At 43.6% G+C, this 71,459-nt stretch overlaps 3 protein-coding genes across 5 annotated transcripts in view; 2 read left to right on the forward strand and 1 right to left on the reverse strand.

The window, feature by feature from the left end:
• Positions 1-5,901: 5,901 nt before the first annotated feature.
• LOC118783356 (solute carrier family 46 member 3-like) lies at positions 5,902-12,873 on the reverse strand. The gene is made up of 6 exons (XM_036537182.1): positions 12,787-12,873; positions 12,093-12,302; positions 9,244-10,117; positions 8,293-8,376; positions 7,990-8,146; positions 5,902-7,182 (listed from the first exon to the last, which is right to left on the reverse strand). The coding sequence occupies exons 2-6, from the start codon at positions 12,276-12,278 to the stop codon at positions 7,107-7,109; spliced, it is 1,377 nt and encodes a 458-aa protein (XP_036393075.1). The 5' UTR covers positions 12,279-12,302; positions 12,787-12,873; the 3' UTR covers positions 5,902-7,106.
• Positions 12,874-15,737: 2,864 nt separating this feature from the next.
• LOC118783379 (synaptojanin-1-like) lies at positions 15,738-36,637 on the forward strand. Of its 3 annotated transcripts, none has more exons than XM_036537225.1 (28): positions 15,738-15,806; positions 16,990-17,152; positions 17,738-17,824; positions 19,104-19,371; positions 19,706-19,931; positions 20,247-20,330; positions 21,539-21,600; positions 22,808-22,904; positions 23,186-23,361; positions 23,779-23,860; positions 24,184-24,330; positions 24,673-24,838; positions 25,224-25,415; positions 25,554-25,638; positions 26,894-27,034; positions 27,840-28,032; positions 28,469-28,627; positions 28,750-28,906; positions 29,022-29,139; positions 29,439-29,651; positions 29,929-30,007; positions 30,128-30,284; positions 30,947-31,144; positions 31,424-31,555; positions 32,794-32,828; positions 33,001-33,205; positions 33,476-33,747; positions 34,471-36,637. In XM_036537225.1, exons 2-28 carry the CDS (start codon positions 17,029-17,031, stop codon positions 35,260-35,262), a joined length of 4,647 nt encoding a protein of 1,548 aa, XP_036393118.1. In that variant the 5' UTR covers positions 15,738-15,806; positions 16,990-17,028; the 3' UTR covers positions 35,263-36,637. The 3 variants fall into 3 exon arrangements, with proteins under 3 accessions (XP_036393118.1, XP_036393120.1, XP_036393119.1); XM_036537227.1 differs by having other exon boundaries at positions 29,025-29,139; XM_036537226.1 differs by having other exon boundaries at positions 15,765-15,806; positions 16,967-17,152.
• Positions 36,638-51,581: 14,944 nt separating this feature from the next.
• dclk1b (doublecortin-like kinase 1b) overlaps positions 51,582-71,459 on the forward strand; it is a 64,420-nt gene continuing 44,542 nt past the window's right edge. The window contains exons 1-3 of the mRNA XM_036536363.1: positions 51,582-51,765; positions 52,564-52,960; positions 55,510-55,856. Of these exons, the coding sequence (XP_036392256.1) occupies positions 52,600-52,960; positions 55,510-55,856 (708 nt within the window). The 5' untranslated portion in view covers positions 51,582-51,765; positions 52,564-52,599. The remainder of the gene's footprint in view (positions 51,766-52,563; positions 52,961-55,509; positions 55,857-71,459) is intronic.

Genomic DNA, 71,459 nt, shown 5'->3' on the forward strand with positions numbered 1-71,459 from the left:
CAGAAATAAAGCCTTCCACCAGATATAGAGGTATTGATGGTTTCTTTGGGTGATCCACTGCCATCACTCTTTGGGCAAATATGGGAAATAAATATCAGCTGTTTCAAACCATGCTGCCTCATCCCACAGCTGGTCCTTCAGCAGGCCTGACAGTGACTCCACTCGCAAATGCCTTCACAAGATCAGATGTGAATGCATGTCATCTGGCATTATCGCCTTATTTTGCCCTGTGTGCTAAAACCTGAGGAGCAGAACTCCAACCTAGTACAACCTCCAACCTTGCATTTTACAATTTTAGACCTCAGTGACATTTATTAGTGGAACTGCATGTATTTAGGTGAACACAAGAAGTAGTCCTGCTCTGCAGATATCTCTTTCCCATTTACTCCTGGAAATTACTGCATTACTACATTACTGTTGGAAGGGGACATTTTTCATTAGGTCTCAGACTGGCACACTCAAAACTGATCTCCCTCCTGAACGAAGGCCTCAGAGCTGGGCGTGGCACGAGAGGTCCAAATTTAATAGGGCTGCGGACCGCTTCTCAGTTCTCCTGTGGTGATCCCAGGGAAAGGGAACATCTGTACCTTACGTGAGATGGATTTTCTCCACATGTGGGCCAAGCCCTGTTGGTTTGGAGGGGGCGTGGGCAGGCACTGACAGCTGGGCCCAAACCGATCCCAGATGTTTCTGATTGGCGAAGTGTCTGGCTGTTTGTTAGGAGCGGGCGATCTTTGATCCCCCCGGGAGACATGGGCCCCCGGGCGACATCGTGAGGAGGGTGTGCGCAGCACGCAGCGGACGTGCGGGGACCTGGCCTCACAGAGCGCTGCGGTGAGGCTGATCACATGGTGTCCATGACACAAGAGGAGCTGGTCGACAGCCACAGCGTTTGCGGAATACCTCTCCCCCAGCCCCCTGCCTTTTTACCAGGCTTTTCACGGCAGATGCAGTAGCCTGTGTGCAGCATCCTAGTTGCAGATGCACGTTTCTCATCAAAAGAAATGGATCTGGAAATGCATGACAAGAGTTATAAAACATTAAAGAGGAGGGAAGTGTTGTTCCCGACTATCTTGCCTATACAATCTGGCACAGCTACTGCGAGTGCAAAAAAAAAAAAAGCAACGAACTTGGGCCACATAGTGATGTTAATGCATTTAGCAAAACTGTGCTCTGCTCTGTTTTATCTCCCGACTGAAATATTAATCATGTCATATATCAGCGCTAAATATTGTAGTCGTATTCCCCCTGGAAAAGAACCGCGTCGTAAATAACCCGTTTTCTCACCCCTCTGAACCTCACCGATGTCAAGTTTGATTTTCCACAGAAATACACGGTTTCATGCCCCTTCAGCTGCTGACACACAAAATCTGTGCACCGCGCACGTCACCAGTGCCCACGGCTCGCTCGCTCTCTCTCTCTCTCTCTCTCTCACGCATTTCGGAGAAGGGCGAGAAACGGCAGTCCCTGGGTGCCCGTGCATTTTGTTTCGCAGGGGAAGTATTTTGGGAAAGCAACGTGCGCTGATGCAGAACTTCAAAAATAAATGCGGCGTTTATGGGCCGGAGAGGCCTGCACAAGCCAGGGCTGATCCTGCTTCCTGTGGACTCCAGAGGCAGCTGCACCATCTAAGCCCCCCGACAGGAAGGCCGAGCGCTCTGGTAGCAGCTTCTAATGAGGCGACGCGGCTGATCGCTCCCCTCGCTCAAAATAAAAACGCTTCGCCTAACAAATCACGGAGCGAGTGCTCGCCGCTGGAGAGAGGTGAAGAAACAGGGACCGACAGGGAAATTAGCCGTTATTCAGAGACGGAAATCATTCAGGGTGGGAAAACGTGGCTAGATGGAATATTAGTTAGTTGGGATTTTTACGGTTTCTCAGCATTGGCTGAGAGGACGTGGATCTGTCCCTGGACGTGTTTTAATCATCAGGAAGGTGCCGGTGTCCAAAGCGCATTGGTTTCTGTGCTGTGCTCAGGGCTTCGCAGTTAGCCCTGTTTTTCTGTAGAGTCTGTGGGAGGTTTTCAGACAAGTCTGCCTCTGATACTTCCCAGCACTACCTAGCATGTAACAGAGAGCTGTCCTTCCACGGCACTCCTTCGGGAGGTCACTTCTGCCTGCTCTGCTGAGGAACTCAAGGCCCAACCCTTCCACATCCCAGGCCTAAACAATAACCCTGCCAGTCCCCCATAGCATGCTGGGAGTAGCTGTTCTAATTAGGCTAGAAAAAGGGCTGGAGAAAGACTTTGGAAACAACCTGTTGACACCGGAAAGGAGAATCTGAGAGAAGTCCGAAAATGGAGCCTCTGCTGGGAGCAAACAAGTGGGACCCAGGGAAGACCAAGCCTTCCTTCCCCCAGACAGGAAAGCCAATACTAATTTAATCTTTAAACACCTTCTCCCACAAGTGTGTCTCATATTTTAAGAACGTCCATTGTGAAAAAAAAATACGGGCTTGCACATATGGGTCTGCTCACGAGAAATGAGATGAGAAATGTTTCTGAGTGAGAACGAGTGTTTGGACTCTGAAGATCCCATCCCTCGGAGATGGGCCGTTCATGAAACAGGCTATTGTTGAGAGAAATTGGGCTTCGTCTACCGATCGATGCTTTCCAGCCATTCAAATAGAAACAAACAGCAGCCTAAAGACCGACTGCAGCGTATTGGCCCGGAGGTGTGAGAGTGTGGTGTAGGGTCAGCTGAAATGCTGCCACAGCTTTTTTTTTCCACAGCCACCAAATCACACGTGATTTGACCTTTGGCCCTCCTACAACGCAGAGCCCACCCATCACCCTCTCACAAACTGTCATTCTTCAGAGGGAAAATGTATTTTTGAAAAACACAGCTAGATTTTTGTTTACTTTTAAGCTATCCCATGGAGTTTGGCTTCCTTTTTTTTCCACTGCTGTCCCACGGCCGTCCCACCCCCCCTCCCCTCCCCAGTAAATGAATCAGATGGGAGGTTTCTCCATTGTGGAATGTCCTCGCCCGCTGAGGTTGAAAGAGCCACCCAATCTCAGAGCCCTAACATGGGACCGCGGCTCCTGCCGTTACCTTCCCGGCATGCTCGCGCGTTAAAATATGATTTACAACGGGGTCAGGGTGAAGGTCGCTCTGCACACTTTCCATTGCGGACAACCCCCCCCCCCCCTCCCCCCCAATACCCTAGGCCCAGACCGTCCACACATTCCCACCCGTTTTGCTTTGAAAATGCATTTCACAGAGAGATGACCTTCTGGCACCTTCCATTTTTGGGGTTGTCCGCAGTGGAAAGTTGACTGGGGAAGGCAGGAAATTAAATAAAGGGGAAGGAGAAGAGTCCAGGGCCACTCTGGTGCAAACGGAGTGTTGGAAAGGCTATGAAGGCTTGGAGGCACAGCCACTGACAGGAACCACCTCTGTCTATGATAGACCGTGTATTTACTTAGATGATAGAGAGTGTATTCACACATTACATTACATTACATTCTTTTGGCAGACACTCTTAGCCTGAGCGACTTCCAGCTCTGTATGCATTTAAGCTGAATGAGCAACAGTGTCATACCAGGCTAACAACACTCTCAGAACAGAGAATGTTAGCAGGACACTATTTAAGCCCTAACTATTCCCCCACACATGGTCATTACCCTGAAGATGAGCTCTTACCCTGCTTGGTACTGTATACAGGCCTCCTCCTAATCTTCTTAGTGAAAACTTTTTTATGCCAAATGCAATCCAGACATGAATCTGTGACTGATTTTTTAAAGCCAGCAGTGGCAAACTGAGCCAAAAACAAGACCAAAAACATGACATCACAAAATGTTGTTCTAAAGAAAGCAGTGTGAACAATTACAGCAGATACATGTGGAAGAATATGCCTGGAAATATTTTGTTCTGTGTACATTAAAAAAATAAATCTTTCCAGTTGTATTCTTACACATATATGCCACTGTTCATGCGATACTCTTTAAAATCACATTTAAACATTTTACATAACATTTGTTAACATTATATTTTATGATTAAACTGTAGGCTAGATAGTTGCACTTTTTCACTGATTTACAATGCTGTTGGAATAATGAATGTAAGCAACAACACTTCACAGAAATGGAAGGTGTGATGTGTGACTACTGTGAACAGATCTGAGGAAACAAGTCCATTGAATGCCTCCCAAAATTCCTTGTATGTCATGACGAGGAGTTCAGCTTTGATCTCAAATTCTAATAAAAACAACTATGCTGATTTACCTTAAATTAAAAGGCTGTTAAATAAAATAATACAAGATATACAGATCTTTGGCCACATCTTGGCAGTAATTTATTATTTATGACACTGAAATATGGATACTCAACTGTGCTCCTTGTTCAGAGCAGCACTCTTTACTTTGGAAGGCATGAGTGATTTTTCACCAGCAGAAACCAGGCCACTTTTGTCTTTTCTCTTAGGGGGGTCCTAAGCGCAAGCTCGTCTCCATGACATCTAATGCACAGCCATTTGTCTTTAAAAAAAAAAAAAGAACCAGCCCAGAACACATTTTCTGGCTTTTTTAGGTCTGTGTTTTTTTTTTTTTTTTACAGCTTTGTTTTACAGCTGGTGTTAAACAACGTGCGGCCTACAGTTCCTGAAGAAGTAGTTATTAGATAAGAGACCCGGTATAAATCACGGCGCTGGGATCTGGCAGCGAGGAGTGATGACTGTGGGCGACGCTCCTAATTCTTTCCGTGTGTCGGGGTTGCCGGGAGGATAGCAAGCTATCGCATGACCAGTCCCCAGCGCTGTCCCTCTCTTCAGCTCCCTTTATTTCTGCCTTTGTTCTCCAGGTTCCTATTAAAGCAGGACAACCCCCCCCCCCCCCCCCAGACAAACAGCAAGACCGACCAGAACAGAACCAGAGGAGGGAGTAAACCCAACTTTTCTGATATTCAGAAATACAACAAAAAAAGGGTTTTGGTTGAGGAAGGAGTAAACCCATCTTTTTTGATATTCAGAAATACAACAAAAAAAAGGGTTTTGGTTGAGGAGGGAGTAAACCCATCTTTTTGATATTCAGAAATACAACAAAAAAAGGGTTTTGGTTGATTCCTTTTCAGGGGTGTATAATTAATATCCATCCATTATTTCTTATAAGATTTCAGCCCGTGGAGCCAAATACACACCTCAGATGTGTGTATGAATGCGTGTCTAAAGTTCTGAAATTCTGCTGGAAGCATGATGAATCTAAAACCATTTTGATACACATCCTATTTATTCATAATGAGGTACACCTTAACACAATGAGTTTCAATTATGTAAATTTGGTTAGGAGTGTTTTTTTTCTGAACAAAGCCATCAAAAATTAAGTCAGGCTCCTAGCCTCCTGTAAACCATTATCATTATCATGATAATATAATGATAAGAAAAGCAGAAGTGCTAATTCCGTTTCAGTTACCCAATAAAATTTGCTTTAATAAAGATATAAAATGCCATGCTGAAAGCACCTTCCCTGTTCATATCATATTTACAACACCATGTTTTGAAATTCCCTCAGAACAACATTATAAAAGCACACCTACTGGATGTTGAATCTCGTGCACTGCACTGTCCTGACATAGAGATAACTGAATTTCATTTGCTCATTTTCTGAGGCAAAGGACCAATTGGGATTTGCATCTAAAGTTTATGTAGCCTTTACAGGGAAAACCAACAACACTGGTAATCCAATAAATACATAGAGTAAGCCTGACCTCTAGTGACAGCATAAATCTATTGCAGAGAGCTTCTCATTGACTTTCTGTATGTTTAAAAATTGCCAGACACCAAAACCATTGAATTCAATTTTACATTATGTGTAAATACAAACAATGACAGACTTGATGAAAAAGAACTTTAATTGATTTACACAGAACATACATTTTTAAACTGTTGCAGCTCTGTTGGCTAATTGAGAAACAAATGTGATATAGCCACTGAGATTTCTAAGTGATTCATTTCACAGATTTCCTCAGATCGGGGTTTTATTGCCTTTCTGTATGTAACAATAGGAAAGTCAGGCAACTGAGAATACATGAAGGACAGAGGTGAGGAAGATACAGCACATGCTGTACTACAGAATTCTGTATTATTTCATCAGATGTTTAAATTCACAAAGCATGTTTAAATTCTACAAAGCATGTTTTGTGAATGTGGCCTGATATAGCCAAGAATCACTATGGCTTCACTGATAACCCAGGGGGAGCTCATCTTGTCTGTCTCTTTTCATACACACACACTATCTGGTGTGCAAAGTGTTTCTAAAATAAACAATTAAAATATTTATACAGTCCCTTAACAATAAAAATTAAACAAATCAAGTATCAAACTGAAAACCAAGCCGCGAATTATATGAGCTGCTACTAAAGTGTACGCATGTGGGAAGGATGTGACATCACAATAATGATGACTGTCCATCAAAAACTGTGAGGTAAAATCATTTTACAGTGTAGCAGTATGTCTAAGTTGTGCACTATGACTTTTATATTAATACAACTGATAAAGCAGTAATTATTTAGTTTATATGGTCAGGTTCAAATGTCAGATTTCTCTGTTTGCAAGCTCTTCCACATCCTCTAGACCACATGTTTTCAATTGTTTGCATTATCTTTGAAAATTAAATTCTTAGCATTTTACTACTTTTAGCGCTGTCATGAAATGTGTTTATATTAAAGAAAATTCAAAACACAATCATCTGAATGCTCCACAACAACCTGCTTCCTGTTCCCTATTGAAGGGAACAGGAAGCAGGAATTCTCTGAAATCCAGGTCGCTGAGAAATATGGTGAATTGTTGTGCAACTCTGTCGTGCAGCTCGTCCAATGCTACAACATCAGCGTACCACAGTCTACATAATAAGACTACAACAGAAGCAACTAGCTTCCCTTAGCCTCTATTTGGAAAGAGAAATAAAGTGCTTTAATGACAATTCAGCAATGATCCGATAAAGTGTTTTGACCTACAGCGTTTAAACTGAAAGAATAATCACTCACTCAAATAGCTGTGGCTTTCATTCTTGTCAAAATAAAAAAACTCACTATGTTAAACCGCATGTATTTCGAGACCTGACCTCAGCAAAAGAAATGCACCCTTGGTTTTTCTGCTGAGAGGCGGGGTGTCCTAGCCCTCCATCTCTTCTCCAGAAATGAGGGACGTGGGTTCTGCAACCTCTTTGGAATCCAAAAATCCCACAACGCTGTGTACAGATAAGAAGATAGTGAGTCAGCATCTTTTCGCTGAGATGTGACGATGAGCACAAGACAGGGTGTTGAAGACCAGGTCGTTGCAACAGCTACTTTGGACTGTGGTTGGAGAGTCTAGTATGTTTGTGGGTTTCAGCATGTTCTTCTGTCAAACCCCAGATTGCAGGGCTGTTTTTCTCAAATCTGAAGATCCTAAACAGACTGCTCTCTAGAGGAAACCAACTTGGCGTGCATGGAAACCGACTTGCTCTATTTTTGGGTCTGATAAGTCACATACAATTCTGACTGAACACTGCAACTTCCTCCTTGGATGTGCCACAATGCATGGTAAAAAAAAATGTTGTTGTACAGCTTTGGATACTCAATACTGGCTAACAATCATTAGATAAACATTAGGTAAGTTGTTCTGCACAGGCCAAATTTCATACTAGACACATATTGTTTGAAGAGGAGAATCAAAAGCAATGTGTATGACAGTTCTCCTTTACTGAAAAACCAAGAGGGATCTCATAAATTTAGCCTTTCATATTGCAAAGGATTTTAAACACATATTGTTCAATGGCATTCCAGTGTTTTTTTTTCACCACAAGAGCAGTAAAATGGAACAAGAAGCACATGTCTTTGTAACACAAAGCATTTCATTTTCATGAGATTTGCAAAAATGCGCATTCAGTAGAAGTTAAGACCAAAAAAAAACAAAACCTTCTTCATTGTTTAGGTTGCGAGGAACCGCATATAAATGTTTGAAACGCTTTGGTATACGGCCGAGCGAAGACCAACCGAGGTCCGAGATCACTTACCCCATCAGGGCCATGGGGATCATGCACAATCCTGCAGCCACCAGGAAGCAGAGCCCGGGAAACCAGGCCACGGTGGCCGCGTAGAGGCTGCTGAAAGCAATGAAGGCTATGCTGGAGCTCAGACTCTCCAGAAACGCCACGCAACCAAACAACGCTCCTGTTTGAGACAACAGAAAGAGACACCTGTAAAAGGGCAGATGCAGGCAAGGTCGGGCTGCGCTGATACCCCTTGACAGTAAATCGCTATGTCACTCACCTGGATCAACGGATGTTGTCAGGAAAAAAAAAAAAAAAAAAACTTACCCTGTTCAGATTTTGAGACGATCTTGGACATCATGGAGCGCAAAACTGGAGCGGGCATGATGGCCAGAATCATTGGCACGTTCACTGAGAAAGAGCCAAAAGAACCCTTAATAAAGCTACCGTCACTGCTGCCGTTTTACACTTTACTTGACAGAAAAAAAAAATCACTAGAAACAGCTGGTCTATCTTTTCAAGAGGACCCTCAAGTTGCAGGGAGCCAAAAAGAAAAGGTAACCATGGCTCACTTACCCACCCCTATCCCTGGCAGAACAAAGCCAATCTGTTATGCCACTGTGGGCTCCCATTCACTGTTGGCAATTGACACAGCCGACTTCAGGCCCTGGCTGTAGGGCTCAGCCCGGCATTCAAGACAAACGACTTGCCAGTTCAGCCTCTCAGGATCCCATAAACAGCAGCATTAGGCAACACATTTTAGCGAGTACTGTGTGCTCTACATACAGCACACATTCACGTTAAGGGAGTATGATACATTATTAGATTAAAATATTAAAATGGTTACATTGTGCGTGTGTGTGTGTGTGTGTGTGTGTGTGTGCGCGCACACCTGTGTTTGCATTCATGAGAGTCTCATAACAGACAGTATTTTTTTTGTAATTACTAGGAATTTGCAGTCTTGAAATGCTGTGGACAGGAGGCACCATGGGTGAGGACCGTGACAAGTGGCACTAGTCACCACAGCATACCAGCACGTAATTTAAAGCAACAAAGCAGTAAAGTCCCACAGTAAAATCACTTATACTTTTATTCACAAGGGGGAGGTGACAGATTTTTCAATGTGTTCACTGAGCAGGGATAATACTACATTCTAAATGACTGTTATTCAGGTCAAAGGTACAACTTAGAAGGCTGCACAGACAATGCACCTCACTATCCCGCAAGGGTAGCCAGAGCCCTTCTACTGTGCGAACATCGAGCGCCAGAAACTCTTACCCAGAAACATGAGCTGTGTGGTTTTAGCAAAAGCAGTCATGATCAGCCCTGCTGTCATGGACAGCAGGCCGATGATGACGATGGGCAGGTTGGGCAGGCAGCGCGAGAGAATGGACACACCGAGGAAGCTGGTCAGGAAGTTGATGGTGGAAAAGGCCGAGCCGTAGCCAATCAGAATCTCGCTCCAGCAGAGGGGCTCGTTTAGCTCGAAGAGCGTGACCACGGACATGCTGCCTACGTTACAGAAACAGTAAATGGTGAAGGTGAGGAGCAGGAGGACCAGAAGGACGCTCCTCCGCCTGTCAGCCGTCGCGAAGAGCTGGTACACCCTGGAGGCCAGCTTCCGCAGGGGCACACGGGACCGGCCCTCCTGAGCGCCCTCAGACGCGGACACCTTCACCGTTTCCTCCAGGACAAAGATGACATACAGCAGGTTGGCGCCGTGGAGGAGGGAGGAGGCGAAGAAGGGCCAGTTGAACCCGGTCGCCTTCAGGAAGTAGCCCGAGCAGACGGAGGCCGCGCCGGAGAGCACGCCGATCACCATGTCCAGGCCAGCCATGCGCAGCGTCTTCTGTTTGCCATCGTGGCACACGTCGGCCACATAGGAGAAACACCCGCCCAGGAGGGTGCCCCAGCTGCCGAAGAGGGCGCTGATGAAACTGGTCACGATCAGCAGGTTGATGTTGAGCTCGAAGAAGGAGATGGCCAGAACCGAGACGGTATAGACGAGGGAGCCCACCAGGGGGAGAATAATGGAGATCCGACGGCCGCGGTGGTCGCTGTAGGCCAGCAGTATGACTGTGACGATGAGGCCGGGGACCACGGAGAAAAGCTCGTTGTAGAGAGAGAACAGAGAGGCTGCTTTTTCCACTTCCTGAAGAAACAGAACCACAGAATGAGCACATGTGAAACATCAAGACAAAGTACTGAAAAAACTGGGAATTAAAAATAAAAGAGGGTAATCTACCTCCTTTCACAATAAAATGCAAATGGAAAAAAATCAATTCTTAAAAACAAAAAAAAGTTGAGATCATTACATATGGAAGCGAGTAATATACAAAATACAAAATATGGAAGTGAGATCCTTCTGAGTCATGAAAATTTCTTAAAAACAAGCAGAAAGCTATCTGACAAACAGTAGCACATGGGCCACATGACCATCTCTTAGAAACTAAACTAAAGTCACAGACAGGGAAAGAGTCATGCGCTTAATCTTGCATCAACCCTAGATCCATTATCACTGTGGTCTGAATGCTCGAAAATTCCTGCTGGGTTTAACACTTAGCTTTACTTTTCTGCTAGCTACTTTCTCTACCCTGTGTGCATCTCACTCCCTACAGCCAAAGAAACTGAGAGACCAGATGAGCCCCTCCAATTTGACTGAGAAATGAGTGAGAAGTAGGTTAGGGAACATGTTCTGCACAATCATTGCCAGCAGGTAAAAGTATGGTATTTGGTAGAAAAATTTAGTTCAAAACGATGAGATCTCAGGTACAGAAATAGTTAGTTGACTACATCTAGAAATAGCCAGTTATCCCTTCCTTGGAATCTATCAGGACAAGGTTGTTCACTTCCCAGTGGACCTAACAGAATGAAAACATAAAAGGTATAACACAGAGCAATTAAATGTGAAAGGGACCATCATGTGATGTATTTATACTTCCAGATAAACTGGTTTAGCTGGATTTGAGCAACCACTGAGGGATAATCTGAAAACCTTCGTCCCGAAACTTTGCTTAAAACTCCAAAACACAATGGCTTGGATAGTCGTCAGATTGGCTTGCCCCCAAATAACAGCATTGCGGGTCACATGCACACAGAACGGCCTACTCAACAAGCAAGAACACGTGTGTCTGATGATGTTGAAGGTAAAGCTGGCAGCGATAAATTGCAAACCCACAGCAATGAGAGTATGCAGCTTATGTCCGAATAACACGCTTCTCATTGCACTTCCCAAAAACAAAGCCATCCCAAAAATACATGCCTCAGAGATTTCACAAGCAGTATCTCAAGTTAAACTCACTGATCAATGATGACTAAGGGTCACTCCCGCCTAGGGTAACGTACGTATCTGCTGTTCTAACTGCTCACTAAGAGAACCAAGTAAGCTGGACTTTAAATACCGTGACCATTGTATGCACTGTAATTTTTTTTCCAACTCCTTGTTCATCCAATTGGACACCTTTGAAATTCTTTTTTCCACATCGAGCTTTACCCTGACAATCCATCATCCATCATCCATCATCCATCATCCATCATGATTCATAGCAATGCTGCTGCCTGAATGAAGTACCTGACATAGTCTGTTACGAGATCCCTCCTGCTTTAATTATCTAAAATGATATTTCCACCTGTTGCGATTATCGTTAGCAGCACCGTGTTTACGACATTGGATTGTGCAACTGCATTTTTAACGCACAATTGCCCATTTTTCTGCTGGTAATTCATATAGTGTGATGGGGGATCCCCAATGTCCTGGCTAAATTCCCAATCCGGCTCTTTCGATCTGGCCATTCAATAATTACCTCCCCGAGGTCTCCATTGTATAAGAGAAATGGTTCTCAATTTACCCTACTTGGTACAATTTAGGTTAAACAAAATAAGGGTATAAATACATATAAAGGCAAGACCCACAACTGACCTCGGAAGTAGTGTGAAACAGGTACCAGAGTAGCGTAATTATCATTAGTAGTAGTGTTACAGCAGCTTCTGTCCAATTACATAGCGGGCTAGTATGAAAACATGAACAACAACGACATTGGTACAGAACAGCCGGCGGTAATGGTGGCTATGACCGTAGTTCTTTTTCGGCTTTCGCTTTGTACGGTGCTTAAAAGTAAGATACTAACTTCATACTGGCGTGAGAGATTACTGCTGTTTGCGGCGCATCCGGAGATGTCTGCGACTGGGTAGGAAGTGTTGGTCAGCTCTTCCCAGAGACGCCGGTAAACATACTGCTGCATAAGCGGGTACACCAAAAAAGTTGCGAATGAATAGATGGCAACAACAGGCTCCACCAGGTAAAAACCCTTCATAACTGCGCGAGGGACATCCAATTCCTGAAAATCAACAGGAAAACAAATAAATAAGCATATTCATAAAGTGACCTTGACCTCAGTACCAATACTTCATGCATTGAATTTTACACTGAGGAACGCTGTCTCTTTTTTTTCAGGGTAAATTTATAGTTTTTGCTTTCTTATCAACAAATTAAATCACGTAACAAACGACTAAAATTCATGTGAGATTAAGCAACCCCTAAAACTATTACCTAGAACAACTTGGTAACGATGCCAAAAGGAATAAAAGTAAGTGGCCATCTGTTCACGGGAAGAAAGAGTAGAACCAATCTTGCTATTAAATATGTCCATAACATTAAATTTAGAGCCACTTTCTGTGTTTATTGTTTTTCCTGACGTATCACTCATAATTTACAAATACGCTATAAAACGTGCCAGAATGAGTTCTAAATCCAATCGACAAAAGCAAAGTTCACCGACAATACCCAGGCTATAAGAATATAAAAAATAAATCGTATCTTACTCCTCAGACATTCATAGCATGAACCGGTGTTTCCTCATCAGTGTTTCAATTCTGCTCCTCCTCAATTACCGATTTGCTTCTTAGAGACCTAGGTGGTGGGATACAAACATCGCCTATTCATTTCCCGAGACTTCCCATTCTAGTTTCGTAATAGGCCTGCCTCCGCGGAAAAAAATGTGTGCAGTCCTCCCTGTGGCTCATACCTGTGTCAATCACACGACGTGGGCATGCTTACATTTTTTCTTTGTTCCAAATTATAGTATATTTATCTTGTGCGTCCCTGAAATTTCGGAAATCGGTTTCTTCTGGTCTTATTTAAATAAAGCACTATCAAACCATCACAGGTTTACCAATATATTTTAATCCTAGTGTTAATGTAATTAAATTAATAATATATTATGTTGAATTGTAAACCAAAAATAGTTTTTTTCTTTATCGTGAGGCCAGATTTGTACACATGAAACACTTTATTACTGAATATCAGATATCACTGAGGTGTTTAATTGATCATATGCTGGGGGCTTAAGTCTTTCAGTCTCTTATGTCTTAACAGGTATGTTTCAAGTCCAGTTTACATCAAGCTAACAACTCCTGACAGGACTCTTGTCATGACCAATTAATGAGTGCAGGTAGTTGGGAGTTAATGGGAGAACCCTGAGTACTTGCTGGAGATCCCTGAGCCGATCAAGGATGTGGGGGACACCTGGAGCATCAGTGAAATTATATTTACAGTGGGGGTATATCAGTAGTGGGAAGTAAGTACAACAGTGGCAAACTGCACAATACCACTGTTTTAAGGCAATTGGCTCACCAAGTCCTTAGGTTTTTTTTTAAAGAAGACACATATTTGGACAGATGATAGCATGATGAGTTTGTAGACCTGAATGAAACACTCACATGAAACCCTAGAGTTTTATACAATGTGCCAAAAACCCCTGAAAATAATACATCAGTGGTGCACCTTATTGCAATGCTTGCATGAAACCCAATGTAAAGAAAAAATCCAAACAGAATTTAATTATTATCACTGTTCTTGAGTGTTGAGTTTGTTTTTCTCAGGCAGACTGAGTGGGAGAACATACTGAGACTATGCGGATAGCTGTGAGCCATCCATCCTGAAAGATACTAATTGTGAAAATTTGACCCAACAAATTGGCAGAATGTCTGGATTCAATTATTCTGTAATCATTGTCTTAATATAAACTAGTCTTTAAGTCTTTGTTGAAGGAGGGTGAGTGATTCTGCAGTTTTGATATTTCCAGATATCTTATTCTACCACTAAGGGCCCAGAGAAGAAGGCTACTGCCAGAGGACTAGAGATTGATGTGCAGAGAGAATGTGCAGGGATGTAAACCCTGATGATGGATAGAAGGTATGAGGCATAGGCATATTTTGGGAGCCTGAAGATTAGTTTTACAGTAGTGTTATGAATGAGTGATATTATTTTTTTTCACAGAGACAGGGAGGCCAGATAACAGAGTTGCAGAGACCCAAGTAAAATAATATATGGCTCTAGACCAGGTAGTGGGATTAAGTGATGACAATACACAGATTAAATTTATCTTCCTAAGAAAACTCATGCAGGTCTGAGTTATTAAAAGTACAATTTGCCTGGCAAATGTACCACTAGTATGGGTTACTGAGTGATCTAAGACAGGAGAGGGTTTTGCTAAGTAGAGCTGATCTTTCTTGGATAGTCTGAGTCTAAGATTATGATTCAACATCCAGGTGGATATAAACCAGGCATCTAGAAATACACAAAGAGCCATGGCAATTAGACAAAGAAAAGGAGAAAAGGATTGGCAGAGGCTGGTCAGTTCTCTGATTACTTTGTCCTTAAAGGATTCTGATATACTTAAGGGTAACGGGAGTAAATAACATGTGATGTATTTTCACAAAGCCACTCTCTTTCATTGTGTTTTGGTTGAATCTCTGCCTGGTACGTATCTATGAGCTCTGATGTGACGTCTGCGTCGCGCGCACCAGCCACCAGCTCGTTCAAAGTTTTATTTCTGCTAATGACAGGTAGGCGGCGTTATGTCCCGTTTCTCGATTTTTAAATGTTCAAAAATTTCTAAATGTGGGTAATGATCACAGAAAGTGTTATATAAAGTTTGTATTACCTGTATTTTATTGTAATAAAATACAGCAATATGTTTATTTTTGTAAAATGGTTTTATGAGGTAAAATGATGAAGCCATTCGTTCGCTAGCTAGCAAATGTTAGCCTGTCACCTTAGCTTGTACCACAAGTTAGCTACGTTAGCAGCTCAGTGTAGACTGGATATTCTTGTTTGAATGTGTATTGTTTTCTGAAATTGGAGATGTCCAGCCGACCATGTGGACAGGTATGGAGATGTTTTTCAATGTTAGACCCCACCTTGGTGGGAGGTGTTGTAATATAAAACTCGCCACACATCAGCTGAACTGGAGCCAGAGGAAAATAATTAGTTTATTACCTGACATAATCAGATGGCCGAACTGATGCAGTCAGATTGGGGATTTAGCCAGGACACTTTGGAAACCCCTATTCTTTGTGATAAGTGTCATGAGACTTTTAATGACCACAGTGGATCAGGACATACAGCATAGCGGCCCCGCACTCGAGAACTGATTTTTCCGATTTGTGCTGCGGAAACACTGCCCTTTGACCAACAAACAAGAACACTTCCACTTTTCCTGGTCGGTTAGCATCCAAGCACTAAGCCCACATAGTTAACGAACAAAGGAATCTTATGCAGTGCTGCATCGTCTCTAATGGCCTTTTTTTCTTTGATTTGTCCAGTCTAAATTGTACACTCTTTTCTTGAGTCGTTTGATGAACCCCAGAACTTGGTATCCATACAGCCAGGGCTATGCAAGCTAGAACTGTCGTATTTCCCTCCAAACGCAAGGGGCCCCTAGTTAACCGAGAAGTTTGGAAATGGGCCGACTAGACGTTACGTTGGGTGGGTGGGACACACGAGTTTGTTATCAAAGCCCACGCTGAGAAGTTTGGTGCCGAGGAGACGGAGCCAGTGGGTAAGGTGTCAGAGAACGTATTTTGAATATCTTACAAAAGGTTAATTGACAAAGGATATCGACTGTTTTCTAGTGCTGTGCGATATCATTTGACTGTACGAAGGAAGGTGTTTCGAAACAGAATGCAGTCTGATGGCTATAGTCCAACTTTTGTTAGTCTACTGCCGGAAGAGTTGGTAGCTGGCTAGTTAGCTTGCTAGCTTAAATAAGTTAGCTACGAGTGAATGTGATAGCAAATTATTTTAGTCCGCGGAAATATATTAGCTGGCTACAAAGCTAGATTAATAACGTTAGCTATTTGCTTTGCTATTGCGTTAATAACCTAACTTAACATGGACTTTAGCTCTCAACTATGCTGTGCAGATAGCTTGCGGGCGAAGTCTAGCTAGCTAAATTAGAGTTAGCTAGAATCGGACTGTTCAGGCTAACTAGCTGTACATGGAATGGAAATTGTTAATCGTGACGTGTTGTGAATAATAGTAATCATAATAATTTATCGATCGCTTCCCGAAGTATGTGGTACATTAACACGTATCTGTCACTGGCGTTCTCTGACAGGGCTTCCGATGTTACTAGACGGGTAAAAGTGAAAGGGCTCTAAGGAGCATCTAGGTCATTCGATGACAGCTAGACTAGATGTCTAGCAAATTCACTTTAACTAAGCTGAGGAAGGTGCTTGACTCAAGTATGTTCAGCACGATATCCATATAAACTCCAGAGTTTGTTTGGGATCCTCCCTTGTATGTATCCAGAAAAAATAAAGTTGAAGATCTTTATCTCGGCTTGATATTTTGCACATTCGAATGCACTCATTAAAATGCACATATCAGAAGCAGCTTTGCGAAAGTGCACTCTTTGGACCCCTGACTATTATGATGTCACTTCCCAAAGCCATCTCTTCTTAGCTAGTATTGTTTTTGAAGTATTTTGAATGATTTGTCTAGGTGTTTAGCCCACAATCTTTTGGTTTGGGGGGACACATTAACCGTAAGGTCATTGAAGTGTTAAGTTGTGGAGTGATGTACTAATACTCTGATCACGCCCATTTCCCTTTTGTTACAAATGCAGTAATATATAATGCGTAATCCATTGGAGAGCAGAAGTGATTTTGGTGTGAACATTTCTTCTGTACCCCAGTTGAACTGTGCATGTACTGACAGGTCACGGCTCTGTGTTCCGTTAGGCGTGACCTGACTGGTCCAGTCATCCCAGGGAACCTGCAATGGCCTTCAGCAAAGGATATCGCATTCACCACAAACTGGACCCGCCCCCATACAGCGTAATAGTGGAGTCACGGAACCGGGAAGAATGCTTGCTGTTTGAGTCAGGAGCAGTGGCTGTTCTGTGTAAGAAATAAATCGCATGCCCTGTGGCAAAACAAGAACATGCACCTTCTGTTATTAAAAGCAGAGCTTCCGCTGATTCTATCAGGCTTTACGTCCCAGAATCGCATGGACATCTTGAAAAAGTTGGTCATCTGGATGACAACTGCAGTAATGAACACGGTGGAGTGTTGTCTAGGATGCCATACGTGGGAGCTCTGTGAATGTGCTTTTTTCTGATTCCCTGTGACTTTATCCATGTATTGTAGTACAGCACCCTATCTGTAAAGATCTTTGTGCTTCATGTGTGTTTCACCTGTGCTTACTGTAACTGTGTCAGCTGTTTGCTCTGTCAGCAGTTTTTTTTTTTTGCTCTCGGTCAACAAGCCGATCTCTTTTGTCATTAGTCATTTGACATTTTCACCTTTTGTGCTTTGGGATGTAAATGAGTTGCATGAGAAGATTTACTGTTACGCATTATTAAGCCACTGAACTTCTCTCTCCCAGTGTCCCGTTTTTGTGCAAACCTTTTAAACGTGAAACAAGGGAACTCTTCATGTGCCTGCAATCTGGTGTTAATAAAGGTTTATGTGGGGTGTCCTCCAACAGCTGCTGCAGAGAAGGGAGCCATTAAGTCCACATACTCTAAAATGTTGGATGCCTATGGAATTCTGGGAGTGCTGCAGCTCAACCTTGGTGAGTTAACAGGTCTCGGTGAACTCTGCAGTATGTACACAAATCACGTCACTCTCTTAACACGGAGTGGAATGCTTAGTAAGGAGAGTGCTTACTCTAGCTCGTGATAGGAGAGTTTGAAACATTGTGGGCAGTGTCCTCTTCTAGGGACTTCCAGAGTCTTGAAGAGTCTGTTATTGTAACACAGGGAGCTGAAATCAAAACAAAGATTAAAGATAATTAGTAGTAAACCTGTCCTCTTATACGTCAGACACTTTTGGCCATTTCAGAATATTATAGATCTGTAGTTCCTACCTGGTGACTTGAAGGCAGTGGTATAATCACTGGAAAAGCCTATATGTGTAGTAACACAGTATAAATGGATTGAATGCTTTTAGCATATTGGCTCTAAAACTGGCACTATGCTGCTGGCAGATTATTCAGTTAGGTGCGAGTTTGCAGTTTGGTTTGCAAAGCTTTTCCTTTCTAGAAGCATAAGCTGGATTCTGTCGGTAACATGCTAGCTAAGCAAATTTAAGTTTGGAATTACTGAATTTGAATGGTTTGTAATAGTTGTTTTCACTTTGTTTCATGCAAATGTAGACTTTTTAACACCAGACATCACCTGCTGTCATGCAGAGTAGGAAGTTACTTTGGCTATATGTGCTAGCTTGCTTGCTAGGGACAAGCTCTTTTAAAATAGCAAGGCATATTAAACTGTTAAATTGAATTTAATATCTTATTGATATAGAGAGTTTTGCTGAGAGGATGTATTATTGATATGGTGAGCTCATTTAAGTGTTTGACATATATGAACAGTCCCAGGAGAGAATACATTTCTCTGGGGTTCGAACAAAGTTTGGCAGGGACAGAAAGCAAATCTAATTCTTGCTGAAAGTCTTTGCAAAGCAAAAACTGGTATAGAGGGAATGCATTGTAAATTCTTTGACAGTGGGAAATAATTATTATTTTGTATCTGAATCAGAGAGGAGTATGTTGTTTTGGCAGCATGGCACCACTGTGCTTGTTGCTTCTTACAAAATTAATATCAGTGTTGAAATTATTTCCCCCTCAGATTACTGGGATTCTCAGCTTCTTTAGGCAGAAAGAAAAAAAAATTAGGCTAATGACATCTTAGTTCATGGTGGAGAAACACCTTATACAAAAGGATGTTTTTTCCATAAGTGTGTATTCTGTGTTGCCATTCTCTAACTTTGCATTATCTGTGATGATTAAACTCATTAAGGGTCTATTTCGGAGGCAAAATTCCCTACAAGCTGCCTCATCTCTTGTCCTGTAGGGGACACTATGCTCCACAGCCTCGTCCTGGTCACCGGGTGCATGTCTATGGGGAAGGTACAGGACTCGGAAGTGTTCCGGGTCACTTCCACTGACTTTGTGTCGCTGAGGAATGACCCCACAGACGAGGACAAGATTGTAGACATCCGGAAGATCTTGAATTCAGGCAGCTTTTACTTTGCCTGGTCATCCAGCGGGGCGAGCTTTGATCTGAGTCTCAACGCCTACCGCAGGATAAAGGAGGGTGCAACGGATAACCGCTTCTTCTGGTGAGTGATGTGCAACAATACATTTGATGATGTGTCTCACAGTGTAGAACTTAACATTTTATGTCTTGCAGGGTAGAAATTAATATGTGCCATTGCAAGCAAGCAATTCATCAAGCAATTCATTGTAGCATTTTGCTTAACTGTCACTGATTCGCCACCATAATTTTAAAAGTAATAATTGACTCTGTCTTGTTCAAATAACTGCTCTTGTAAGATAACTTTAATTACTTTTCAGTCATGAAAACCTCATCCAGGATCAAGGTTGTTATGACCATAGTGCTAAAGATAGCAATGAATGAATGCTGTCTTTCTGTTGGTTTTGGCTCTGTGCCAGGAACCAGTCCCTGCACCTCCACCTGAAGCACTATGGGGTGAACTGTGACGAGTGGCTGCTCCGGCTCATGTGCGGCGGGGTGGAGATCCGCACCGTCTACGCTGGCCACCAGCAGGCCAAGGCCTGTGTCATCTCCCGCCTCAGCTCCGAGAGGGCCGGCACGCGCTTCAACGTCCGCGGCATCAACGATGACGGCCAGGTGGCCAACTTCGTGGAGACGGAACAGGTAGGGAGCGTGTTAAACGTGCGTGTGGCATGTTGTTGTCAAAGAAATAGCCTTAATGTGGAGGATCCTGTATTTGTCACTTTGAAGTGGGTTGTTTCGTATTGTCTTTTTTCAGATTAGTGACTTACTCTGTCTCTCACTGAAATTTGTCCATCTTAAGGCAGGTTTCCTCACCCTGAGTGAGCATTGGGGCCTACGAATTTGTTTTTTTTTTGTTTGTTTCTTGTGACTCATACTGCCCCTTATGCATTAAATGTGTGTTATCTCTGATTTCATAAAAACAACAGATTGATGTATTAATTGCTGAATTTGCAGGTGATCTTCCTAGATGACAAGGTGTCTTCCTTCATTCAAATCCGTGGATCTGTACCTTTGTTCTGGGAGCAGCCTGGTATTCAGGTACGGCCAAACTTTCACTTTAACAGCACAGCACAGTCAGCATTGAAAAAGCACAGGATAGAACTTTGGAAACATGTGATGCCATGCAGAATTTAGACATTTTATTTCATTTTATGGAGAGCTGTACAACAAATTTAAGTGGAGAATGGAAAAGCACAACCACAAGTACGAGTGCAAGTACTGTTAAATAGATCTTCATGTTCCCAATCAGAGAAGTGGAAACTCCTCTGCCTTCTCCATCAGTGCATACTGCCCCAGTGTTCAGGCCATCAAAACATCTATCCAGGGGATATTTTGCAGCTGAATCAAAATTGTAACTTGCAGAATAAAGATAAGGGTAAGAATCTACATCTGGTGTTTGGATATTAAACTTCCATTTATATGGGGATGGACTTTATACTGAGGTCTGGATGTCAGTGGTCAACAGTTCACAGGAAATGGCTTTTGTACAGATGAAGTTGGACTGTTGATCAGTCTCCTGGACTTATTTTGCTTATTTCTCCCATTTAGTGGTGTGCTTTGCATAGAGTATATAGTCAAACCCTCAAATAAATTTATTACAAAAGGTTGTTGTAGGATTTTTGGCTTTCACCCACAAAGTATAATACTGTTGTACTGAAGGAAATGGTAAGATGTTCCAAGGCAAAGGAGCCCTAAGGGCAATTTCCTCTAATGAAGGTGACCCCAGCTCTTGGTGAAGAACACCTGCAAAGAGTGTTGTCAGAACTCATATATTGCACAGAGGGAAGTTTTCACAACATCCTCTCAGATTGGGAAGTGTTGTCAGGATGGCAGGACCCATGGCCTTGACAGTACATCGCTCTGCAGTGAAAGAGGAGAGGACCGACATCTGAATTGCAGGCAGCATTTGGCAGTCTGTATAATGAGTTTCTTTGGCATCTGATAAAGTGTATCGGAGAGTTTGTGCACTGACCACCAGTAGTGGCAAAGGGTTGAAATCGGAAGTTCCCATTACAAGTCAAAGCATGCACCACTTACATTTTAAAAGGGCAGGACTAAACTTGATAATAGGCACCACAATGAGATCTAATATCTTTTTCAAATGGAAAAAAAACCATTGCATTGCAGTACTGTCTGCTACCTTTAATTTACATTGTTAATGAACATATGCTGAACTTTGAACTTCCCTGAGAGTGTCTTTGTTTTTTAAGCCACCAGAGCTGTTTATTTGCATCTGCTCTCAACAGGTTGGCTCACATCGTGTGAGGCTGTCGCGTGGGTTTGAAGCAAACGCACCAGCCTTTGAAAGGTAATAAAAAGAAATATCCACCTGGCAAGCCAGCCAGGATTGGGGAGCTTAGCATCTGTTTGGGAAACACTGTCTGTTAACACTTATTGTAAAGATGCCTGGCATCAAATGTCCTGTGCTGGCAACCAACAACAGAAATAAACAATTCAGTATTTATTTTTATAGTGGTATGTATGCTTCCATAAAATAAATATACATATTTATGTAAGGACTTCAGTTGTGTAGATTTGCAGTTCCTCCTCCTTGTCAGCTTTTAATCATTTTTATAGATGACTGTCATAAGTGTATCATAACCAGCGCTATGGGATAATGGCTTATTGCAGATTCAGGTTCAGATTTCCTTTATTGCTATTTTATCATGCACTTGCATACAATCAAGAATGAAATGCCGTTTCTCCTATACCAACAGTGTACATAAATCAGAAAGAAAATTAAAACAACATATATCTATATACAATACACTCAGTTTTGTAAACATCTGGAGGGGAGTAGCAGCATGACTTTATAGCAGCATGTCTTTATGGTATATTTGGAGGGGAATAGCAGCATGTACTGTCAATAAATAATCTTTTTTGTCTGTAAAAAAGTGCCAGGTGCGCACTATTCTGGAAAAATAAGCACAATACAAGAGCAAATGTAACATTGTAACAGAAGGCCATTGTAGGATATGATTCATCACACCAGTGCTGGGAAGTAGTTAAACTCTGATAAGCATCACTGCCTCAAGCATTTCCGTGTGGAAAGTGCACTCCCATTTTACAGTCTGCAACAGTCCGAAAGGGAGATGTGTGTGTAGAGTGACTTAGGTTGAAATACGGGAGACCCTGGTAATTTGTAGATTCATGGTTGTGAGTATTTGGATCATTCCTGGCCCATGTTTTCATAGGTACACTCATGAATTTTACTGAATTGAAAGATGAATGTTCATACTTATACCTTGTGTTTTGCATTGATCCATTGCTCTTTATGCTGAAAATATAGTGGTTTTGCACCTAAGCTTTTTGTATCAGTATGTTACAGTACAGGGCAGTATTTGCAAATTCTCAGGTATGCTGGAATTACTCTGACTTCATAAATAGTGGGTGTCTTCTCTGTATGTAGTACTGTATGTAAGTAAAAGATACTAATTATGGCGCTTGGAGGAAGTACTGTTTTGACACGGGTGGTTGTGTCTGTGTCTGTCTGATCTGTGTGGCGAACTCTGCAGGCACTTCGACTCGCTCAGAGGGCTGTATGGCAACCAGGTGGTGGTCAACCTGCTGGGGATCAAGGGAGGGGAGCAGCTGCTGAGCAGGGCGTATCAGGTGGGCGGAGCCTCCAGGGCCCTCCACGGCTTTGTTGGTGGTGCATCTGTTTCTTCCATGTTAGGAAACAAGCTTCAAAGTCTAGTCTGGTGGATCACTAGTCAAGAGTGTGTCTGTTTTACTGTGTTTTTATGTCTGTCTTTTAAAACACTGTAATGTGTTTTAAACACCCATAAAGATAGGAGAACTGCTAGCGCTGAGGCCTACTGTTTGCTCAGAGAGAAAGTGTGTCATGGTTTGACAGCAGTTCACATCTTCCGTTTGTGCATATGTGCCTGCAGAGTCATCTGAAGGCGTCAGTGCATGCCTCAGCAGTGAAGATGGTCAACTTCGACTACCACCAGATGGTGAGGGGGGGAAAAACGGACAAGCTGCAAAATGTCCTGCATCCTCAGGTCAGCAGGTTCCTGGAGGAGTGCGGCTTCTTCGCCTACTCCGGGGAAGGGGGTGTCCAGAGGTGAGGGAGCAAGGGTCACTCCTCACAAAGTGCAGGGGTCCTCTGCAGGTGGAACAAAAGAGGCAGCTCATTCCTTACATTATTTAGCAGACGATCTTATCCAGAGCATCTTTTACAGTTACAGTTCTTTACAATATTATCAATTTATGCAGCTGGATATTTAGTGAGGCAGTTGTGTGCAATTTAGTGAGTTCCTTGCCCAAGGGTACAGCAGCAGTGTCCCAGCGAGGAATCGAACCGGCAACCTTTCGGTTACGAGTCCTGCTCCTTAATTAACCACTATGCTACACTGCCGTCCCTTCATGCAGTCAGCTCTATAGTGCTTATGTTGCATTTGACAGTTGTGATGTCTACACATACCTAAACAGGGAAGTGTCTCTTTCCTCTTGTCATACCAGTCGTTTTTTTTTGTCTCAGATGCCAGACTGGTACCATCCGTGTTAATTGTCTGGATTGCCTGGATAGAACCAACAGTGTGCAAACATTCTTTGGACTAGAGGTGAGCAAATCCAAGTTACCAGTAAGTCATCAAGTTTGTGTGTGGAAAATAGTGTCAGTAGACACAACCGGAAGGCTTTAGTGGAGTCTCACTCAGCATATTAAGAATACTGGTGGTTGTCCTGTCTTTGTTGAACTGGCAAGTATTTGACTCTCTGGAAAAATAATCTTTAAGACAAAGGTCATTCGCTTAGATTTACTGATATCTGTATTCTTTATTAATAGACTTACTTGTTTAGTATATCCAGTGTAATTTCAGTGATTGGGAACTGCTATGAATGCCCTGAATGTCATTGACTGGGTGTTTCTTGTACTTCCATACAGATGGTCCAGCAACAGCTGGAGGACCTGGGGCTGACAGAGAAGCTGGTGGGCCGTTTCCAGGAAGCTTTCCGCACCATGTGGTCTCTGAATGGGGACTCCATCAGCAAGATCTATGCTGGGACAGGAGCGCTGGAAGGAAAGGCTAAGGTCAGGCTTCCCCGTGGTCCTTCAAAACCCATGAAAAATTCACATCCTGAGAAGTCATGGAAAGTGGTCAGATGTCCCACTGTCTTTGTGGAGTTATGGAAAAATGCTCAAATCTTTTCTCACAGTGAGAAAAATGGTGTCTTGCTAAATCATTAGCTTGGTTCTTTTTAGTAGTGCCAGTCAGCTAATGAAGTTACCAATTTAACTATCTCTCCGGCTTGTCTATTAAGCCCTCTACCAGAAGTCAAAAAAATACTGTGATACAGGAGAATGATTTAACTTTACAGTTGTTTCTCACATTTCCGCAAAAAACATTCTTCCCTTCCTATGATTTCCCTACAGGGCGGAAAGCTGAAAGATGGTGCTCGTTCGGTCACCAGAACCATCCAGAACAACTTCTTTGACAGCTCCAAGCAGGAGGCTATCGACTGCCTGCGCCTGGGCAGCACTCTGAACACTGACCTCGCGGACAAAGCCAGAGCCCTGCTCACCACCAGCAGTCTGAACGGTACACGAGACGCCCAGTGCATGCTGAAAAGTGAGGAGCAGAGTTGCACTGTGTGGCCAGCACCTGCTATTATCCCACTCTGACCAGCTGGATTCATAGTATTTGTGTCACCTCTCCAGCTAATGTCTGTGTGCTATAGCTCCCAAATGCTTCAGCAGTTAGTTTCTTAACCAGTTTTACAATTAGGTACAGTAACTGTTGTCTAGTACCATTGCACGTATTTGGAGGTCTTTTGATCACCCTTTTCAATCCAATATTGCTGTTTTATGTATTATTTATGTACTGGGCTTTTGTTCCTTTCACGTATAATATTGCCTGGCACTGGCATGTGTTGTGTTTTTGTTATTCCTCCACAAAGAAGTGTGCTTGTTGTCTCCCGTTGCAGCGTCCCCTGGGGTTCTCCTGGGGATGTGTGAGAGCCAGCACAGGTTCACCAGGCCCAGGCAGGTGAGGGTGTGTGTGGGCACCTGGAATGTCAACGGCGGGAAGCAGATCCGCAGCATTAACTACCGCAGCGAGATGCTCTATGAGTGGCTGCTGGATGCCCCAAAGTTAGCGCAGAATGCGAGTTTTCGAGGTGAGCGTCAGTCCGTTGGGGTTGTTGAACCTGTTGTGTGGATAGTTGTTTCACATGTTTATTCACATTTCTGTTGTTTTTTTGTCTTTCTTACATGACCTGACCATTCTGAAGATGTGTTGTCTGGTTGATTTTTAGGTAGTAAAGCCAACCCTATAGACATTTTTGCCATTGGATTTGAAGAAATGGTAGAACTGAACGCAGGCAACATTGTCAGTGCCAGGTGAGGCATGCTTTTGTATGTGTCTCTTGTTACTTTTGCCCTGCAGTTTTTTTGCAATTTGGACATTATCCAGAAAATGTTGTGTGGTTTAGAGAAAGTACAGAGAAATTTACACTTGATTCCAACAAATTGGACAATCATGATATTTGTCAACCTTTTAACTAGTAGAATTCTAAGAATGCCATGAGCACCACAATGATGAGATTCATGAGAGTGTGCTGAAAAAGATCTGTAAAATGCATTGTTCTTCTGTGGGCTTTTGTCTTCATAATGTGTCCTAACTAGTGTAATACTTAGTAGTTCTCAACATTGACAATTAGAGGAAACTGCAGGGAAGGAAAAGGGGAAAAACAGGTTTAACCCATTTGCTGTTATGGAATGGTTCATTTAAGTGGATTTCAGTTGCACTTTTATAAGTATGTCTTGTTTCTCACAGTAAATCAAGCTAATTTGAAGTTCTTCTCTGATTTCGTTACCATCTCTGAAGCAATCGAAGTATCATACAAACACCAGAATGCATTTTGCCATCTCTCTCTGTATGGGTTTATCAGACTTACTGTGCATGCTGGCGACTTGGGAATTTCAGCTGACAGCCCCATAAAAGTACAGATGCCTCGATTTGTGTGGATCAGCCATAAGAATATGCGTTGAGGACTTAAATTAAGAATGTAAAAATACTGATTTGTTACAGATTGAAAGTTAAGTTTCCTCATACTTGTAATTCACTGGAGAGAAGAAATGTCTTGTTCAGACCTGTTCGAGCGAGTCGAAACTGAGAAACGAAAATATGTTCTCTGCCCCTGAAATAGCTTTGTGCACTTCCATTTGAATACCCACTGAACTGTAAGCTAAGGAACCACCTAACATGTGGTATATAACATACATATATATATATATATATATATATATATATATAAAATGTAATGTAGTTATTCTAAAACCATTTTTAATTTTCTAGCAATAGTGATCAGCTGGCTACCTCTGTAACCAATGGTATCGCTTAAGCTAATTATCAATAGATGAAATTACTCTATGTGATTTTTGCAGCTAATAACAGTGGACTGGCATGAATAATGCAATGGTTGCAAATGCAAATGGTTTTTCATAACATTGTGTTTGTGCTTACAAATCATGTTATTGAACTTAAAAGTACTTGATTATACATATCTGTCAATATGTATTATACTTGTTTGACCTGTGCCAGCACCATTCATCAGGCTCTGTGTTAGTATCTAACTACACTACCCTCTCACAGCACTACCAATCAGAAGCTCTGGGCAACTGAACTGCAGAAGACTGTCTCAAGGGATCACAAATATGTTCTGCTAGCCTCAGAACAGCTTGTGGGAGTTTGTCTCTTTATTTTCATTCGGCCCCAGCATGCACCATTCATTCGGTATGTATGTCTGAACCTGCCTTCATGATCTTTCAGCTGCATTGATTTTCATTTCTCTGTTGCTCCTCCTTTATAGTCATCCTAGCAAAAAATAAGCTCTTCTTAATATAAGTATATCAATTAGACCAGGTTTTTTTATTGTGTACTTTCCACAAATGTGTCATCAGTTCCCACTTAACCTGGTTAAACACAGAGACCGTTGCTCTGAACAGGAATTAAAAAGGAGAAGTATGTCTCGATCTGATACAGAACGATACAAGTAAGGCAACAGTATCATGAGCTAGAATTGAACAAATAGCTGATGGAGAGCTAGAAATTGCAAGGCTGGATTTTATCCTTTTGACATAATTGTATCTGAACAGTATGTCACAATGTTGGGGTTGATTCTGAATTAAGGAATCAGTTGTGATTCAAATGGGGTCAAGTCCAGAACTCATCAGTTCTGTTTGATTTTGCAAAAAGTCACCCACCAATATTAATTAGTTAATCGTTTGAAAATCATTAATATTTCAGGTTTTACACAATGTGCATTTTATTAAAGTACTTAACTGCATATTCTATATGTGATCGTTATTGAAATTGTGGAAAGCTGAAATACAAAATGAAAAGGCAAATTGACGTGCCTGACACACCAGAACAAGTCAGTTTGGCTGGAATTTTAGTAGGATTGGGTACAATAACATTGAACTGAAAAATAAATTAAATTGGAAATTATGTCATTTAAATGGAAGTAAGATGGAATTCAACGAAGCGCTTCGTACAAACGGATTGAGTGTCAGCTGAAGCCCGTCTGTGCTGTTTTCAGGGACGTTGCCATTGACACTGTGAAGACTGGCATGGGCGGAGCCACGGGGAACAAGGGGGCGGTGGCCGTTCGCATGCTCTTCCACTCCAGCAGCATCTGCTTCGTCTGCTCGCACTTCGCCGCTGGCCAGTCGCAGGTCAAGGAGAGAAACGACGACTACAACGAGATCTCCCGCAAACTCAGCTTCCCCATGGTAACTATAGCAGTGCGGTATGACAGGCAACAGGGCTGAGCAGATGGGACTCGTCACCACAACGCTACAGGTTCTAATTCAGAGTGGGATGAAGTCACAACATGAAGTAAAGAATTCTGTCTCAATTGCTTCAGTAAATAACCAGGGATACTGATGTAGACTTACTAATGTGTAAGCTTTGTAAAAGCATGGTAAGCAAGTTAATAATTTAATTATAATTATATACAGTACAACATGCTCTTTGTGGGTGTGTCTATGTGGATGGCAAGGTTCTCAGAAGCAGACATCAAAGCAGGCATATGAATTCAAAAGCTGAGACCCCTTCAGAAAACAGTTACCAGAGGTCATTTAGTATTGCCCTCAGAGGACTCTTTGATGAAGTTACAGATTACCTAAGCTCTTGTTATGAGTCTGCTGTGCTGTGCCGTGTGTCCAGGGCAGGATGTTGCACTCCCACGATTACATTTTCTGGTGCGGAGACTTCAACTACCGCATCAATCTGTCTGGCGAGGAGGTGAAAGAACTGGTTGGAAAGCAGAAATGGGAGACCCTGACAGCCAGCGACCAGCTCAAGGAGCAGAGGGACGCTGGACAGGTGTGGGTTCAGTCCATCAGTAAATGATGAAGTCAGTCAGAAATAGCTCAGTTCTGTTCCTTCCTTTTGAGTACTTTGCATCTCATTATAGTTGGCATTTTTTTATATGGCCATCTTCCCAGGTTTTCAAAGGGTTTATTGAAGGACCAATACAGTTCCCACCCACCTATAAGTACGACTTGTTCTCAGATGAATATGACACCAGTGAGAAGTGTCGAACACCTGCGTGGACAGACCGTGTGCTCTGGAAAAGAAGGAAATGGAACTATCTCAGTCCTGGTAAGGTTCACTGTAATGTTTTATTACCATAGCTTATGTTTCCACCAGTTAATGGTGGTCCTGAGTACGTTCACCTACTGTCCCCTGATCAAACACTGTGTGTTTATGCATTCAGCAGATGAAGAGACGGATCTGGTGCATGCAACTGTTAGTGATGAGGAGCTTGAACGCTTTTGGAGTCCAGGAACTCTTCAATATTATGGCAGAGCAGAACTGAAGATGTCAGATCATAGGTAAAGGCTCTGATGTCATTGGGAGTTGATCTTGTCACTAAAGCTCCTTTTGTGTTTGGCTGGATAAGACTAGATCACTTTATTCCCCTCCTGTATGAGGATAGCCCTTCCTTATGCAAAGACAATAAAAACAAACTTTTTGTACGCAGCTACTTGTATGTCATTCACATGCACAGTACGAAGAATTATATTCATAACATTGCATTCATCGTATCGTATTACACATCTGTGTGCTTTGCCGCTGTTTGTCTGATGTCTGCAGGATGTTAATGTGTAATGCTTTGCGCGTTGTTTTGCAGGCCGGTCGTAGCCATCATAGATGTTGATGTTCTGGAGGTGGACGCAGAGGCCCGTTACCAGGTTTATAGGGAGGTGATGGAACTCCAGGGACCGCCAGATGGCACAGTGCTCGTGTCCCTGTGGGACGCCGGAGAGGGGGACTGCTTTGACGACGCCATGATTGAACACCTGCTCAATGAGTTTGCAGCCTTTGGGGAGGTCATTCTCATCAGGTGAAGACTGAGTGAAAGAGCTGTGTGGTGTTAATGACTTAATGTCTATTCTTAATGACATTAACGCTTAAGACTGTTCAGTTGAGTCAGTATCGGTTTAAATTCTAAACCAACTGATTAACCATAGTTATTGTAGTAATGACCGAATAAGTCTATGCTTGAGTTCTCTGACTATGCTCCATATGAGGCATGTACCTCACACTTACATGGGTCAATCTACAGCATAGGCAGAGACTACAAATTTTTAATATAACTGTTTGGCCTTCTGTGTTGTCAGATTCGTGGAGGAGAAAGTCTTGGTCACATTTCTCGATGGCTACTCCGCCCTGGCTGCACTATCCCTGAATGCCACCACAGTGAGTTTCTGACCGCAACAAATAACAATGAAAACGAATTTTGGCACACTCTGCTAGTTTCCTCAGACAGCGAAAAATGAAACTGTGAGGAAAGAGTGAGCAGTGCCTGTTTGTGCACAGATTCTTGGGAAGACCATCGAGGTGCAGCTGAAAAATCCCGACTGGGCCAGGAGCTTGGAGGGTGATATGAGTGCGGACTTCGGCGAAGTCCCATCCTCCTCGGGCTCCACTCTGCTGGCCGAGGATGCTGACCTGGGTGGAGACTACGACATGGAGGGTATATAACACTCATATGGTGATAGCATATCTAACAGGAACAGGAAGTAAATTTCAGCCTCTGCTGCAGGGCTGTCTTCCACCTTCTGTAGTTGTTGTTTGTTTCCATTCGGCCCAACCGGCAGTTATACACAATGACCACACCTTTGTTAAAAAAACAGTGTGTGATAATTTGCCAGTATAAGGCTCATAGTGTGTAGGTACCAACAGTGGTTATTTGGAAGAGCTTATGACAGCAATTACAATGGAGAACTAAAATGGAAAAGCACGAATTGGGAGATTACCCAGTTTCTTTTGTGGCGCTCATAACATTCGGCTGTCATATGTTTCAACCACAAGGTCCTCTTGTCTTGCCTTGTGTATTCGTAACCGTATAAATATCACTAAACATTTCATTCAGCCCACCACATAACATTTAACTATCATAATTGCTAAAATAAGGTAATACCTCAAAGAGAAGACACTACTGTGCTTTGTTGTGATTTAGCATGATATTTTTGAATAGTGCTAACTGTTTTAAGTTCTGCTTTCAATTCATTATCAGTTTTATCACCCCATAGTGTGAGTGCAGTTCTGCTTGTACTTCTACTGGTTTAATGTTTCCTTAGTGCCAGTGAGTCACAGCGATGGTCTGACTGCCATGTGTGGTTGTCCTTGTGGCAGATGATGTGGAAGACTACAGTGAGGAGGTGGAGGAGGCTGTGTCCCAGCAACTGCAGCCTGGCGTGGGCACAGGGCCTGGAACATCGCCCACCTCTTCACCCAGGAGCAGCCCCTGTCCCTCCCCCACGCTGGACCCTGCACCCCCCAGCTGGCCCACCCGAGCAGCCCCGCCCCCGCGGCCTGCAGGACCCTGGCAGGGTAATGCAGGCTGTTCTGTCATGGCTTAATTGGTGAAAAACTATAAACCCTTAGTACAGAATTTCAGTCATTTTTACCATGCGATTTCATTTATTTTAAGTATGATTATACATGTTTTAAAAAAGGACAATTCTAGAATCATATCAGTACGGTACACTGTAAGGTGCGTGTCTGTATTTAAAGGCTTGACCCACATTCCAGATGTGTAGAGAAACTGCTGCTGTGACCCCCTAATGACCACTTTCAGGTACCTAAGAACTCTATATCTCTTTGTCTCAGACATGCCTGCTGATCCCCAGCCAATCAGTGCCCCCTCATCTCAAGGGCTGGAGCCCAAACGACCCCCACCCCCACGACCCAGTGCACCCCCTTCCCGGCCGGCACCCCCCCAGAGGCCCCCGCCTCCCTCAGGTAAAATACCATGCATGTGTTCGGTTTTGTTTTCAGCGTTTCTCTTCCCTCTTCGGAAGGGTGGCCATTAAACAGTGCGGATCCGCTCCGTCTGAACATCTTGTTACAGAGCATCAGTGAGTGTTAGAATGTGAGAGGCTGGCTAGGCTGACAGTGTTCTCTTGTTTCCCCACCATCATTACAAAGCCGGCACTGAGAGCAGCTGGCTGTGGTGTGCCTGTGTGGGATGGTCTGTCGATGAGTCCTTCGCAGGAATGACTCGGTGCCAGGCGTGAGGACATGTTGTCAAAGCAGGCACTGTGTTTGTGAAAATGATGTGACTTTTCGCACTAGCCAATAATCTTTTTGCAAATAGTGCTTTCTCCTACTTTTCACGAAAAACAAGTTTTATTTCTATATAGAACTTCATGTTATCTATGTCATGTTCTATGTCATGTTCTATCTATGAACTTCATGTAAGTCTATAGAATGCATAAGCATGTGTTTTGTTTATAAGCAGGTGCTACCCATAGTCTCTGTTAGCAAGCTGTGGTTGCCAGCTAGCTGTCATTGGGATAGAGATATCCCATGTACATAACAAATTGAAGCAACTAGTTTGTCACTGTAGGCTTAACTGTCAAGTGGGCTGAAGTTAACATAGTATAAAAATGCTGCAGCTATAAACAATTTTGATGCTTTCTTGCTAATCAAAGTAAACTAGCAATCCACGCACAAAAACGTGAGGAAGCTTAGCTTCCTAGCTAAGTAGCAAGAGACTTGTGTACAGCAGCACTATGTGGTGGTTAACTGTTGTGATGCTGTTCTCACAGTTTCTTTTAGCCAGAATGTGGCCTGAGACTGTTCTTCAGTTGGACCTTATTGATAGATATTGTCGTGGGTGGAGTAGCTATATAGCCGACACTAAACAAAATGGAGCTGGAAGAGGGCACTACATTTTGGAAGTGGTGCCCTGGCTTTGGTTGTCAGAGTGTGAAAAAGACGCCTGTCTGGGAGAGATTGTCTGCGCCCACTGACAGGCTGTTCAGACCCAGTTCATGTGAAACTCAAGCTGCATGCCTCAGATAAGACAGCTCAGGGATGATAACAAATACACAACTCATCTAACCACACAGGCAGTCGTGTTAAGAAGGGATGGCGTTTTGTGTATTCAATTCAAGAATTATGCAAGTGAATTGGCCAGTTGGTGGGGGGGGGTCATGGCTGTTTGAAATTATAGCTGTGCCTTAATCTTCTCACAGGTCGCGGCCAGCCTCCTCCAGGCGTCCCAAGGACGGTGAGTTACCAGTAACACAAGCACGCTGTTCGGATTTTTAACAGGATCTCGGCTTTAAATGAGTTTTTCTTGCTGGAACATTGTTGTAGGAGTGTTGCAGTGTTGTAGGAACATTGCAGATGGAATTATACGGTGATGTTTGTGACGGTTACTGTTCCCTGGGCTCTTTTAGAACGTTCCTCCACGAGCAGGGACCCTCAGGCCCCAGCCACCAGCCCACCAGGGTGCCCCCAGACCCATCAGAGACGTCCATCCTGGAGCTCCCAGACCCATCAAAGCCACCAACCCTGGAGCCCCCAGACCCATCCCTGAGGCTCATCCAGGGGCCCCCAAAACCAACACAGAACCTGAAAGCACAGCAACAGGGCCGTCACAAGGTGACTTCCACTGACTCCATTCGAGACATCCCCTGTCATCAGCACTGGTGTTGGTTTGTAATCCCGTCCAATCAGACTGGATTTAGTAGACAAAAGAAATCTTTTTGTGAATGTTTTTTGCAAATTCTAAGCCTAAATGATCCTAAAATATCCTAAATGAACCCTGTCCATTAGTCCTATGTTTTCCACATAGGCTTTGCTAATGTGAGATACTGTATTCTTAAACGGTGAGGGTTTCCTGACGTTTCCTCCTGCGTGCTTGTGTGACAGTGCCGCCCTTGCTTCCGGAGCCTCTGAAGCCCGAGATGGCGCCTCCCCGGCGGCCACAGGCAGCCACACCTCCTGTTCAGGCCATCCCAGAGCCTCTGCCCCCACCCCCGGCACGGCTCCACCCAAAGCGCACAGTGCCACCGGCGGCCCCGCCTGTGCCGTCCCTCCAGCCAGTTCCCCTTCAGCCTGTCCCAGCTCAGGCCTCAATAACTCCTCCCCTTAGCAGCAGCTCCTCCCACACCCCATCTCCAGAGCCTACCACCACCTCAGAGGTCAGTCTCCTCCACACTGGGGGCTGTCAGTCGCGAAAGGTTAAACCAGGCTTTCTCGTGTTTCAGAGGATTAGAAGAAAATAAAGAACACATGAAATACAATGGCAGGAACCTGACACAGAGGAAAAAAAATATTGACCTCTTTCATGTGTTCTTGTAGTTTGTTTTCCCAATATTAAAACCTGTTAGTCCAGGAATGCTACCCTGAGGGTTTAAATTCATGGTTAATGGCTTGCTTATTTAGTCATTTCACCATATTCTCCCTGTGATCTAGTGACTCCAGTGTTAGCATTTCTCTCTAGTTGTATCTGTTTCCCTGATGTCTCTTTCCCTCTCTCACAAAAGCTACAGCAATCAGTAAATACAGTAAAAGGCAAAGATTATCTTTCTAGCCTCAATGACATGTCTTCATGCATTAGATAACTTGCATATTTTACCTTAGATTTACCTTTAGTGTTATTTTCACCGTTATTATTTTGATGCATTTTTTGGTTTATTTTGCATCTGGCAACAGTATTTTTGTTCCTGTTAATGGCATTACCACGGTGGAGTGGCAGTAGAAGGAGCGTCTACTGAAGCCTGTTACTTAGCAGTACGCAGTAGTACAAAGCTTTAGTGTGGAAAGGTTTGGTGAGCAGTTTGCAGCTTTTGCTACATTTTCAAATGGGCATTCCCAATTTTGTGTATCGGTTGTTAATGTTGATTGTGTTGCTGCTTTCACAGTCTAATGGACTGAACGGACTCCAGAGTGATGCACTGTGGAAATCTGACCCTTTCGACACACTCACCTCCGACCTGCTGTCGTCCACTCCCTGGCTGAACACCCAGTCCCTAACGAGGGGCTCCTCTCTGAGGCCGACACCCGCCCCGTCTGTCGCACCCCTCCCCACGTCACTGTCACTGCACTCCACGCCTCTCTCATCCCTGCAGGACTTCTCCAGTGGCCAGGACACCGCATGCTCCTTCCAGCTGTGCCCCCCCGTCCCCACACGCAGCAAGTCCCAGGAGACCCTGCGCACCTCACCCAACCCCTTCCTACCCAGCAGCCAGCCGGCGGGCAGCACCAACCCTTTCACCGGCCTGCAGGCGGTGACCCAGCAGCGCTCCCTTACCCCTGACTTCAGCGCCCACGCGCTAGCCTCCAAGCCCACGCTTCATCAGAGTGCGTCAGCGTCCTCCTTACTGGCCCCTCAGCCGGTCCCCGCCCCAGCCGCGCGCGTCCAGCAGTGGGTGACATTCGATGATGACTCCGACTTTTCTGTGCCGGGGAGGCCTCAGGCAGCCGTGGCCCCGCCCCTGCCCAGCGCCGCCCCCAGCGTTAGCATCGCCCCTCCACACACACAGGGCATCTTCCCCACCTCTGGGTTTGACTCCACCCTCAACTGGGGAGCCCCTCCTCCCTCTGTGTTCTCAGGAATCCCCCCTCCTATTCCTGCAAGGGCAAACTCAGGAAACCCTCAAATTCCACTGAGACCAAGCAATAGCGTTTCCTCCAAGGATTTCACAGAAAGATAGGGAAACTGACTTAAATGGTGTAGAATATTATTTTGGAGAAAAAAAATTGTGTACATACTGTGTAAGTCATTTAGAAATGTATTTGATCAGAATCATAAATATTTTTTCTTAATCAAAAATGGTGGGAGGGGAAATGTTATATGCATAAGGGATTTTTTGAAGAGACACTTCTGACAGTGCTTTGGTAACATGGGTTTCTTTTAATTTGCTTGCAAAATTAGTTGTCAAGCTTCTGTCAAGTAATTTACACACCATAATTTGATGTGCATTTTATTCTGAGTGGAACTGCGTCTCTGTGTACATCTGCTGTATGTCTATATATAGATGTGTTTTTATGCTTGTATACATATATAACACTTTTTGTGTGAATTTGGTGCAATATGTAGTTGTATGACCACATTGCTCCCAGTGATATATTGGTTCAAATAGTGTGTTTCTAAATATTGACTACCTTTCCAACATGAATACACACATCAAAACTGAACATAGCCTTGAAAATACAGACTTAAACGGGATGGTCAAACCAAATATGCAGCAGCTTTGCGTTTATGGGAATTACGCTGGAGAGCAATGGTTGTCATCAGCTACGGAAAACTGGGGTATAGATGGATTACATTTTCCCCATCTTTTCATCACAGTTCTCTCTCCACTCATCGGTTTGTCAAAGAAGCATTTGCTCATGTCATTCTGAACCAAACAGAATCTCAGGGTCCTTTCTGATCACTTTTTGTAATGTTTTAACAAATGTACGTCAGCGGAGATCTCCTGCAGTGAAGATCTCACACTTGAGCTGCTGTTGGGCCTTGTGTATCTAAGCCTCAACTGCAGACTGCCATTACCAAATGGTCATGTTGAATGCACTGCTCAGCTGTTCCGATGACACCAGGCTGTGGGCGGGTCAAACAGCTGAGACAGCAGGAGCAGTACAAGGCTTTGGTTATACACCCGCTCCTGAAATTTCTGCACACACTGGACATGCATTCCTTTCAGCGACTCTGGGAGCTGGTTTTACTTTAAAAAAGAATTAACAATGTTCAAACAGTTTGCTTAATATCAGGTACTGTTCTTGCTATGACCACACGGTGGCACACATTTTTACATAGCGGTGGCTTTATTGAGCAGCCCTTGGTCAAGCTGGCTGTAACTGTACCATGGCTGGAGGAGGGTTTGAGATCATGCCTGACAGGAGGTAGTGAAAGTATGGCAGATCATTTCATTATTTTGTATATGAGTACATTTGAGATGTGCAAAGTGGTATGGCAGGAAGTTTGTTTTTGTTCTGTCTAATCATTAATGGTGTGTGGGTGTGTGTGAGGATTAAACATTGATATCCAACCTCATTTTCTAGCAGCTGGATACATTTCATTTCCATCTAAACCCCAAGTATCCTATTTTTCAACCATACAATTTTGTATAATTTTGTGTGTTTTCAGTTTGTAAGAGAAGAGATGAGATATGAGATGTGAAATGATTGGATGAAATATATATATGGATGAAATTGATGACGTGTATGTATATATGTGTGCACATATACATTTTTATAAAATAAGTGATACTGGCAAATGCTGGCACCAATTATAAGGGGTAAACAATAGTTAGCTATTGTACTTCCATAGATGTTCATCATAAGTTGGCTGCCTCTGTTTACCACAACTGTTTATCACAAGTTTGCGTGAATGTCACTGCAGCAGCTTGCTAGAAAAGTAGTACACATGTTAAAATTTTAAGCTGTTAGGAATTCACTATAACAGTTCACCAGAAGCCTGCATTTTTCTTCAAGGGGGAGCCAATAGATGGAAGGCTGCTCAATTATGTTTACAGATCAATTCTAAAACAAATCTGAATACCGGAGCCATTTTGCGTAAACAGTAACATCAGTAACAGGTCGTCAAAATTAAAGCATACAGAGGGGCAGCTAGCCCTGCACATTTTTTTCTCTCCTAGTTTACTTCACAACCAATCTTGTGTAATTTTCTGAACAAGGTATCCCCATTCTAGTATAAAAATTAAAAGAGGGAAAGGACAGGTGGAAAAAACCTGATGAAATTACAAAGTTTAGCCATTAGGTGGCGCAGGAGGTCTTAATAGCATCTGTCCAGTTGGGTGATGAGGAAGTGCAGGCCTTGCTATGTGCAGTCCAGAGAACAGAAAGAGGGTTCTGTCAGACACAGGCTTCCAAGCTCAAAAAAGGTATATGAATAACAAAAAAAAAGTTTATTCGGTTATAATTGTCATTGAGCCAGTATGAATTTGTATTTTAGGGTGCATTACTGTGTATTTAATAACTTGCTATTTACAAGATGGCTGACAAGGCATGTAATCCAAACAACAGTAGTACAGATTTGATGGTTTCACACATTTAAGTCAAACATCTGAGGGTAATGGAAGTCACAAGACACTGATTGGCTTTTGCAAGTGCAAAACGTATATTCAGCATACACAATATGGTGACCAGGCATTGTGAGTCAGCATATTTTGATCTAAATACCAACATGAAGCCACGTTATGAATCTGCAAGATTTGAAGGTAAATATCCATATCAGATCAGAATTGAATTCACCCTAACAACTTATTTCCAAAATATGGTTATGCAAGTAACAGATGAGAAAGGTTATGCAAGTGACCGATGAGAAATGGCTATAAGCACATCAGTTAATATTCACTACACACAATATTGATGCTAGAAAGGTATTCTAAAGGGTGGTCAATCTACATGCTAAATTTCAGGTTTATGCAAAGAGATGGCTCAGGACAAAAGGCTTGCTGTAAATTCAGTTTTATCATACAGCATATTCATCATATGCTGTACTTCTGCAGGGTGTGGCCTTCAAACTATGTGAGACATCTGCTATTCCTTTAGTTTGACAGTCGCCTAAAGTATATGCACGGTGGTATTCAAGCAGCTGCACTGTATGAGCTTGTCCAGATGCTCGTAAGTGCACTGTGGCAAAGGAGAGAGGGCGTAGCCACCACATAAAATGACAATCAAATTTAAATCATATAACAATTTTTTCAAAGGAATCCTCACAGAAAACTTCACAGAGTGAATTTCCTGGATGTTATGGCACATACAGCTACATCACATGGTAGCAACAATGATGCTATGGCAGCAAAACATTACCCAGAGTGACAGAATCAGTGAGACGTGCTTAGTCTGTGACACGCTTTTGTCTTTTGGGAACACTTCAGTTACATTTCATAAAACCAATTTGCTCTTAAAGAGGACAACAAAAAAACTCCCACAAAAACCTCAAATGTTAATGAGGACAAAGATACGAACTTTTCCCTTTCCATTTTACCCAGCTACCAAAGAGAAATTTAAAGGGCAAATGGAGCAAATAGAATTTAGCTAATTAAGGACAGAAACCACAGTAACAGATACATACAAATCAAGAGCTATCTCAGTATCGGGCTGAACCAGAGAACAGATGCGCAGGATCCAGCGCAGGACAAGGCCTCTCGGTTTATCAAGGGCTCATCTTGAGTAAAGCAGATGATGTAACAGCTGGGGGACCATGACATCATCCAGCAGAGAGGTGACCTTAGAAAAAGTGAAGAGAAAGGAGCTCGTAAGGCCCCATGTTGTGAAATAAATAACGATAGGCTGTTGTAATTTTAATAGGCTACAGTCTTCGTGGTTTTAAACAATGGATACGAGCTCCAATAAACATTGCTGAATATCTGTTGACCAAGGGTGGAAGGGAAATTACAGCATTGGCAGGCTGTCTAGTTCCTATCAGGCTAAATCTGATCCTTGATTTGATTTTGTTCAGCTCGTGTTGCGAAAATTTCGTAAACATGATACGATAAATTGCTCTCATTATAAGTGCACATGACACGCTTACGAATGGACCCTTTGGCGCGACATAATGGAAATTAAAATAGCGAATCTAAACTAAGGAGTTAAAGTAGAAGTTACAGTATTTCCATATGTCAGTTGAACATGTGATTAGACGTTGTTTTTCTATCACACAGACACAAAGTAGATATCCGCAGACTACTTTGTCCGTATCAGCTCAACCGTGTATGTCGACATGTCTGTATCGGATCAGCTGAACAGCAGCAGGTGCGCCGTGCAGCGTGATCTCTCACTAATTGCTGTCGAACAGATTAATTGAAGAAAAAATCACGTGCACAGTTATACACCAACAAAGTCGCGTTTTCACAAGCGTGCGAGCTGAATTTCCACGAGAATGACTACGTCTAAAAAACCCGAAAAATGCCCTTCCAACCAGGTAAACCGAGTACATTTCCACGTGTGGCGACCCCCTAGTTTTACGTAATTAACCATGAATATGCCGTGGGCCTGTGTATTTATTTTATATTGACAAAAAAATCAGTTTCTTCAGTTCGGAGTCTCCGGCTTTCGGACATAGGCCTAGCGTTATTTTTATTTATTTGTTTTGTTGCTAGCCAAATCTCATTTCTCTTAGTACCTAATAGCAGAAAGCTGTTGATTTTGCATTGCAGACTTTTTCATTTAAGGGATGGGTGTTGAGGAAAGATTTACACGAGGGCTTGATTACACATTGTTTGTAGGTCTGCGTGCAGTTTTTTCTTGACCCTCTGAGATTGTCCCTCAGAGAAATGCGTTTTTCAGACATTTGGGTTATTTGAGTAATGAGTAACTTAATCTATTTAGTTTGGTACGTTCGACATCCAAAATGTGTACTTTGTTCTGTATTTTAGCCTATATATTTTCAATATATATGCTGGTTTTTGCTTAAGGTTTCTTCCTTTTATCCTTGCCTCTGTCTATTTAGGCATGCTCAAAGGGGTTAGGCCCGGGACCTGCCTCTGTTAAGCGAGCGAAAATAAAAGAAACAGGAAACATGTATAATATGCGTACACATAACCTCACAGTCGAAAAATTCTGATTCATCTACTGCCACCTAGCGGCGATAGCTCCTGCCCTCGGTCTGCTCCCAGAAAAAATGAAATTACAACATTGGCAGAATTTCTGATATTCTGAAATGCATAATAATTAATGCATGTATTTCTGTCATATTTGGTTTTCTAGACCTGTTTTCTTGTATGTATGTGTATAAGCATGCTCCAAAGTGTCAGCTGTCATTAAACCCTTTGTGATATGTGATAAAACATACACTACATCTTCGTCATCAAATCTCCATTTCTTTTATGTGATTATAGATCAGGGACTTTGACATCTCTTTGGGTTTCCCGATATCCAGAGATGTTGGTGTTTAAGGAAACTGATATTTAGAGGAAATGTCAGACAGTAGTTTTGGTTCATCTATTCCATGTGAAAGGTTCTCTGTCACCACCCCCTTCCTAGGTGGGTGTCAGTGTCTTGCTGATTGGTAGTGGTGGTGATGATGAAGTGATCAAGACTTCAGGTCTCCTCTGGGAGGCCCTGCCCAGGTTTGGAGCGATTGGGGTCATCAAACTGGTCCCCCAGTCTGCTGCCTCTTTTCTAGACATCGTTCCCTTCCAGCTGCTCTTCTTCCACCTCAGCTCCACAGATTCTTCAGAAGAGCTGAGAACCCTACATGACCTAAGGTGAGAACGTCGCTGAATTCTTCGGGGGTCTCATGTCACAAGTCTTTCTTTGACAGTAGAACTATATTTAGAAAGCAGAGCTTCTATCCAGAACTCCTTGCTGCAGCATCACAGTCTGTGATTTGCCAAGCTGACCATAAATAATTATTTTATTATAAAATGGTCATCTCTCTCTCTCTCTCTCTCTCTCTCTCTCGCTCTCCAACTCCAATTAAGGATCAAGTATGAATGTTACCTGAAAACTTCATTCCTTTCTTAATTCTTCCTCTTTTCCCTCCCTCCTTCTCTGGTTTCACCAGTTTTCTGGCCCTGAATGTTTGGCATCAACAAGACATTTCACCTCAATTACCCTATGCCATAAAATTATGTGAGGCAGATATCCAGGAACTCAGGATACCCTGAACAGTGGGGCCAGTGCCTCTAAGCTGTACACAGCCTTTGGTCCAAGTGTTGTAAAATATTTTTTTCATGTTTACAAGAGAGTCCATTCTCAATTCCAACAGGGAGAAGAACTGCAAGCAGTCAGATGACACGGTCTGTGTCCTCATTGTTCCAGAGTCCAGTCCTGGTATGTATGCGACCTCCATGTGGTCAGAGTTCATCAAGAAGAATACATGTCTGAGTGCCGGTGTCTGTCTGTGTGAAGAAACTCCAGGCTTTGCAGCAAACTTCATACTGACCCAGCCGGTCACCATGGAGAAGATGGAGGAGATTCTAAGAGGATGCAGCTTCCTGTCTGAGAAAAGTGAGGACATCTGTGTGACACAACATTCCACTCATTGAGCTGCCATACACAGAACCCACAAGAGGAGAGTAGAAGTTATGCTTTAAAGTGTCAAGTAATGTGTTTGGTAAAGTTTCATCGAGCTGCCCAACTGAATGTTTTTTTCCACAGGTAGAAAAGATGGTACTTCCTCCCCAAGCTCCAATTTAAACAGTTTTGCGGAAACGGCAGAACCTGGATCAAGTGGCCCTCAAACTGAGCCTGAAGTGTCTGTGCAACAAAGGTTTTTAATACTGCATTTATCTTCATATTTTTTTTGATTGGGCAGTTATTTATGAAAGAAGGCAAGTATAACATTCAGCGTAGTGACTGTCTGAAAGAAATGCACCAGCCAACAAAAATATTTCTGTCTATTTAAAAATGTTCTCATGTGTTTTGCCTGAGGTCATTAAAGGGAATTGAAAATAGCCACTTGTTACCAGGGGCATGTCTAAAACTGCAGCACAAACATGCTGAGTTTGACATTTTCACATCCTGTTTGCTTTAATCTGTAATTCATTTTTAAATACCACCCGCGAGTCTGGTGTAGACATCTCGGAAAATACTACATATTTGTTTGTAATAGATCATCTTATGTATTTTAACCTCCTAACAACACAGCCCTTGAAACAGTGAGGGAGCATATCACTCTCTAACTGTCTGCTGTGAAACAGACATGCCCAGTTTGTTGCATTGCCTAAACAAGTATTTTTCTATGCATGCTGATTGAGCTCTGTGGTTATTGGTCAGCCATGCCACTGTTTTGAGCACAAAAAAAAAAATGTAATTTGTGTGCAGGCCTAGGCAATTCTGTGATGATTAATGGCTTGATGTAAGGATAGGAGCTTTAATGCGGCTGAAAAGTGACTGTACCTGGCCTTTATGCATTCTGGAATGAGCCCAGCCAAAAGAACATTACAGTAAGAAACCTTAAATCCAGGCATGGGTGATCTCAGCCTCGCTCCAGCACTGCTCTTGTTTAAACTCATCTGTGGTCTCTGGGTAAATGCAGAGCAGTTTTGCAGGCATTCTGAGTGTGTGTACTTAGAGCTTTTGTAGTACTTTCAAACAAGGTCTTAACTCCATTTTTCATCAGCATCCCTGTGTGATATTGTGCAACATTTTGCCCATTGACCCCACCTCTGTTCTCCCAGGTGTAAATCAGTTCCTAACTTTCAGGTAATGGTGAATTTTGCAGGACTTTCTTGGCTTTTATTTATTCACCTTATACTGTAGAGAGAGCCATTGAGTGAGCGGTCTTCAATAGTAAGTCTGATCCCAGGTATAAAGCTGTAGAAGCATCCGGAGAGGTTTTTCCCTTCCCAGCTATAATGAGCGTTGTTTATTCCGCAAACGGAGGCCACATCATGCTGCTTGGTGTTAGTTTCAGCTGTGAGGCTAAGGATGGAGCTCGGAGCAGCGAGACCCGGTCGAATTGCGGATCTCCTCCCTTGACCAACGGAGACCTGCAGGCCTTCCTTCACTCCCTGAAAGAGCAGAAAAGAAGGTGAGCTCCTGCCTGACTGTAGAGTACAGCACACTTGCCCCTGCATATCAAATGGAATTGCCCATGTGCATACTGTAGAGAAGACATCAGGCATCACCTTGCACTTACAACATTGGGCACTGATGTCATGGTTATCTGGCAGGGCCGGCCCGATGCATAAGCGAACTAAGTGCCTGCTTAGGGCCCCCCGTGGCCACCAGAGGGCCCCCAAGGGCACTTGAAATGTCCCACAAGAGAGCTTGAAATGTTTTTTTCTGGGATTGATAATGGGTGTGTTAGATTTACAGTAGGTGTGCGAATGATCAAGCATTGACAAGGGTCAATTTATTGGCGGTGCCGAGGTGGTGGGGGGCCCCCAAATCAAATTCTGCTTAGGGCCCCATAAAGGCTTGGGCCGGCCCTGTTGTCTGGTATCTTTGAAGTTGTTTTTTCCCCAAATTGATTTTCACTGTGAAGTACAGCTTTATTTTCAAGTCTGACCCTTTTTGAATTGTGTGTACTTGATGAAGGCTTTTACATATATATATATAAAGTTGATGTATATGTATGAATTTCTTAAACATTTTAAAAATATTTTTGGCTACTTTGAAGAAACTAAAATATGAGTTTTGATTAATGTAACACTTTTTTGTGGTCACTGCATTATTCCATTTGTATTATTTCATAGTTTTGATGTTTGTACTATTATTCTAAAATGTGGAAATTGGTAGAAAAAAAAAATAAAGAAAAACCCTTCTAGTAGTAGGTGTGTCCAAACTTTTGACTGCTGCTGTATCTTCTCAGGCAGCAGATCAAGAATTGTTGCCACCGTCTTCGTGAGCTGCTGCCATTCATCAAATGTCGGATGGACACAGCCTCTACCCTGGAGATGACCGTTAAATACATAAACTACCTCAAGACGCAGCTCCCGGAGGACATGATGAGAAAGGTAGTGAACAGTGCCCCTTCACAATACCTCAGGCCTTTTTGTCCTGACCCATAGTGTGGCAAGAAGGAGACTCTCACCCCCCAGGGGTGTCATTTCCCTGTCACCTGACAGTTATATTGCTGATGGTTTCTTCTGAAGGGCCGGCCCACTTGTGAAAATTTTATTTTATTGTGAACACTGCTTTGGAAATGCTTTTTTTTCCCCCTGGAAATCCAGTTAAAATATTAAATGTATACTGATTCAAGGTGCTGATGGAGGGCTTTTCATGGTCCCGGGCTGACAGGAATATACAGTATTGACATACTAAGCTGTTTTCTCTATATAAATAAAAATTATTGCAAAGTAAAATTTATTTGGGGTGCTGTGACCTGGGGATCCCATTTTAAATCAAAGTCAATCTTTGTTCTGCATTTCAGGTGGTTAAAGAGCTTGAAGAGAACAGGAGAGGGACATGGCACAAACGAACTAAAGCCACTAAGAAATGGTACTGTACTTGCCTGTTTTTCCGAAGGTCACAGATGGGCTGAATGGTAATGCCCCAGCCTCACTTGCTGTAAATTTAGAAAGAAAGGTTGTTTGGCCAGAAATGAAGTTTCGCACCTCTCCCTGACCCTGGGAACTGTTGAACCAGCAAACCTGTTCACTAAGGCACAAAGTGATGTTACATTGTGTGTCATGGATGAAAAAGAAATATTAAAGGAAAGGGACTATAATTTTGTATGTGTAAATATGTAGTATTGAGGATGTTAAACACCTGATTAAATAGTTTACCTGCACTAATTCCATAACCACCTCGTCAATCAGATTAGAAATAACTTTTTCCATTCTTTTAGTGTGTACAACCTTTCTGTACCAAATTTCTCGGGGTGTAGACATCCTTATATATATATATATATATATATATATATATATATATATATATATATATATATATAATCATAACTTATATCAGGAAAAAATAACCCTGCTGACATATTGTAGTCCACACCACTTGGACAGTGTGCAATTTTGTACAACATTGTGCAAATGCGCTCTCTACATAGAGAGGAGTTTGTATCGAGGATGACATGGATCAATGGTTTTTCCTGAATTAACTGCCTCTTAATCTGCTCCTTCAGTGGCAAGATAAATGCAGTGAGGAAGAAACCTACAGTCACACCAGTGCCAACCAATGAAGATTTTGTTGACGGTATTGACCTATTTAATGACTGTCTAATTGAATTGCCGTGCAGCTGACACCTTTTTTTTAAGGCCTACATGTTAGTTCACTTTTGAGCTGTGTGGTATTATTCATCCACGTTCCATTGTTATTTACTACCTAATCCTGTCCAATTTTCCTGTGTTTGCCATTTATGCCAAAATCTCCATCTGGCCCAACATGACATACCCCATTGAAAAAATGAAATGTCAGTTGATAGCGTGAACTGTTTGAAGGTTTATTATATGTGTAACTCTTTGTATGGCTCCAGATTTCATTGCAGCACACATCTTGGGGAGACACATTCAGCCCAGAAAGGAAGTGACCCAACCTGCTTCAGAACCAGCACCACCTGTAGGCGTGGCACAGTCCGAAGCCCCAGCGGCTGATCTGAACTCGGCTGCAGGAACAACACAGGAACCAACGTTTGCTCCATTCGATCAAACGGGCACAGTGAACCAGACCTTCAACCAACCAGCTCAGACAATGATCAACCAAAATTTTGCCCCGCCCATGGTCTGGACACAAACCTGTGGTCCAGTTCCAGCTATGATGATGAACCAGCCCTTCGCTGTGGAAGCAATGCAGAACCCATCCCTGACACTGGACCAGTCTAATCCCCCTCCAGTTCAGCCAGTGATGGTGGATGCAACTTTTTACCAGCCAGCGAATTTTGATCCACCATATGCACCACCAGCTCAGACATTAATTATGAACCAGAGCCTCACCCCACTTGTGGTCCTCAGCGAGAACTTGGCCTCACCAGCATTTCTGAATGACCCCTGCATGCAGGAGTCCGTGCTCTCCACCATGCCTGAGGGCGTAGCGCACAACTACGTGACCTCATGGCAAGAGCCTGTGCCGTCTGAGACGCTGTATGACTCCGGCCCCTTTCTGCCAAGCCTGAATTCCTGCTTTTGCATAAGCAGAGCAGATAGCCAGCCTCAGAGTTCCATGCTTGAATCCCTGTACTCCGCCCCGGAGTTATATGGACAACACTACAGTGGAATGCCGTGAGTACAGCAATTACATGAAAGAATGATGCCACACACACAGATTTAACTGTCAGATATTTTCTGGATTCACAAGGAGTTCGCTAACCTCCAGCACTGGAGTCAATAACACGGCAAATTAAACCACAAATACGTAATCATAGACACTGAATTACAATTTTAAAATCCATGATAAATTTATTGTGGAATATCAATACTCATCATTTCTTTCAAACCAGCTAACACTGGTTGGCCTACATAGCCGATTCTAACAACATCTTTTTCACAGTACATTTTTACTGTGAAGATGTATTGATTGTTTGTAGGTTCACTCAGGGAAAAACGTCTGTCAGCTGTCTTAAGTAGGCCTGCCATGTAAGTGAACTGAGATGGGGTAGAGTATCACATCAGCTCATCCTCCAAGCTGGCAGTGGAGGCCCTCTTTAACTGATTGTAGGCAGGTAGGGGCAGAGGGTGGTCACTAGAATTCATTTATCTTCCCACAAGAAGGAAGAGGGCAAAAATACTTTGTCAATCTGTCCAGGAAGGGAAAAGGTGAGAGAGGGGTATTGTTGTTAGGGAACTTGGCTCGTATCCAGGAGGTGGTAGGTTCTAAACACGGGTGAGGTGCAATACTGCCTTACTTTCCAGTATAGTGCTACAGCTAAATTGCATCAGTAAATGTGCAGTTGTATGAATGGAAAATGTGCGCAACAGTAAGTTGTGCTGGGGGCACTGTGCTGATTTTTGTTGTTACTTTAGACACTCATTATTACAGTGTATTTTGAATGATGTTATTCACCGAGATCTTAAAATTTTAGGTGAATGAGTTTTTAATAATGCTTTCCTCTTCTAGGACTTACAGATAACCTCAAGTGGAGGGGAAAATAAAGTTGAAGAAGATGGAGCTCATGTACACGACTTTCATTCTTTACGTAGTCTTTAATTTAATTGGATTTGTTTTGTTCTGTTTTCAGCTGTCTCTTATAGGCCATATTTATGTTGGCTGATGCCATTTCTCAATGTTGATATGTTTTTGTTGTTTTAACATTAATGAGAGTAAATTCAAATTTGTTTGTATTGGACTAACAGAATTTTCCTTGGTTTATAATAATACTCCATTTGCAAATGTATGGCTTGAATTGAAAAAAAATATATATATTTTTGACTCACTGTTTTATTTTACGGTCAAGGGGAAATTGTTACTGGCATTGCCTGTGTATTGCTGTGTTCCAAAATCTGTTCAGTGTTTCAGTTGCTTTATTGACAGTTGATATCCACTAGTTCCTGCCCATTCACTTCTGGAAGTGGACAGTATTCTCAATTACACATGGTGCAGAAAAACAATGTGAATAATAAAAAAAAAAAATCTCAGTGGCAAACTATCAGGTCATCATCCATTGTGTTTTTCTGCCCTCACTAGACATGCTCATTCCATTAGTTGTTTTCAGACGTATTTCAGCATACCTTCAGCTGAGATTCAGATCTGTGGACTGTTTGTTTCCCAAAGAAAGAAGAAATGGGGAAACGTTTCCTGATTGTGTCATGATTGTGCCCAGAACTCTATGACGAATCTCTCATCTGTTGCAAAGAATTCATCCCATTATAAAAAAAAAACCACCTGCTCTCTGTCTCAAATTTGGTCACAGGTGCCACAGAGCACATAAATGCTGTTATTTTGCATCACATGACATTGCTTATTGGCTTAGCGGTTGCTCCTCTCCAAGGCAATGAGAATATTCTGCAGAATATTAATGCAAATAAACTTTAAAGCCTGCTTTGGGAGGGAAACTGCTGAGCTAGGCAGTGCATTAAACAAATGTGGGATTTGGCAGCACAGAACAGCATGGAAGCCTTCACGCATATATTCAGCTGACAGATTCCGTGTGGGCTGGCTTTACATAAGCGTGAGTCGTGATCCTTCTCGCTGTCTGTCATTTCCTGTCCCTGCCTTCACGTTCGCCCATTCTGATGCGTTGGCAGTGTTCTGTTAGCGTGGCCTGTTCTTGGTTGTTGTATTGTTTGTGATTGGGGCTGGCCTGTTTTTTGTTTTTTTTTTTTTGGGGGGGGGGGGGGGGGGGGGAATCAATGTTGTGTTTTAATACAAAGTTTTTGTTTTACAAGTTACATTATATTATTGCCATTTAGGAGATGGTCTTATCCAGAGCGACTTACATAGGTTAAAATTTTTACACGTTATCCATTTATACAGATGGACGTTTACTGAGGCAATCCTGGGTTAAGTACCTTGCCCAGGGGTACAACAGCAGTGCCCCAGCAATCAAACCAAAAGGAATCAAACCAGAAACCCTTTGGTTACGAGCCCTGTTCCTTACCGCTACGCTACATTGCCACCCAGTCAACTTAAGTTAACTTACAGATGGTGCTTAGAGGGTAGTTCAGCATGGTTTGACTTTGAAAGGAATGCGGATGGGATGGAAAATGTCCCCTGTGCCACTGGAGCAGCTGCAGTTTGGGATTAGAGAGAGAAAAGTAAATGGCCTATTTGTCAGGTGGAAGGAAAGTGATGCTCTTTTGTTATGAGGCTGTAACTGGGACAGAAAGAGTGTTGATGGCAGAGATGTTCCTGACAGCCTTTTGTGTGTTCCAAGTCCAGAGTCGCCCCAAGACAAAGATTTAGCCTACTTGGTATAGTTTTCTGTTTGTCTTCTACTCTCTTTAGTTCTACCAAGAGGCGTTCTTCCATCATGAATGCAAAAAAAAGTCATCACCATTTGCTAACTGGGCCTGGATTTTGTTTTATTACAACAATAAGCTATCACTTATAATACTATACTATCACTTATAATACTTATAATACTACTACAGTGTATGCTTGTTCTCTCTTGCTCCCACACAAAGACTGATTTGCTTTTGTTACACCGGTGCAAACAATGAACAGTTTCCCATACGCTCACAGTCACAGGCAGCCCCAGCTGCCGCCGCAGCCAGAAATTTAAATCGCGGAGATAGGAGGTATTCCAGAGGGACGGAATGTAGGTCACAACGTTCGCTAAATTGCGCGCTCTTCTTTTCTCAACTGAGACCGAGCCGGTTTCCTGACAAACACTTGTGGTCTCACTCACAGCAGCGTCAGGCCTGACTGTCATCCCGTTGAAGCGGTCCCAGCAGCCCTCTGCTGATGTTCTAGACAGACGCTGGTCCCCGGGCCCAGGAGGGGGGTTTGAGCACAGAAAGCACTCTGCATGTATAATTCATGCGATCTGTACAGCGCGCCTGACTCGTTTGCTTACCTGTCAGGGGGTAAAGCACACAGACACTCCCTCTTGTTTGCTGGGCTGTACGTTCAGCGTACTGGAAATGCTGATGCGCTTTCTCAGCGCACTTCATTTGTAGGGTTCTCAGTCACTCTTAATGCATCTAAATAGCGTGAAGGTCCATCTGTTCTTCCTAAGGATCATTGCATTAACTTGGCTATTAAATGATACTGCTCATACAATTAAGCATCATTCATGTCATTCATGTCAAGTTTCTCTGTGGTTCAAATCTTGGCCATTAATAATACAATAAAAATCTGTCCGATTATTGTAGTCATAACGATGCTGTTGATTGTTGTTTGTTCTCATGTCATATGGACCAGCCTGTGGGTGATTCACAGTCATGAAAACAACACATTTTGCTGAATTTATTTATAACCAGTTTTATCTTGGATGGATGGCTTGTTTTTTGTGCCGGAACATGAACACCAAAATGCCTTAGAGCCGCCTACAACAGGCCTCTGAGTAATACCTGAGTTTGCTGCTCTTTTTACAAACAAAATGGGCGACGACAGAGCTTATCAGTTGTACTTTACTGAGATTCAGACCTCACCTGTCCATCCAAACCACAAAAATAAACAAATCAAAGCTCTATCCTGGCACACAGCAAAGCATCTGAGGACCTGTGTGGTGTCCAGGGTTTTATCAGTGAAGAACTAACTGTCAATCACTGAGCATGCACTTGACACATATTCATGCACTCGCTGTGAAGTACCAGATAAACACTTTTGTCGATGTTTATTTACTACAAGGGCTTTGTTTGGCATTTTAACTGGCAAACACAAAAGAAAACCAAGAGCAGAGGGAGTACATTTTCTTGTCATTATTGTCCCTGCTGAGTTTAAGCTGAAGAAGTTACGCTATGGTAGGGAGGCAACAGACCCTGCTGAAAAAGGACAGACTGACTTTACTGGTCTTGATGACTAATGGAGTGAAGCGAGAAGTGAGCCAGTTGGTAGACCAGCAGCTAATATGCTGTAAAAGCAACTTTGTTGGCCAGTGCTGCTGTCAGAAGTGCATTCAGGGGCGTAAATTTCATGCTGCTGGTGTGTCTGAACACGTGGGGCTGCTCTCTCCAACTCCTCCTCAGCCCACATTTTATTGACTGAGCTGTCACTGAGCAACTGTAATTATTGTAGCACGAGTACAGTGCGGGCGGGCAACAGGACAATGGCAAACTGCCACAAATTACCAGTTAACAAAAATAGGTAGCTGAATGAATGTGTTAAAAGTAAAGTGTAAGCCGTGTAAGTCACCACGGACAATTGTGTCTTGATGAGTACTGGTGAAAATGCATTACTATTCAGGGGGAAAAAAAGAATCTTACAATGACTTCCAATCCATTGTTCCCAAGAATTTCATAAGAATAAGAGCAACATTTCAACACCTGCAAATCAAGGTAATACAATGGCGATTTTTTTTTTTACCAAAGATCTGATACACTGATCCTTGCAAATATTATTGATGGGCTTAACCATTACAATGAGGAGGAGGGGGTTCCTTTCAGGCTCCTCCATATCCGTGTCCCTGGCCCTCGAGGCAGTGCTGTAACGACGCTGGCGTTGGAGAAAAGCACAGGCTTACTCACGTGACTGTCCGCGTACTGAATGAGAATGTGCTTGAGGTGACTGCAGCGCGTGAGAGTGGTGCGTATTTGCTGCAGAGTCAAATGTTTCACACAGAAGCACGTGCCCTGTCGTTACTGTATGATATAAATTGATTCATGCTTATATCTTACGCATGTGACAATACATTTCTGTAGGCGTTTACTGCATACTGAACTGTCTCGCGTTGCCCTGTTTAGGCGTCATAAACCCAAGATATGCACAAAAACCCTGAGCCACAAAAAAAAACAGAATCTTGCACTTTCAGCATTTTTATTGTGATATGAATAATAATAATTTAATATCTCTGCAGGTGCCCAAATGTGTGTGTGTGCGTGTGTGTAGTTCAGATACATGTATACAACCTATTATTTCTAGTACTAAGAAAGTAAAGGACAGACATTGCGCTGCGTGATAGGATCGTATCTCGTGGGAGGTGGGGAGGGTACAGGATCGAAAAGGGCTGCATTTAAATGAGGGACCGACCAATGCAAATCACTGCAATAGCACCACAGAAGAAGAAGGCAGCTGCAACCTACCCTCCGTCTTGCGCACAGACGGAGCACCGCGGGACAACAAAGAGGGTCCAGGTTTCCGCTGTCTCTGAAAACACCACACAGTCCAGGCTAACAGCTTTAAAATAGCTAATTGAAGGAGGTATCCTGGAAAATAAAGCATTGGCGAGATTTGACAGGATCCGGTACCGCATTAAGGTAAGCAACCAAGTGGTACTACCAGTAGCCTAGTAGAACCAAGCGCAGCATTCACAAAAGTAATTCTGTGCAGGTGCTCCTTTTTATTTAATACTTGTCCTAATTCAATTTTATTGACGTTCTATGGACATCTTTTCGCAATCGGACAAAAACGTGTAAAGGTGTAGCGCTAGTGGATATGCATTATAGGGTACAACCCCCACCCCCTTTATCTCTTGCATGTCACAGTGGGATTTAGATACGTTTTTATTTGACAAATAACATGTATCTACCAGTCACCTAGATTTAAATTCAGATTTATACTTTGTTTTCTATTATACATTTTATTGACCAAAATTGGTTTTGCTTTCGCATGCAGGCTATAGAAAAAAATTTAAATTACATTTTAGTCATCGGTTCATAAAAAGGGCTGATGCATTTCCACTAATATGTTTTTAATTGAGCATCCAGTGAACATAACCAGTTTAATATGGGTGTAGCAAATTGAAAACAGTAACATTTTTTCATTTTCTTTTCATGGGGAATAGTTGTATTCGAATATAACGTTACTGACATGCAGCGTGACAGCGGTCGGGGTTTGGAAAACCACTCGGAAACAATTAATTTCCAATTGGAAAGTTATTTCAGACATATCCTTGACAGGGCTTTACAATAAACATTTACAGAATATTGTTGTCAAGCCTTGCATGGATGCAATTGCTGGTGGGTCGCTTTGGTGCTGTTGTTGAGAATCTTGTGCTGAGAATCCTGTCATATGCGTTTGTTACACGCCCATTCGTTTGCCTTTGTCTTTTCAAGATCCTTAGATCGGTGTAACGTCTTTTGGCGAAAGAGATGGAGTTGGAACATTTTGATGAGCGGGACAAAGCGCAGCGATACAACCGCGGGGGTTCGCGGGCGAACGGGCTGCCCAGCCCGACTCACAGCGCCCACTGCAGTCTATACCGAACCCGCACCCTTCAAGCGCTGAGCTCGGAGAAGAAGGCGAAGAAGGTTCGCTTCTACCGCAACGGGGACCGCTACTTCAAGGGGATTGTATACGCCATCTCCCCGGACAGGTTCAGGTCTTTCGAGGCGTTGCTGGCCGACCTCACCCGGACTCTGTCTGACAATGTCAACTTGCCGCAGGGGGTGCGGATCATCTATACCATCGACGGTTCTAAGAAGATCACCAGCATGGATCAGCTGGTGGAAGGTACTGCAACTAAACTTTGTGAGGACAGCTTTGTGAGATTTGAGAATCAGGTCCTCTTAATCTGCTAGTATCGTCCCCTTCGCTGGATTGTAGATTACTTTCCTGTCATTAGACTCAAAAATGATTAGTAGAAGAACCTCTAAAATAATATGAAATATTTTCCTTGTATTCTTTGTAGAGATTAATATATAAACACTTTGACTTGGATTTACTGACATAACTCTTTATTGCTCTTTGATTCTTTGAGATTATATCCTGGAAGGCGTATACTTCTAAAATGGACTGTTTGCAGTATGTCCTGTCTTTCAGTTTTCACTTAGTACATAAGCAGCAGTTGTCTAATAGGGAGAGGCTTGGGGGTTTATCTGAGTAGGCAAAATCACAGACGTAGAATTACTTAATCATATTTATTAAGAAATTAATTCTACTGCGGTCTGTTGTACAAGTGGTTTGACTGAGTGATAGTTGTTGTGTTTGGGTAATCCAGTGTGTGAACATGGGCTCACTATGATGACACAAGTCACAAGCCGTCCTTATGATCCTGTTGTGAAAACCCACGGAGTTGTGCCTCTCAATGGACAACCACAGACAGGATGGGGCTACCAAGGGTGGGCGGAATAAGAGTGCTTGGTGTGCCACGACTCCACTCCCCCCCATCTAACAGCGTGTAATTAGCACAGCACCCCTAATCCACTGATTCACTTTGCATTTCGCTCACGCCTTTCCCTCCACGTGGGTGCAGATCCCGAACAAAGGAATGCTGGGGCGTGATGCGTTCAGAGCTGCGTCGTGCTCTGAGGTTTCGGTCTCCAGAGCCTGGGCTCCTGCAGTCAGGTGGGGGACCGCGGGGCACTGCTACTTAAATATGGGTCATGAGAGTAACATCCACTTTGCATAATGGCTATCAATAATTCAAAACGCAGACACTGTAAAAAATGTTCGCACTGACAACATGAGGGCAGCACATGACTCAAGCATTTTTCCTGCATATGAGTATGGATACTGTACACAGACTCCTTTTGTCACGTCTAGTTATTGTTCCGGTTCAGTTATCCAGTGCAACATGACTCAGAGTTTGTGCCAAGCTTTTGTGCAGGAGCAGACTTGACTTGGCAGACCTACTCAGAAGTACTTGAAGTGTTACATGACCTTGAAGGCAAGCGGGCTGAAAATGTAAAAATTATCTACTAGGAGCCTTTTGAAATTAGGCCGCTTCATTAACCAAGGAGGAATAATTAACCTTTGTCAAGCAGCCTCTTATGCAGTGTCTGACTGGATTTTGATTTTTCCAGTACTTTTCCGTTCTGATATATATACATATATTTATGTCACACACACACACATACACACACACACACACACACAAGCATATATGAGACTGTGAAGCATAATGCCAGTATCTCTGAGCATACCTACCACCTGTCATGATTCCTATGCAAACCGAATCTGTTGACTCAACATAACTGTAACACAAGAATGGAGAGAATGTTGTGATCATGATACAATGGATTATGCCATGTTATAGAGGGGTGTGTGCTGTATGCAAACCTCTTATGAGAAATAAAGTGCGCTTGCTCCCACAAACCCCGTGTGGGACAGGTATTTTCATCATGCTGTTTTTGTGGGAGAGGACACGTGGCACCCTATTTAAATGCAGAAGATTGGTCATTAGGTAACCCGTCTTAACAGTCAGTAATCAAAGATTGGTCTAACACATTATATGGCATTGTTATAATCAAGTAATTTAATCTGTCACTGAGTATGCCACAGTTGTATCTGCCGCTGTCATCAAGGTCATGGTGCGATATAAAAATGCTTTTGAGTGGTGTCCTTGCACATACAAATGTAGCGTCTACAGTAAAGAGCTCTGATGTTTCCCAGTGGGTGAGACAGATATCCTACATGCATTTTTCCATGCCCAGTGCAAAGTGAGAATACATCTCTCTTTGACAAATAGTTTGCCCCTCTTTAAGGTTCTCCATGTGCAAAGCCAGAATAGGCTAGACGTAATATTCCCCTCACAAATGTGGTTCTTAAATGGAAAGTTAGGCACAGCACTGTTTGTATTACACAGTATCTAAATAAAAATCTGAATGTGAACTTTGTGTGGCTAACCTGTTGCAAAGCAAGCTTTCATGTAATATATTTGCATCAACAGTTTGCTCATACACCGTGTGCATAGTTATACATTTACAACCGATGCTCCAGTTGAATACAGAATATTTATAAGAGGTAGCTGGTCCTCCTCAGTGCTATTTTAAAATTTGTTTTCACTGTTTCAGCCTGTTAAACCAGTGACACCAAATGCATGCCATGCTCTCACACAATTGCACTCACTTCATGAATAAATATGAGCACTTTTAGTAAAGCTGTGCAGCTCAGTCTGTCCTTCAAGTCCAAGCAAATATATGTGATGTAACAGGGCATGTTTGGGTCTTTTTAAAGGTCAGTCCATGACACCAGTGACATCACTGGATGTTAGTGGATCACAGTGGCATTTGTACTCTACGCTGCACTGACAACTGTCTTTATGTCTCCGCTACCCGCAGGGGAGAGCTACGTGTGCGGGTCCATAGAGGCCTACAAGAAGCTGGACTACACCAAGAACGTCAACCCCAACTGGTCGGTCAACGTGAAGACCTCCGTGTCCTCCCGCGTGCCCATGTCCCTGGCCAGCGCCAAGGCCGGGCCCTCGGAGACCAAGGAGAACAAGGACTTCATCCGGCCCAAGCTGGTGACCATCATCCGCAGCGGTGTCAAGCCCCGCAAGGCCGTGCGCATCCTGCTCAACAAGAAGACGGCCCACTCCTTCGAGCAGGTCCTCACCGACATCACCGACGCCATCAAGCTCGACTCCGGGGTCGTCAAGAAGCTTTACACAGTGGATGGGAAGCAGGTAAAGACTCACCTGGTTCTTTTGAATTTCCCCCTTTTATTTGGTTTTTATTTTTTTCCCTCTATTTCGACCTATTTTTGTCTCTGTTTTGCGTTTGCCAAGAGAATGGCTGCTAACCATTTGGACTGGGGCATATCTACTTTGTTTTTCAGATATATTTCATCAGCAGTGAATATTTGTTATCTTGGAGCAAAAATGGTTTGAAAATACCTTTGCTTTTGATGGAGAGGATGGGCAGATAATCTGTGTTGTTTTTTTCAAGGAGTATAATTTAGAAACTCATTAGCTCATAGGGTCTCAGATGGGATCAGCTTTAGTTTGTTTGAAAGGCCTTGGACACTGTTTGAATCTATGGATGGATTACATCTACTGTATACTACAGTATAAAGAGTGGCTCTGGGCTGTTTATTCTACAGTACCTCTTCTTATTACAGTGAAAATATATTTTATATTCTGGATGCACAGCTTCATTGTTAAACCCCAGCTTCTCTTTGATGTGGAAGATACATGCACCATTTAATGAGGGAAGTGAGACACTCTGTTCTTATGAAAGTGCAATATTCTTAACATGATGCTCTGTAATGACTTTTGGCATGTTAGCCTAGTTGTTTTAAAAGTTCCTATACGTATGCAAAAGTATATCACTATTTTTTCACGTAAAAGTTGTAGGCTAATAACACTGTCACATATGGCTTGAAATCCGCAAATTTGGCAATATTGGGTCATTATGTGTATAGCAGAGATGTCACATCAAAATTCACAAGATCATCTGGATGAGAGAATCTGTAATGATAAAGAGGGATATGAAATATTATAGTATTAGATAATGTTCCACAAGACCTGCAGCACCTTGCCTGTGAAATAGTGAATGTCATTCTGTAATGTCTGTATCATCCTCATCTGCGTGACTGCGTCATATGTTAATAGAATCTCAATGGGAGGTCTGCTCAGCATATAAAAGCATACCCATGTCAATAATATAATTGCTCATATGCAGGCGGTATGTCAATAAGAGGTGACATTTATTGGTCCGTGGAGAAGAGGAAGGAGGCAAGGGTCCATAGTGCCATAGTCATAGTTTTTATAACGCCATGAGAAAAGCAGCCGATGTGTCTTTTTTGGCATCTTCGAATGCGATGGCAGAAATCAGAGTCTCATTTTGGAGATGAAAGGAGCCGTCTTTCATCCGTTGACTTGCGTGGGGCGGTGGGAGCCGGCGTCGGCTTTGAGCTGTTGATTCGTTTGTGATTTTTTTTGTCTCCTGCTCGCCTGAGGGAGCGAGGTGTGTGAACGAGAGACTCGGAGGTTCTGCTCCTTCCCTTTCCGCATGTACAGCTGCTTCAGAGAAGAGCCTGAAATAGAAGCGGGTTTCTCCTCGTTAAAATTCCTCCCACCTGTCCCCGGATCGCTTCCACAGCTAACCTGCATCCTCCCCCGTAAGTCTATCACTCAGCCCAGAGGCGCACAACGTCTACCGACACCGTTTGCATTTTTAAATAGCGCATCTGGAAGACTGAGGAGAGGCAGTCTGAATTAAAAAAAGAATTCAAGATGAAAAAAGCTGTTGCTTCACACTTTCTGCATCACAGTTTCCACCGATCATAGGACCATTTGAATTGAATTATATATCCTAGCTCCTCTGAGGTGGACCTGCATGAAAGGTAGAAAGCCAAAAAACAGGCCATCCTGTTCTCTTTACGAGGTCAGTGCTACATTGAGGCAGACTCCCTGCTCTTATTTCTACCTTTCTTCTATAATTGTCCCCTTTTTTGTTGTTATATGTCAGAGTGGCACCTTTATCCAGACTTTTTCAAAATCTGTGGAATCCAGTGTAGCCACGCTTGAGTTACGGCAATCCAGGTTGTGTTCCATGCTTCGGGTCTGAGCAGCGCTGTCCAAGTTTAAGCTGTCCTGCACTCATATCATGCAACTATGCTATGAATGTGATTTCGCTGTTGACAACTGCAGAATTAGTGGTGCTTTTCTTCCTGAACAGTGGGTTTATTACTAATAAATAACAATGGAGAGATCTAATTTGTGCATGTTTGTATTGGACTGGAATTGATCCAGAATTTTGCATCATAAAGCTGACGTTAGAGGCGGGAAGCTGAATGGATATGTTTTGCAGTCTGACAGTATTTAGTAGCCTTATTTGTGCAGGGGTATTTAACAGTTTAATGGTTAACCTCATATTTAATCTCAGTGATTGATTAGATGAAATACCTAGCTCTTACTCTGATCAGTCATCAGATGCTTCATCGTTCCCCATCCTCCTATTTTCTCCAAAAGACATAACCATCTTCTCATGCACTGGTGAACAGATTGTCATTTACATATCAGATCTCCCTGCAACCCTCCAAATCTCACATTTGTTTGTAAAGTCTGTTGTTAACCAAACATGTCAATACCCAAACCGTGTTATGACTCATATATTCTACTTTGGTGTGGGTACATTGCAAAGTTCACACTATAAAGTAAAGTTTCACCAGCATCTGTGACAGATCAAAGACAGGGTGCAGTTGTGTGTCTCTGTGCGCTGAAGGTAAAGGTGAAGTAAATACACATGAACTGACAGTAGCACAGCACTGTTGAACACCATTTCCTTGTGCCCAGGCCTGCCTTCTGTCAGCTTGTCTATGACGCATATTTTGAACAGCCTCTTTTCTTTCTACAGTACATGCCCATACATTTCTCCCCTCTGGTAGAAAACTGCTTGTTCAGTTTCTATGCATGTTTATGGAAGCCAGTGGCCAGAGCGCTCTGGTCTGCAACCTCAGAACCCCTGGCCATCCCTCCCATACCGGGTTCCATTCTTATTATATGTTCTGTCTGTCCTGGCTCCCTTGTAATGGAACAAGTTTCCCATAATAGTCAGGACAGCAGTTTCTTCCTCCACAGAGTGAAGATCCACCTCTTCAGACTCCATATTTTTTCCCCTTTGTAACACTTATACCTTTTCTTTTTGTGTATATTACTGTAGGGTATTATGGCATTTTGGTAGTATGGCACGGGTTATTATAAGACTGTGTGATGATCTGACGCACTTTCAGATGTGGCCTGTCATTTTCTGTGTGTGCTGTTAATGTGGCATTAACATATGCACTGGTCAGAACATCATCCGAGTGACAAGATGTAAATGTAAGCCTCAGTGTGGAGAAAGGACGTATAGAAGGGTCCTGTTTGCTAGGGACCGCATTCCAGTCTACCCTACACAGCCTGATGTAACAGGCGCCATCATTTCCTCAGATGCCCGTCAGCGTCTGCCACTCATTCCTCCTGCTACCCCCTCACCAGGTGCACCTCCCCAAGCGCATTAGCCAGCTCCCTCTCCCGTTCCACCCATCTGTCCGAATTTATCTGCCCCCACCCACTCTCCCATCAGCCCTATCACCGGTTTACGCTGGCGGAGGACACCCACCCAAAATGCCCTGTGAATGAGGACAGAGTCAGCTTTCCTCCACTGATAAGGATTTTGATGTTTATCAGCTTACGCATTAAAGTGCTGGAGGGAGCCTGGTGGTGTGGACCTTTAAGCCCTGTGAGTACTGACCTTAAGCAGTGAAGCATGGGCTCTGTGGCTGGCAGATACAGCATCTCTGACACAAAGACGAGTTGCCTTATCCTCATTAAAACCCTTAAAGGGAGAGCTTAAACGGCTTGCCAGCCCACAGTTCAATTCAATTGAATTCAGTTAGTAATTAGAAAGAAAGAGGGTGGGGTTTGCTTTAAGATGGCCATTTGCACAGAGTGGTGGGAGTGATCCCGGTCAGTGGCATGGCCAGTGACCTTTCTCCCTGTGCCCTGGACCCAACGGTGTGTTAGCGGCAGCCTGTCTGAGCTGTAGGCAGAGGGGCTCTGAGCCAGTCTGCCACAGAGCCGCCGCCCCACCCTGACTGGTGTTTCTGCGGCTCCTCCCACTCATGCCAGCGGCGCTTGAGGAGATCGAAACCAGAGAGTGCACTGTCATGTCAGTGTCCCCTCGCATTAGTGTGGCCAGCCACAGTTGATGTGAGGTCATGCGTGGGGGCTGAATTTGATGTGTCTACCCTCAGCACTATGTCCTGTGTCTCGACTCCTGTGTCCGTTCTGAGAGTGGGCCTCAGGGGGTTGTGTCCTGTTCTGCTTTCCGTAGTGCCTTGGGTGAGAGAGTAAGGGGTTAAGGCAATCAGCAGCATCAGATTCCGTGTGAAGGTAAAGTAGGTTTGTGGGACTCGCGCATGGATCCCCACAGCACCGTCACGCATAATTAACCTGCAGAATGAGGTCAGAGGCAGTAGATCAGGCGTCAGATTCCGATTTCCTGCTCATCGTTCAACAGAAGACTGCGGAAAGTCGCAGTGTGAGAGTTCATTAATATTCACAGGGTAAACCAGGTGTGCTATATAATTGAAATATTCAGGTTCCACTGAACCCATGCTAGCAGCCATGTAATACACCTGAGACACTGGGGAGTGTCATCTCCTTCTCTCAGTAACCTCCTTGTCTGATAAATTGGGAGGGAGCGAGTGAATCTGTTCATGTCTATAAATACCTTTTGTGTATTTTTGGCTCCGTTGCTGAGCGCCAGACAGACAAACGCTCTTTGTGGAACTGAAGAGCCAGATTTTTGAGAATGTGTAAATTTGGTATGGTTTGAGCAGTTTTACACTGAAACATAAATACATTTTGATAGTAGATACATTTTTGATCAAGGTACTTATGATCAAATTAATGATTTGAAATGCTCACTAGTAAAACACAGTATGTATGCTCAACTAAAAGGTAAAATGAATGATCAGAAAAGGGCTAACATATTCAATTTCAATGTTAATAATAACTGACTTTAATTTAAATTCAGTGGTGTTCATAGTGCAACATGTACACATATGTATATTGTGGGGTGGATTACCAGGTGGGGGTGAGGGGTGTGTTCATGTCACGAATTTATAATTCAACATGTAGAACATTGAGGTATGAAAAACCAATTGCCTAGAGGCAAAAGGAGGGATTTTTCTATTTTATTTCACTTCTGAATGTAGTAGCTATTTATAGGCTGTCTCCCCTCTCCTGTAAATGTGCCAGTTTCAAGGAAAATATGAATTCTTTTCCCCCGTTTTTTTTTTTCCCTTGGCCAGTTTCTATGGTGATGTGGTTGCCGGGGCTGGTTGCCTAGGAACAGCCTCTGCAGTAGAGCTGTACAGCAGTGATGTCACTCAGGCCTGTAGTGTAGAGGAGGGCTCTGGGCTGCAGTAGAGCAGGGCCTTTAGACTCATTGCTGAGCTCTGGTTCAGTTTATGGGCACAACTTGGCTATTGTTGCCAACTAAGCATTTACAAACTGACAATGTGGATACAGAGATAGCATGCTGTCCCTTTCTACAAAGTGGCTTGATGTGTTGATTGGCAGTAAAATACGTAAACTGCTTGTCTGTGGCTGGGTATGCCTCTGGAGAGACAGTAATATGTGCTTCCACTCCACCTCAGGCTATGTATATGTGCTGAATCATTATATAGATTCACACTCTTAAGTCATTTACTGGTACAATAGAGCTGGTATTTATCGGTAAATGTTTGTCTGTCATGCAGTCAGGGGTCAATACTATTGTTTTCATTAAGTGGGCATTTACGAAGACCCCACTGTTCCCCAAAGTGGCTCAAAGACATATTGACTGGGCTCATTCTCTGCATTGCTAAATGGGGTGGATTGATGTTGGCATTGTTGGCAGGAGTCTGAAGTGCTGGCGAGCTCGTGGTCATGGTGCGACTCCATATGCCCTCTAACACTCCCACCGGCAGATAACTGCCGCTTGATGGCCATTTTACTGGCCATTTAATGAACTCGCCGGGCTACACTGTCATCCTCGTGTTCACTGGGGCAGTGGCGAGGTTTGACATTTTTGGGATGAAATAAGAGCTTCAACGGGGTTAAAATCTTTTGAACTCTGCCCATGCAAGGATTTCAGGTTTTTAGGATTTGCGTTTGGTCCCGTGGTATTGCAGATTGCTGTCCTGGAGATTTTATTCTCTGTCTTCTGTGGCTTAATCGTCTGTCGGGGTGACGGGAGTTGGCATCTTACAACCCACAGGTTGCTCCTGCCCCCCCCTCCCTGCTCACCCCGCCCCGCACTGGAAACCTGAGAGCCGCCTCTCGGCGTTAAATTATCATTGGCTGGCTTGACACGCCTGTCAGTCTGGTTGATGGGGGCGACCGCGCTGCTAGGTAACAAGCTTCAGGGAGCAGTCGGCGGGCTGCGGCTTGCCAGTGGGCCCCAGGACATCTTCAAGCTGCTGAGTCACTCTACCGTGAAGCGCCGCGAGACGGAGAGGTGGCGGTGGCGGGATGAGTGTGGCCGAGTGGGAGACCCGAGGGGCCGCTCCGGAGCCAGTACACACAAGCGGCTGTTTGTGACCGCGGAAATCTCGCATGGCAGCCAGCTCGCGGCGAACAAGAATATTCTCCGCCCCCCCACCCATCTCTGTTTCCTCTCTCGTTCCCAACTGAAAGGTGGTGCCGTAGGGAAGGTGACAGGCTCTCTCGTCTCAAAGAGAGCAGCAGCGGCGCGGGTGCGAGATCGCTGCTCTGAGGAGAGGCGAAGCGGTCGTTCCCCGCGGTTCCCTCGCCACGCGCAGGGGAGAGCTAAGCGCATTTGCTCAGCTGAGCGAGCCTGAATGGTGAATTTGCCTAAGGCGACCCCCGGCCCCATTGTGCGCGAGACGGCTCGGTAATTGTATTATGTACACTAGTAACTTCTGTCTGCCTGTCTGATGAGTCAATAGCGCTCATCAAATCGAGTGACACTGTTCATCTGAGGGCAAGTCCTGGGCTGTGAGTTCCGTGCGTCTGTTATACACATGTATAACATGTACAGCATTGTACGCTTGTTGAAATTTCCCCTTGAATGGATGGACTCCTCTCTCTCTCTCTTGATTAATGCCTCTGGTACTTGAAACTCTGGTTACTGTGTTTGTCCTTCACCTGGTCAAGTGCACTGGTGTGTGTTATATATTGTGTTTTTTTAATTCTAAGAGATATTTAGCAGTACATGAGCTGCCTTCACTGAAGCCAGTCCACTGACTGTGACTGTGATTCCATTATCATCCGTGTGACCTTGGCTAGGCCCGTTCGCTGCTAACATGTGCCCGGGCGGTCCGCAAAAATCAATCTCCATTTGTTGTCACAAATCAACCAGAAGGTACCTTTATGTCACAGCAGCCTGATGCATATCGGGTGCGTGTCTCTCTTTTCTCACGCCTCTCTTCTCTGGGCATTGGGGCATGGTTTAGCTCTTATTCCTCTTTTGTGTGGCTTACGTCTCTTCGGCATCGGATAAATCAGAAGGCCCCTCAGCTTCTCCGCAGCAGAATAAAAGCAGATTACACAACCCTACAGCTTCCGCCAGCCAGACGTCGTGCTCCTAAGAAGAATAGCCCACTGCGCTGAAGATAATGGCTCTTTATCGTCTTGAAATTCTCCCTGGAACTGCAGCTTAGTCCTTGTCCGGAACAATCCTGCCTGACTCAAAAAACGGTGATGTGTGTGTTTCCAAGAGACACGGATGTGGTATGTGCACACGTGTGTGTGTGTGTGTGTGTGTGTGTGTGTGTGTGTGTGGATTCTAAATGCGGCCTAATTAGGGGCCGTCTTTCTACCCTAGACACACTGCTGTCTGCCTCCCCATCTTCTAATGAAGCCACTTAGTGCCTGTAACAACACAGCCAAGCAACACAGCACTGGGCCCAGTGCTGGAATGCTAATTGCTGTTTACCTTGTTCTCTGCTGCAGAGAGCAGGCCTGTATTTTCAAAGAGAACAAACTGACACTTAAACTAGGCCATTCCACCAACTGCAGACATGCAAGTGTGCTTCATACCAGACGGTTGTTTCCTCTAGAAAGTAATTAGTCCTTCCCGTCGGTATTCTGGGCATTTTTGTGTGAGGGGCTCAAAGACCCCTCTGTGTCATTTGAGATGGGATGAGCACAGGTGCTTCTCAGAGTCTTCAAACCATTTTAATTTATGTTTGATCTGATTAAACTGAAACCCGTATGGAAAGTGGCAGAGAAAGCCCTCATATCTAAGAAAATATAGAGAGCAGCTGGATGCAGAAATCCAGAAATCCTGGGAATTAAAAGCTTGGGTGTGGAATTTTGATGAAAGAAATGCTCAGTACAAGAGGCTCAAGGAGAGACTGCTCTGGAGTCATTTTTTTCTTATTTTACTGGGTAGAAATAAAGTCATCCCCAATTGTATTGCTTTTAGTAATGCCTCCTAAGCAGGGCATTAGGATTCACTCTGGTTAAATGCCTGTTGTGGGCTGTTCTCATCACAGGCAGGCCTCCCTGACACTTTCTGTGTGTACATTTTTCCATTGATTTTGGACAAGATGTAAGCTTCCCACAATCCCCTGGGGCAGAAGGCAATTGAAGGCAATGTAGGAGCAAGCCTAATGAGGAGTGGATTAAAGAATCGATTAGATTGGATGGAAGCAATCGGAACGGAGACGCTGTTGCCTCGCAGTTGGTTGTTCGTCTCATGTTAGCGCAGTCCTCCGTTCCAGCTGTCAGATGAGAGGGTTGTGGGGCAGTACAGGACCCCAGGACCCCAAAAAACATGAGCAAAGGAGAGGTACCCATCTGTGCTGCCAGGACTTGTCACTTAGAGCAGTGCAGCAAGGTGTGCCAGTGCAGGAGAGAGGGAGAAAGAAAGGAGGGACATGAAGAAAGAAGAAAGAAAGAAGACGAAGGGAGATAGTTGAAAGTACTGTAGGCATTAAGAGGGATGTTATGAAAGAGAGAGGTGGAATGCTGAAAAATGGATTTCCATAAAGAGGAATGAGAAAGGGCTCAGATACATGAATACGGGTCAGAGAGGCACAGTCAACCAAAGAAATGATGGAGATAATGAAGGAAACTAGAGATAATGATGGAGGGAAAACAGTCAAGAGCCTTGCAAGCAGCAGGATATGCATTGGTTATAACTTCTGACATGAACTGCTCTCATCATTTCCACACCACTTCTCTGTATATAAAAATTTTAAGGGTTGTTATTTATTTTTTTTTTTTCGTAGTGGCTCAAGGCAGACTTCTGGCAGTGTGTAACAGGCCTCAGAGTCTGTCTGTTTGTAATGGGGGGTTGAAGATGTAGATGGCCAATTATTCACATCAAGGACAAGTAATTACCTAGATGAATCAATTGGTTTTTGAGGAGTAATTACCCTCTCACTGCCTGTAGGCCACTCTTGTTTTGGGGGCTATCTGTGCATCCCACTTCAGGCTTATCCAAATCAGAGAACCATGAACTCCCTCCATCACAGAGATGGCACTCTAACTTTTCTAAGCACAGAGTAAAGTGGCATTTCCAAACCATGGCCCTGGAGTTCCCCTTTCTGGCTCTACCCGCCCCACTGATTAAGCCCTTAACCATATTATCCTCCACTACTCTCCAATAGAGACTGGGCAAAAAGCTTGTGCTGAACAGCGTGAGATTTCCATAAAGTTTTTCAGACCGTCAAGTATTTCAGAGGCAGGCTTATAAAGCTGCTCGATGCTCTCTCCCCCTCCCTTCTCCCTCTCCCCCTGCTGAGCTTCCATTTGAAATAAACAGAAGTGTTGGATCTGAAAAGGCCTCATGTAGACAAGAGGCTCTCGAGGCACAGAGAACCGGGAGACTGGTGACCCCGCGCTACTTACAAACTGCTGGAAAGTCAATGCCTGCAGATGTGATGGATGTGTGTGGATGTGCCGTGCAGCCACGGGTCGTTGTTTTGACTCAAGTTCTCAGTGACTCAGTTTGTTCTCTTTGAGAGAATAGAGGCAGATAGTCATTCAACACTTCAGCAAGGGCACTTATGTTGCCTGAGTGGATGGCGTTTATGAAGCCGGACACATCCCATTGATGATGCTGCTAATCGGTCTCAGTTATGCAACCCTGACGGAGCTGATCTCATAAATTATTTGCCAACGCTGATGTTTACGTATGAATGAGGGTCAGCTCTGTTTGATATGTCAATTAAATCCAGATATTTAGATTAAAACTATCCATGATATGTAATTGAGTGTGCTTACTGTCATTTGTACATTTTCTCATTTTACGTTAGTTTTTACATTTCATGAGCAAATGTTTGCCTCAGTGTAGGAAACTGTACCACTGTTCAAAGGATGTGAGGGGCAAATAACTGGTGTGTCAATATGTCAGATTTTTCCATTGACCTGCTTCTGTAAAGGTGTTGTTTACTGCCCTCTAGTTTAAGACAGAGTTCACTTGTGGCTAAATCTGATTATTTTGGGTCCCTGTATTTCTCCCTCAGCACTGGAAGGAGTGAAATAATCTTGGTAGAAGTGTTTTTTATTACAATCAGGTGAAACCAGTCGAGATTTTTTTCAGGTGTAACAATTTACATCAGGGGTGATGCTGTAAATAACCTAAGAGCACTTTTACAGTGTTCTCCTGCGTCTGAAAGAAAAAGGCTTGGGTGGTGTTCGAATTCCAGCAGATAACTCTGCTGGCCAATGAAACTGAGAGTGGCGATAAATGATACTTTAATGAGTGTTTTGGAGCCTCAGCACTCTGCTGACTAGCTGCTGCATCAAAGAGAGAGCAGGGCTACAGAAGCTCTCTCTCTCTCTCACAAACACGCACACATATAAACACACACACACACAAACACACACACACACACACACACACGCACACAAGTAAGCTTGCTCTCTAAGACACACACACACGCACACATGCACACACGCACAGATGTACACACACACACATATTCACACACACACATAGGCACAGGCACAGGCACACACAGGCACATAAATGCATGCACACACACACACACACACTCACACACAGTACACACTCAGTCTCACACAAGACTGGACACCCAAACAAGCTAACTTGCTCGTATACATATACCTAGGAGTTGTCCCCTAATGTCAGGGGTGATTAATACAAAGATAATTATTTTACAGGATTAGCTTTATTTCCACTTAGTGGTGTGGAGATTCAACCATACTCTCCTACACATGGCCCACATAAGCAGTGCTGTCACCTTGCACAGTGGTTCTTTACAAAATAAGCTACTTTATTTGATTGCGTTTTAGCCTCTGCCTGTTGGAAAACAATACAGTCCTTGCGACTGCAATGCATTGATAATGTAAAGTAAACACCAGCAAGTAAACCTTGAGTAAAGTCAGTCGATCTCCAGCATGAGAGGCGCACAGACCCTATTGCGTTATTTTCCTTTCTCGCATGTTGAACTCCTGTCAGGCTCTGTGAGATAAGATTATTCCTCCAGCTTGTGTTAGAGCATGAGATCGAGGCCATTACCCTTTTCCCCTTTTAAAAGGGCATGCTTTTTTTCTGATGGCTTGCCGTTGCTCTCACATGCTGAAGAAAACAGCGGAAGGTCAGTAATAATGGATGGCATCCCATGAGACTCAGGCTTTAAAAACTCTCAATTATGACTCCCCATATTGGTATGGACTCATTTTAGCACTGGCTGATAGATTTTACAGACCTCTTCACCGCAATACTTTAAGAAGAGTGAATGCCCAAAGTGATATAGGAGACACAGGATGAACCAAAGCACCAACTGAAATCACAGTTAAATACAGCTGTATCTTTGACATATGACAACGAAAGGTAAACTGGATTTGTATATACACCCAGTAAATTATTCACTGTATCATTTATAATGTATTTCTAAAATAAGATTGTGTAATATAATCTTTGAGGTGAAAATGTTCAAGGCATCAAAAGGGGCTCTGGTGCTGTGGGAGAGGTTCAGGACCTCGGACAGCTCCGTGCAATAGAAACCAGTCAAATCGGCTGCATTCCTTCACACTGGGATCCTTTCTGTGCCATAATGGCTTCTCTCCTCTGAGGTAAAGCCTGGGTATTTGTGCCTGATGTAACCACAGAAAACCCTGGGAGATCGATGCGTGACAGGCTGTCCTGGGACACTGAGAACGAGAGAGAGAGAGAGAGAGAGAGAGAGAGAGAGAGAGAGAGAGAAAGAGAGAGAGAGAGAGAGCGAGAGCTGCTGTGTCACTGAGCAGGGGAGAAGAAATCAATATTGGGACTGTTTGCTGCAGAGGACTGCCCCCCTACCCCTCCCTCTGTCCCTCTCTCCCACCAGTGCCGCTGCCTCTCTCATTTCTCCTGTTAAACTGGCAACATTTCGTTTGCAGGGCAGCACATTTAGGCTGTGATAGATCATTCCTGTTCCAGTGTTTATTGCCGTTGTTGTTTAATTCGTCATTAATGCCTGATGTGGAAAATATAACTATGAATGTGCTCACGAGCAAGAAAGAGGAACAGAGATCTGTGCCCCCATTGCAGAAAGACAGGTTTTTCCTCACATTCTCAGTTAGCTGGTCCGCTGTCTGGTCACCGAGGTAACCGTTCCCCGCTCCTGCCCCACGTGTGAGCGGACTTACCGCGAGCTCAGACCTTGAGTGGTCTGGCTTCTGTGGAGTTGGTTACAGTGGTCATGTTTATTGAGTTGACATTTCATTCCTTTTTTTTTTTTGTTTGGCTTGCAGTCAGATTGATTGAACCAGAAGGGACTGAGTGGTATTTTTGTTTTGTGTGATGGCCGGAGGGTTCCCAATGGGAGTGAACAGGATCAATGAGCCAATAAATAGCACATTTTCAAAGCTCTTATCATCTGACAAAAGCCCCAAAGTGCTATGCAAAGCGTAACATTATCAAGGTTTCTGATCATCAATGTATTTTTAAAATAAATGTGTAGTGTCATGGTTTTTTAAACCCTTATTTGGCTTACTTAATTTAAGTTCTGCAACATGTTGCGACTTCCAGTGTTCTTTAAAAGGGAAGTTATCCATTACATTACATTACATGCATTTAGCAGACGCTCTTATCCAGAGCGACTTCCAGCACAATAAAACATAAGTGTACCCATTCAATTTAAATGAGCAACAGTGTCAGACCAGGCTAACAACACTCCCGGGCCAGTGAGTGTGAGCATAACATTGTTCGTGCAGAACACAGAATCCAAAATACATCACTATCTATTGTATAGCTTGAAATGACCACTAGATCACTAGATGGATCATCTGCTGTATTTAGGGAGGGATTTGATTTATTAATTTTTGTACCATATTGCTATCACTACTTCTTTCTGCATTCACTCAAGGGAATTTATTGCCCTGGAAAAGAACAGAAGATTTTGTGCTCTGTTATGCTGTCAAGCTTTTTTTTCAGGTGTTTCAGGTGTTTCTGTTCCTGCTAGCTTGTACCTGCAGCGTCTGTGCCAAGCCACTATTTTTACCCGCCAGACAGCCTAGGCAAATCTGTTTGACAGTCTGAAACCATTTTCACACCACTCAAAGCGTTAGTCATTTTCCAAAATGCTAATCTCATTTGTCAGAAGAAATGACAGAAACACAGCTCTTGTATTGGATTGTGTCTGTCAGCTTTTAATTTGGCAGAGTGTGAGACTAACACAGGACCGAGGAAGGAAAGATGCCCATGAGAAATTGAATTTTGCAGCAACTGTTTGCACACAGGAAATTGAATTGCGTCGTGTTGATTCTGTGTGCGTCTAACACCTCGCCTGCTCCCCTCTCTGTCTACTGCCCGCAAGGTCTTTTTCCTCCATTTCTTTGATTAGATAAATGCTCTCCACAATTCTCTCTGTGTCAGGTAAATACCCCAAAGCCCACAACTGCAAAGAGATAAATGAATCTACTGGGTACATATGAGTCGGGGTAAATCAAATTTTCATTTCACCTCTCCAATTTATTCCTTATGAAGAGGAGAGCAGAGAAGCATGCTCCTTTTTACTCCCTTATGTTGCAGCGTAGGTCCATTTCCATGTTACGTTTTCCCTCACAGTAGAAAACTGTTGTACTGTTTGTTTTTTTTCTTGTCTCTATTCTGTGTGCTAATGCTGTCACTGATTTTAGTAAGATGATGCGTTATACAACCAGTTTAGCCTTCCAAGGTGTTTTATCTGATATGCAGGAAAGAAAAGAGTGGAAGTGATTGGTCTTTGGTCACACTTCTGAGGGCACTCTATTCTCTTACTTTCACCACCATGACCATGCTGTAATTAGGTGAGAAAGCTTCCCTTCTTTAAGGTGTGATCCCCTTGCACAACCTGGTTTCAAGGGTTGAATGTATGAGCTTTGGTTCTTCAGGGAACAGTTCAAGGACAAGTGTTAGTATATAGCAGTGTCTCTTAGAGTCTCTCTGTGGAGTCCTATTTACAAAGGCAAGGCCTCTCCATTCATTCCCTTGACAAGTGAGGAAATAAACCACAGCCTTGAGATCCAGTCAAACAGGGGTTGCCACCTCAAAATTGATCATGCTTTGAACTGAATGCTTTCCTTTCCCCTTTTCAGAATGAAAGCCTCAGGGAATCTTTGCCCCGATACTCCTCCACCGGTCCACAACCAATGTGGGCTCTAATGGGTTTCTCAGTGCAGTTCGATTTGATAGGGGGCTCATTTAATACGTACATCTTCAAATCTATCAGAGGGCTTCCTTCCAGACCAGCGCCTCCATCCAAGTGGACGTGTCTGATGCAGCATCCTTCTGAGGCAGTGAACCGGATACATAATTCATAATCGCCAGCCTCCACTGCGGAGATTTATTCCAGAGACAAATTACCTCATTAATTATGGAGCTGGAGGCAGGTCGGCTCTGTCGCAGGATGTTGCCGCGGCGATGTTTCCTCTCCGCTGCGTGTCGCGTGCGTGTCTTAGCCGGCGTGCGGGAGCGGAGGTGCAAGGTGTTAACACTGCTCACATCAGCCACACCTGTGGAAGCCGACTCTCCATCTCTCCCTCCCCCTGGGGGTAGCGAGAGCTCGCGAGTCAGAAAGCAGAGGCAGAGCATGCATCCTCAGCGCACTACTGTGGGAAAAACAAAGCAGATCCTGCCTTTTACTCTCAGACCATGTACCATGCGCTGTGCATGTATGGCCGAAGTGGCTTCAGGAAGTTTCTGAGAGCGTTCATGATCGTTACATCATGACTGAATACGTGTTTATCACGCTACCCAACCTATGATTCATGTGTTTGCTGCAGCTCCGTGACCGTGAGCTCGGTGCTCCTGGTAGATCCCCTAATTAATCGAAAAGTTTCAAGGCAGCGCTGTCAGGGTCCTGAAGCTCCAGCAGGGGACCCTTTCCAGCACCGAGCTGTCATTAACCCCAACTCCCGAAGCGAGCATGCAGAAGCCGCGTTACCACCGCTGGCACGTCATTGATAAGTGCCGGTGTGTTGCAGGGGCCAGGAGTGTATCACCACCTTGATTTATTTATACACAGGGGCCTGTGGAAGTGAGTTCCCATCAGAGAGATGGTGCGGATATTGCATGCCATCCTGCCGTGTCTCTCCGCCGAGTCCCCTGGGGTGTTCTGATTGCTGGCTGATGTAGATCTGATTGCCTTCAATATAGACTCCGGTCTCAGGCATTATGAAAGGCAAGCAAGCACAGGACTGTGAACAACAGGGAGACTGTGAATTCCAAGTTCCAGCTGCAGTATCTTGGTTACGCCCCTCAGGATATTTTCCTCCCCCATGTATCAGCACTGCCATCTTGTGGAAGAAAGGGGAACTGTAACTGTTGTAACATCCCATACCTGGCAGAGTTGGGGT

This window comes from Megalops cyprinoides, chromosome 9 (genome assembly GCF_013368585.1).
Source record: "Megalops cyprinoides isolate fMegCyp1 chromosome 9, fMegCyp1.pri, whole genome shotgun sequence".
Lineage (NCBI taxonomy): Eukaryota > Metazoa > Chordata > Actinopteri > Elopiformes > Megalopidae > Megalops > Megalops cyprinoides.

Bases quoted from the DNA above. Each gene is read 5' to 3' on its own strand.
- LOC118783356 (XM_036537182.1), bottom strand. From the start codon at position 12,278: ATGAAGGGTTTTTACCTGGTGGAGCCTGTTGTTGCCATCTATTCATTC. The intron at 8,377-9,243 runs GTAAGAGTTTCT...GCTCTTTCTCAG, and splicing joins CACACAGCTCATGTTTCTGG to TGAACGTGCCAATGATTCTG. The intron at 7,183-7,989 runs GTAAGTGATCTC...ATCTGTACACAG, and splicing joins ATCCCCATGGCCCTGATGGG to CGTTGTGGGATTTTTGGATT.
- LOC118783379 (XM_036537225.1), top strand. From the start codon at position 17,029: ATGGCCTTCAGCAAAGGATATCGCATTCACCACAAACTGGACCCGCCC. The intron at 24,839-25,223 runs GTACACGAGACG...CTCCCGTTGCAG, and splicing joins CACCACCAGCAGTCTGAACG to CGTCCCCTGGGGTTCTCCTG. The intron at 28,907-29,021 runs GTAAGGTTCACT...TTATGCATTCAG, and splicing joins ATGGAACTATCTCAGTCCTG to CAGATGAAGAGACGGATCTG.